The sequence below is a fragment of the Saimiri boliviensis genome, chromosome 19, assembly GCF_048565385.1.
Source record: "Saimiri boliviensis isolate mSaiBol1 chromosome 19, mSaiBol1.pri, whole genome shotgun sequence".
Lineage (NCBI taxonomy): Eukaryota > Metazoa > Chordata > Mammalia > Primates > Cebidae > Saimiri > Saimiri boliviensis.
The window spans coordinates 44,600,894-44,672,982 of record NC_133467.1 but is presented as its reverse complement, the minus strand read 5'-3'; the positions used below and the strand labels follow the sequence as shown (position 1 = coordinate 44,672,982).

Genomic DNA, 72,089 nt, shown 5'->3' with positions numbered 1-72,089 from the left:
ACAGCTTGAAACATCTATTTCTAGACTCTCCAAAGAAAGGGTGTCTGAAATGCTTCATACGCACATCAGTTTAACTCTGTAAGTTCAATGTACACATTGACAACCATTCTGGTAGATAGCTCCGTTTTTATTTTAGAACCAGATATTTCTCATTACAGCCTATAGTGCTGGAATATCACTCTGGAATATCCAAACGTAGGTTTTAGATGAAACGTGTTACTATCTCGCTGAATCTAAACTTAAATCCTGCTTCCCAATGTGAACAAACTCACTGCAGAGCAATTTGAGGGAAACGTTTCTTCTGTGTTTTAACGCAGTCTTACTGCTGATTCTCAAATGGCTGCATGTGGCTGGAAACATCTATTTCTAGACTCTCCAAAGAAAGGGTTTCTGAAAAGCTTCATACTCACATCCATTTAACTCTGTAGGTTCAAAGTACACTTTGACAACCATTCTGTTAGGTAGCTTCGTTTTTGTTTTAGTGCCAGATATTTCTCATTACAGCCTGTGGCCCCATTTCCTCTGAAATATCCAAATGCAGCTTTTAGAAGAATCCTATTACTAACTCACTTTATGTAAACACAGATGCAGCTTCCTAAGGTGAATGAACTCACAGCAGAGCAATTTGAGAGAAACGTTTCTTCTGTGTTTTCATCGCAGTCTTTTTTTTTTCTTTTTTTGCATTTCAGGCTTTGGGGTATATGTGAAGAATATGCAAGATTGTTGCACAGGTACACACATGGTGGTGTGTTTTGCGGCCTTCCTTTCCCTAACCTGCATCTGTCGTTTCTCCCCATGCTATCACTTCCCACCTCCCCACCAACCTGTACCTTCCCCATTTTCCCTCAGTGGACCCTACTGGGTAGTGCTCCCCTCCCTGTGTCCATGTGTTCTCATTGTTCAACATCCACCTATGAGTGAGAACATGTAAACGCAGTCTTACTGCTTATTCTCATCTGACTGTATACCGCTGGCAACATTTATTATTAGACTCTCAAAAGAAAGGGTTTCTGAAATCCTTCATACACACATCAGTACGTTGAATGTACACTATGAAAACCATTCTGTTAGATGGCTCCGTTTTTGTTTTAGAGCCAGATGTTTCTCCTTACAACCTATAGTCCCATTCACCCTGTGATATCCAAATGCTGCTTTTAGAAGAAATGTTTTACTAACTCGGAGAATTTAAACAAAGGTGCAGCTTCCTAAGGTGAACAAACTCACAGCAGAGCAATTTAAGAGAAAAGATTTCTCTGTATTTTATCCGCAGTCTTACTACTAATTCTCATATGACTGTATAGGGCTGCAAACGTCTATTTCTAAACTCTCCAAAGAAAGGGTTTCTGAAGTGCTTCATACAAATATCAGTTTAACACTCTACGTTGAATGTACACTTTGACAACAATTTTGTTAGATAGTTCCCTTTTTGTTTTAGAGCCAGATATCTCTCATTACACCTCATAATTTCATTCACTCTAGAATATCCAAATGAAGCTTTTAGAAGAAACATATTACTAACTCGCTTTATCTAAATATAGATGCAGCTTCCTAATGTGAACAAACTCACAGCAGAGCAATATGAGAGAATCGTTTCTTCTGTGTTTTAAATGCATTCTTCCTGCTAATTCTCATATGCCTGTATGCGGATTTAAACATCTATTTCTGGACTCTCCAAAGGAAGAGTTTTAGCAATGCTTCATACACATCAGTTTTGCTCTGTAAGTTGAATGTACACTTTGACAAGCACTCTGCTAGATAGCTTCGTTTTTGTTTTAGAGCCAGACATTTCCCATTACACCTTATAGTCCAATTCACTCTGGAATATCCGAACGCAGCTTTTAGAAGAAACTTGTTACTAACTTGCTGAATCTAAACTTAGATGCAGCTTCCTAAGGTGATTGACTTGACTGCAGAGCAATTTGAGATAAACGTTTCTTTTGTGATTTAAATGCAATCTTACTACTAATTATCATATGACTGTATACGCCTGGAAACATTTATTCCTAGACTCTCCAAAAAAAGGATTTCTAAAACGCTTCATACACACATTAGCTTAACTCAGTAAGTTGAATGTACTCTTTGACAACTATTCTGCTACACAGCTCCGTTTTTGTTTTAGAGCCAGATATTTCACATTACAGCCTAAAGACCCATTCACTATGGAATATCCAAAAGCATCTTTTAGAAAAACGTGTCACTAACTCGCTGAATCTAAACATAGATGCAGCTTCCCAAGATGAACGAACTCACAGCAGTGCAATTTAAGAGAAACTTTTCTTCTGTGTTTTAATCAGTCTTACTGATAATTCCCTTATGGCTGTATACGGCTGGAAACAACTATTTCTAGACTCTCCAAAGAAAGGGTATCAATGCTTCATACACACATCAGTTTTACCCTGTAAGTTGAATGTACACTTTAAAAATAATTCCGCTAGATAGCTCCGTTTTTGTTTAAGAGCCAGATATTTCTCATTGCAGCTTATAGTCCCATTAATTCTGGAATATCCAAATGGAGCTTTTAGAAGGAACGTGTTACTAAGTCGCTGAAACTAAACATAGATGCAGCTTCCAAAGTCAACAAACTCACAGCAAAGCAATTTGAGAGAAACGTTTCTTCTGGGTTTTAAACGCAGTCTTACTGCTAATTCTCATATGGCTGTATACGGCTGCAAAAACCTTTCTAGACTCGCCAAAGAAAGGGTTTCTGAAATGCTTCAAACACACATCAGTGTAACTCTGTAGGTTGAATGTATGTTTTGACAACCATTCTGCTAGATAGCTCTGTTTTTGTTTTAGAGCCAGATATTTCTCCTTACAGCCTATAATCCCATTCACTCTGGAATATCCAAACGCAGCCTTTTAGAAGAAACGTGTTACTAACTCCTGAATCTAAATATACATGCTGCTTCCTAATGTGAACAAATTCACAGCAGAGCAATTTGAGAGAAACGTTTCTTCTGTGTTTTAAGAGTAGATTTATTACTAATTCTCCTATGGCTGCATACGACTGGCAACATCTATTACTAGACTCTCCAAAGAAAGGGTTTCTGAAAAGCTTTATACAAATACCCGTTTAACTTGTAAGTTCAATGTACACTTTGACAAACATTCTGTTATATGATCCCTTTTGTTTTAGAGCCAGATGTTTCTCTTTACAGCCTGTAGTCCCAGTGACTCTGGAATATCCAAACACAGCTTTTAGAAGAAACCTATTACTAACTCGCTTTATCTCATATAGATGCAGCTTCCTAAAGTGAACAAACTCACAGCAGAGCATTTGGAGAGAAACCTTTCTTCAGTGTTTTAAATGCAGTCTTGCTGCTAACTCTCATATGACTCTAAGTGGCTGGAAACATCCGTTTCTAGACTGTCCAAAGAAAGGGTTTATGAAATGCTTAATATACACATCAGTTTAAATTTGTAAGTTCAATGTACGCTTTGATAATCATTCTGCTAGATAACTCTGTTTTTGTTTTAGAGCCAGATATTTCTCACTACAGCCGCTTTTAGAAGAAACGTATTACTAACTCACTGAATCTAAACATAGATGCAGCTTTCTAAGGTGAGGGACCTCAGAGCTGTGCTATTTCAGTGAAACATTTTTTCTGCCTTTTAAATGGATTATTTCTGCTAATTTTCATATTGCTGTATAGGGCTGGAAACATCTATTTGTAGACTCTCCAAAAAGAGGGATTTTAAATCTCTTCATACACATATCAGTTTACTTTTGTAGGTTGAATATACTCTTTGACAACCATTCTGCTAGGTAGCTCCATTTTTGTTTTAGAGCCAGATAATTTTCATTACAGCCTGGTCCCATTCACTCTGGAATATCCAAACGCAGCTTTTAGAAGAAACGTGTTACTAACTCGCTGAATCTAAACATAGATGCAGCTTACTAAGGTAAACGATCTCACAGCAGAGCAATTTGAGAGAATCGTTTTTTCTCTGTTTAATACACAGTCTTACTGCTAATTCTCATCTGGCTGTATATGGCTGCAATCATCTATTTCTAGATTCTCCAAAGAAAGTGTTTCTGAAACGCTTCATACACACATCAGTTTAACTCTGTAAGTTGAATGTACCTACTCATTGAGAACCATTCTGCTAGAGAGCTCTGTTTTTATTTTAGAGCCAGATATTTCTCATTACAGCCTATAGTCCCATTCACTCTGGAATATCCAAACGTAGCTTTTAGAAGAAATGTTTTATTAACTCGCTGAATTAAAACATAGGTGCAGCATCCTAAGGTGATCATTCTCACCGCACAGCAATTTGAGAGAAACGTTTCTTCTGTGTTTTCAATGCAGTCTTACTGCTAATACTCATATGGCTGTATAAGGCTGAAAACATCTATTTCTAGACTCTCCAAAGAAAGGGTTTCTGAAATGCTTCATATACACATCAGTTTATCTCTGTAGGATGAATGTACACTTTGACAACCATTTTGCTATATAGCTCCCTTTTTGCTTTAGAGCCAGATATTTCTCCTTACAGCCAATAATCCCATTCACTCTGGAATATCCGTACGAAGCTTTTAGAAGAAACGTGTTACTAACCTGCTGACTCTAAACATAGATACAGCTTCCTAAGGTGACCGAACTCACAGCAGAGGAATTTGAGAGAAACGTTTCTTCTGTGTTTTAAACCTAGTGTCACTGCTAATTCTCATATGGCTGCATACGGCTGGAAACATCTATTTCTAGACTTGCTAAAGAAAGGGTTTCTGAAACGCTTCATACAAATATTAGTTTAACTCTGTAAGTTGAATATATGCTTTGACAACCATTCTGCTAGATAGCTCCATTTTTGTTTTAGAGCCAGATATTTCTACTTACAGGCTATAGTCCGATTCACTCTGGAATATCCAAATGCAACTTTTACTAGAAAAGTATTGGTAACTCGCTTCATCTACATATAGATGCAGCTTTTTAAGGTGAACAAACTCACAGCAGAACAATTTGAGATCAACACTTCTTTGGTGTTTTCAACGCAGTCTTACTGCTAATTTTCAAATGACTATATATGGCTGGAAACATCTATTTCTAGACTCTCCAAAGTCAGAGTTTCTGAAACCCTTTCTACACACATCGATTAAACTCTGTACGTTGAATATACACCTTTGACAACCATTCTGCTACACAGCTCCATTTTTGTTTTAGAGCCAGATATTTCTCATTACAGCCTATAGTCCCAATTCACTCTGGAGAACCAAACACAGCTTTTAGAAGAAGCGTGTTACTAACTTGCTGAATCTAAATATAGGTGCAACTTCCTAAGGTGATTGACCTCATAGCAGAGTAATTTGAGAGAAACGTTTCTTCTGTGTTATCAACGCAGTCTTACTGCTAATTCTCATCTGGCTGTATAAGACTGGAAACGTCTATTTCTCGACTCTACAAGAAAGGATTTCTGAAACAGTTCATACACACATCAGTTTAACTCTGTAAGTTGAATGTATACTTTGACATCCATTCTGCTAGATAGCTCCGTTTTTGTTTTAGAGTCAAATATTTCTCATTACAACCTATAGTCCCATTCACTCTGGAATATCCAAATGCAGCTTTTAGAAGAAATGTGTTACTAACTCGCAGAATTAAACAAAGGTGCAGCTTCCTAAGGTGAACAAACTCACAACAGAACAATTTAAGAGAAAAGTTTTTTCTGTATTTTAACCTCAGTCTTACTGCTAATTCTCATATGGCTTTTTACGGCTGCAAACATCTATTTTTACCCTTTCCAAAGAAAGGGTTTCTGAAAGCTTCATACACACATCAGTTTAACACTCTACATTGCATGTACAATTTGACAACCCTTTTGACTACCATAGAGAGCTCCGTTTTTGTTTTAGAGCAAAATATTTCTCATTGAAGCCTATAGTTGCATTCACTCTGGAATATCTAAAGTCAGCTTTTAGAAGAGACATCTTAGTAACTCGCTGAATCTAAACATAAAGGCAGCTTCCTAATGTGAACGATGTGACAGCAGAGCAATTTGAGGGAAACATTTCTTTGTTTTAAACTCAGTGTTACTGCTAAATCTCATATGACTGTTGTCGACTGTAAACATCTATTTCTGAACTCTCCAAAGAAAAGGTTTCAGAAAAGCTTCATACACAAATCAGTCTAATTCTGTAACTTCCATGTATACTTTGAGAACCATTCTGTTAGATAGCTGCATTTCTGTTTTAGAGCCAGATATTTCTCATTACATTCTATAGTCCAATTTACTCTGGAGTATCCAAACGCATCTTTTAGAAAAACGTGTCACTAACTCGCTGAATCTAAACATAGATGCAGCTTCCCAAGGTGAACAAACTCACAGCAGCGCAATTTAAGAGAAACTTCTCTTCTGTGTTTTAATCGAAGTTTTACTGATAATTCCCATATGCCTGTATATGCTTGCAAACATCTATTTCTAGACTCTCCAAAGAAAGGGTATCTGTAATGCTTCATAGACACATCAGTGTTACTCTGTAAGTTGAATGCACACTTTAAAAACAATTCCGCTAGATAGCTCCGTTTTTGTTTAAGAGCCAGATATTTCTCATTACAGCCTATAGTCCCATTAATTCTGGAATACTCAAATACAGCTTTTAGAAGGAACGTGTTACTAACTCGTTGAAACTAAACATAGATGCAGCTTCCAAAGCCAACGAAGTCACCGCAGAGCAATTTGAGAGAAACGTTTCTTCTGGGTTTTAAATGCAGTCTTACTGCTAATTCTCATATGGCTTTATACGGCTGCAAACACCTATTTCTAGACTCACCAACGAAAGGGTTTCTGAAATGCTTCAAACACACATCAGTGTAACTCTCTAGGTTGAATGTATGTTTTGACAACCATTCTGCCAGATAGCTCTGTTTTTGTGTTAGAGCCACATATTTCTCCTTACATCCTATAGTCGCATTCACTCTGGAATATCCAAACCCAGCTTTTAGAAGAAACATGTTACTAAGTCCTGAATCTAAACATATATGTTTCTTCCTAATGTGAACGAACTCACAGCAGAGCAATTTGAGAGAAACGATTATTCTGTTTTAAAAGTAGATTTACTACTAATTCTCCTATGGCTGCATATGGCTGGAAACCTCTATTACTAGACTCTCCAAAGAAAGGGTTTCTGAAAAGCTTTACACAAGCATCTGTTTAACTCTGTAAGTTCAATGTACACTTTGACAACCATTCTGTTATATAACTCCCTTTTGTTTTAGAGTCACATGTTTCTCTTTACAGCCTATAGTCCCATTCACTCTGGAATATCCGAACGCAGCTTTTAGAAGAAACTTGTAACTAACTCGTTGAATCTAAACTTAGATGCAGCTTCCTAAAGTGAACGAACTCACAGCAGAGCATTTTGAGAGAAACTTTTCTTCGGTGTTTTAAATGCAGTCTTGCTGCTAACTGTCATATGACTCTAAGCGGCTGGAAACATCTATTTCTAGACTGTCCGAAGAAAGGGTTTGTGAAATGCTTAATATAAACATCAGTTTAACTTTGTAAGTTCAATGTACATTTTGATAATCATTCTGCTAGATAACTCCGTTTTTGTATTAGAGCCAGATATTTCTCACTACAGCCTGTAGTACCATTCACTCTGGAATATCCAAACGCAGCTTTTAGGAGAAACTAGTTCCTAAATCGCTGAATCTAAACACAGATGCAGCTTCCTAAGGTGACCGACCTCAGAACAGTGCTATTTCAGTGAAACATTTCTTCTGTGTTTTAAACGGATTCTTTCTGCTAACTTTCATATTGCTGTATAGGGCTGGAAACATCCATTTTTAGACTTTCCAAAGAGAGGGATTTTAACTCTCTTCATACACATATCAGTTTACCTTTGTAGGTTGAGTGTATTTTTGACAACCATTCAGCTAGGTAGCTCCATTATTGTTTTAGAGCCAGAGAATTTTCATTACCGCCTATAGTCCCATTCACTCGGGAATATCCAAATGCAGCTTTTAGAAGAAACGTGTGACTAACTCACTGAATCTCAACATAGATGCAGCTCCCAAAGGTGAACTAACTCACAGCAGAGGAATTTGAGAGAAACGTTTCCTCTGTGTTTAAAACGCAGTCTTACTGCTAATTCTCATATGGCAGTATACGGCTGCAAACATCTGTTTCTAGACTCTCCAAAGAAAGGGTTTCTGAAACGGTTCATACACACATCAGTTTAACTCTGTAAGTTGAATGTACATTTTGACAACCAATCTGCTATATGGATTCGTTTTTGTTTTGGAGCCAAATATTTCTCATTACAGCCTATAGTCCCATTCACTCTGAAATATATAAACACAGTTTTTAAAAGAAACGTGTTACTAACTCACTGAATCTAAATGTAGATGCAGCTTCCTAAGGTGAACGAACTCACAGCAGAGCAATTTGAGAGAAAGTTTTCCTCTGTGTTTAAAACGCAGTCTTACTGCTAATTCCCATATGGCAGTATGTGGGTGGAAACATCTATTTCTACAATCTTCAAAGAAGGGGTTTCTGAAATGCTTCATAGGCACATCAGACTAACTCTGTAAGTTGAATGTACACTTTGACAAGCAATCTGCTAGATAGCTCCGTTTTTGTTTTGGAGCCAGATATTTCTCATTACAGCCTACAGTCCCATTCACTCTGGAATATCCAAATGCAGCTTTTAGAAGAAACGTGTTACTAACTCACTGAAACTAAATATAGATGCAGCTTCCTAAGGTGAACGAAATCACAGCAGAGCAATTTGAGAGAAATGTTTCCTTTGTGTTTAAAACGCACTCTTACTGCTAATTCTGATATGGCAGTATACAGCTGGAAACATCTATTTCTAGACTCTCCAAAGAAAGGATTTCTGAAACGTGTCATACACACTTCAGTTTTACTCTGTAAGTTGAATGTACACTTTGACAACCTATCTGCTAGATAGCTCTGTTTTTTTTTTTTTTTTTCTTTTTTACACCCAGATACTTCTCATTACTGCCTAGAGTCCCATTCACTCTGGAACATCCAAAGGCAGCTTTTGAAAGAAACGTGTTACTAACTCACTGAATCTAAACATAGATCCAGCTTCCTAAGGTGAATGAACTCACAGTGGAGCTATTTAAGAAAAATGTTTCCTCTGTTTTTAAAAGGCAGTCTTACTGGTAATTCTCATGTGGCAGTATACGGCTAGAAACATCTATTTCTAGACTCTCCAAAGAAAGGGTTTCTGAAACGTTTCATACACACATCAGATTACCTCTGTAAGTTGAATGTAGACTTTGAAAACCAATCTGCTAGACAGCTCCGTTTTTGTTTTGGAGCGAGTTATTTCTCATTACAGCCTATAGTCCCATTCACTCTTGAATATCCAAACGCAGCTTTTAGAAGAAATGTGTTACTAACTCACTGAATCTAAACACAGATGCAGATCCCGAAGGTGAACGAACTCACAGCAGTGCAATTTGAGAGAAACTTTTCCTCTATGTGTAAAACGAAGTCTTACTGCTAATTCTCATATGGCAGTATACTACTGGAAACATCTATTTCTAGACTATCCAAAGAAAGAGTTTCTGAAATGCTTCAAACACACATCAGTTTAACTCTGTAAGTTGAATGTACACTTTGAAAACCAATCATGCTAGATAGCTCCGTTTTTGTTTTAGAGCCAGATATTTCTCATTACAACCTATAGTCCCATTCACTCTGGAATGTACAAACGCAGCTTTTAGAAGAAACGTTTTGCTAACTCACTGAATCTAAACATAAATGCAACTTCCTAAAAGGAACCAACACACAGGAGATCAGTTTGCAAGAAGCGGGTCTTCTGTGTTTCAAACGCATTCTTACTGCTAACTCTTATATGCCTCTTTAGGACTGGAAATGACTGTTTCTACATTCTCCAAAGAAAGGGTTTCTGAACTGCTGCAAACATACATCAGTTTACCTCTGTAAGTTGACTGCACGCATTGACAACCATTCTGATAGATAGCTCTGTTTTTGTTTTAGAGCCAGATATTTCTCATTACAGCCTGTACTCCCATTCATTCTGGATAGTACAAACGCGGCATTTAGAAGAAACGTGTTTCTAACTCGCTGAATCTAAACATAGATGCCACTTCCTAAGAGGAACCAGCACACGGATGATCAGTTTGCACGAAGTGGGTCTTCTGTGTTTTAAATGCATTCTTACTGCTAACTATTATATGCCACTGTAGGGCTGGAAATGACTGTTTCTACATTCTCCAAGTAAGGGTTTCAGAACTGCTGCAAACACACATCAGTTTAACTCCATAGGTTGAATGCACACATTGACAACCATTCTGCTGGGTAGCTCCGTTTTTGTCTTAGAGCCAGATATTTCTCATTACAACCTGTAATCCCATCCACTCTGGAATGTCCAAACGCAGCTTTTAGAAGAAGCGTGTTTCTACCTCGCTGAATCTAAACATAGATGCAACTTCCTAAAAGGAACCAACGCACAGCAGATCGGTTTGTAAGAAGCGGGTCTTCTGTGTTTTAAACGCATTCTTACTGCTAACTCTTATATGGCACTATAGGGCTGGAAATGACTGTTTCTACATTCTCCAAAGAAAGGGTTTCTGTACTGATGCAAACACACGTCAGTTTAACTCTGTAATTTGCATGCACACATTAACAACCATTCTGCTAGATAGCTCCGTTTTTGTTTTACAGCCAGATATTTCTCATTACAGCCTGTACACCCAACCACTCTGGAATGTCCAAACGCAGCTTTTAGAAAAAACGTTTTTCTAACCTGGTGAATGTAAACATAGATGCAACTTCCTAAAAGGTACCAACACAGAGCAGATCAGTTTGTAAGAAGTGGGTCTTCTGTGTTTTAAACGCATTCTTACTGCTAACTCTTTATGCCACTATAGGGCTGGAAATGACTGTTTCTACATTCTCCAAAGAAAGGGTTTCTGAACTGCTGTAAACACCCATCAGTTTAACTATGTAAGTTGAATGCACACATTGACAACCATTCTGCTAGATGTCTCCGTTTTTGTTTTAGAGCCAGATATTTCTCTTTACACCCTGTTCTCCATCCACTCTGGAATGTCAAAACACAGCTTTTAGAAGAAACGTGTTTCTAACTCGCTGAATCTAAACATAGATGGAACTTCCTAAAAGGAACCAACACACAGCAGATCAGTTTGTAAGAAGTGGGTCTTCTGTGTTTTAAACGTATTCTTACTGCTAACTCTTAAATGCCACTATAGGGCTGGAAATGACTGTTTCTACATACTCCAAAGAAAGGGTTTCTGAACTGCTGCAAACACATATCAGTTTAACTCTATAAGTTGAATGCACACATTGACAACCATTCTGCTAGATGACTTTGTTTTTGTTTTAGAGCCAGATGTTTGTCATTACAGCCTGTACTCCCATCCACTCTGGAATGTCCAAACACAGCTTTTAGAAGAAACGTGTTTCTAACTCGCTGAATCTAAACATAGATGCAACTTCCTAAAAGGAACCAACACACAGCAGATCAGTTTGTAAGAAGCGGGTCTTCTGGGTTTTAAACGCATTCTTACTGCTAACTCTTATATGCCACTATAGTGCTGGAAATGACTGTTTCTAGATTCTCCAAAGAAAGGGTTTCTGAACTGCTGCAAACACACATCAGTTTACCTCTGTAAGTTGAATGCACACATTGACAACCATTCTGCTAGATAGCCTTGTTTTTGTTTTGCAGCCTTTCTGCTCAGCTTTTCTTGCTCCTCCCAGGCCCGGCACTGCCTCTGTGGGCCCCCGGGAGGTCAGGAGCTTAGGGTAGGAAGGGAGCGCCTGCTGGGGGAACTAGCAGGGCTCAGAGCTGCCCAGAAGGGGCCAGGGTGGGACCCCTGCCTGGTCATTGATAAACACAGTCAGTTCCTCTATTTATCCTCCCCTCTGTGCAGTGCCCAGAGGGAAGGGGTGGCGCCAAGCAAACATCTGGAAGTGTGTCCCTGGCCCCCTTCTCTTGGGGGTATATGGGTGGGAGGGCAGGAGCCCAAGCTTCAGAGGACATCCCGGGCACCTGTGCTGCTTACTGGGTTGGCCGCCCACCCTCCAGGCTGCTCCCATCAGTCCCAGGCATCCTGAATCTCTGGATCTGCCCCACTCTCCACCCTATGGGTTTATCGAAGGGTCACAAGGCTGACCCTGTTCCTCTGGCTATGGGAACTGCCTAGTGCCCCAAAGTGGAGGAGGGAGCAGGATGGGCATGGCCACAAGTTCATGATGAAGGTCATGGGGGACCAAGGGGGTGGAGGGACCTATGGGAGGACAGAGAGGCCGGAGGACAGAGGATGCAGATCTGGAGTGACAGCAGGCAGAGTGGAGAGATGGGGACACTCGGGGTGTGTGGATGACCCTCGGAGCTGGGCCTGGAAAATAGTAAGAGAATAGGTTAGGGCCACCAGGGGTTGGGCACACCTAGAAGACTGTGAGGGCACTGGCATTGGGCTCAGAGAAGAGGCTGGGCAGAGACAAAGGAGCCCCTCCCCTCTGCCTACCCTCCATCCCAGGCCCCAGGGGAAGCAGGGAAACTGGGCCAACCCTGGGGGCCCTGGTCAGGCCTGGCTCTGACCACCCACTGGCCACTTGGGACCAATTGGGACAGGTTGGCTGCTCGGTCCCCACCTGCTTCCATTGGGGCTCCCGCTGCCAAACCAGTTCCCCTGGCTGGCTCCCATCGATGGTCCTATCTCAGGGCCTCACCTTCCCAGCTGCTACCAGGGAAGCAGCCTGAGCCAGAAGGAGCAGGTGTGGAGGGGCCACATGGATCTGCACATCCTCCATCCTCTCACTAGAGGCATAGGGCTAGGTGCCATGCCAGCTGCGGGGTAGCCAGCTGAGAACAACACAGAAACTACACCTGCGTATGCCCTCATCCATTGCTGTCCACGCTTCCCCTCATCCAGGAAGCCTCCCTGCTGCCCACCCTGACATCCCTCCAGGGTCCCATGCTCCCACCACTCAGCCCTGACCACTCTGGGCTACTGCTGCATGGGGACAGGACTGTGCCCCACGAGAACTTCCCATGAGGTCAAAGGCTGGCTGGGTGACTACAGTGGCCACAGAGGAAGCCCATTGCTGACTGCTTACTGAATGAATGAACGAATGAATGAATAGATGCATTCTTCTCATTTTACAGATAAGTAACCTGACACCCCCAGAGAAGAGGTCACCTGCCTGAGGGCACTTCTATCTCACCAGCATCAGACCAGGTATGTGCAACCCCAGAGCCCAGGCCTGGAACAGCTGGGATGGGGGCTTCCAGGAGAGCAGGACCTGGGCCCCTCCTCCACAGGCACTGCGAGGACTGCCCCAGCCATCACAGTGGACCCCACAGACAGGCCCCCCACATATGCCCAGCTTCACCCCGAGCTCTTTGCTCCCAGTCACCCACTACCCCTCACAGCAGCCCTGTGGTGGTTCATCCACAGCACAGAGAGGTGGTTACTTGCCCAAGGTCACGGTACCATGTGGTGGAGAGTGAAACTCTGGCTGCCTGGCTCCCCATCCCATCTTTCTCCCGGCTCTCTGTGTGACGCCTCGACCAGCATATCTCCCCTTCGCCCCTTTGTGTTTTGTTTTGAGATGGAGTCTCACTATGTCGCCCAGGCTGGAGTGTGCAGTGGCTCAATCTCAGCTCACTGCAACCTCCACTTCCCCGGTTCAAGCAATTCCCCTGCCTCAGCCTCCCAGGTAGCTGGGATTACAGGTGCATCCTATCATACCCCGCTAATTTTTATATTTTTAGTAGAGCTAGGGTTTCACCATGCTGACCACGCTGGTCTCGAAGTTGGGGTGGTCAGGAAAGGAGTCCTTGCTGCTCTGAGACCTGAAGGAGGGGAGGGGCAGCCCTGTGCAGACACTAGAAAGTGAGCTCCAGGCAGAGGGACCAGTCCCTGCAAAGGCCCTGAGGCCTCCAGGGGATGTGAACAGAGAGGCGACGGAGTCTTGTGGGCCCGTAAGACACAGACAGTAATGTTCTGATGAAGGGGACATGGCCCCTCTCACTGTGTCTTTAATCAAAAGTGCCCTCTGGCTGTGTCTGCCATGCAGATGGGGTAAGGGGTGAGCAGGGAGACAGGAAGGAGGCTGCTGTCTCCTGTGGATCCCGGCGGAACATGAGAGTCGAAGGGACAGGTTAGGGGCAGAGGAGGAAGATGTGGGCCGGCTCACTGCTGCCACCCAGCCACCATGATTCTCTCGCGCAGTCCGCACTGAGACCCCGGAACCATGTTTCAGAAGAGGAAGAAGCAGGTGGCAATCTGTGCACCATCCAACTTTGAGCACTGCGTGCACATGGGCTTCAATCTCCATGAGCAGAAGCTCACTGGGCTGCACGCCAGTGGCAGAGGCTGATGGAGGAGTCGGCTCGCCAGCCCAAGCACCTCATCGACCCTACCTGCATCACCTCCATCCAGCCCATGGCCCCCAAGGTATGCGGCACCCACCACCACCTCCCCCAGCTCGCCCCCCACCCCGAGTGGCCTGGCCCTCACCCCACACTCGACCCTATAACCAACACCTTCTCAATTACATGGAAACGGAGATGTAATCCCAGCTTCCACCCTGATCCTGGGTCCCAGGCTGGCCCTTCTCCAACCCTCCACCCACTGCCTCCAAGTTCTGAGAACCCCATGCCACCCAACCTGAGGCTTCCCTGACCCGTCTGACAGTCCCCACACCAGCCTCCAACCTGAGCCTAATACCCTGGGCAGTATGCTCCTGTCCCTGGACCACACTCATCCCACCCTTGAGCCTTCCCAGAGTTCCTGGCAGTGGGGAACGGACCCATTCCCACAGGGTGACAGTCCCTAGTGCTGAGGACTTGGATCGAGGAGCCTGGAGGAGGTAACTGAACCAGACCAGGGGTCCAGGCAAGCTTCTGGGAGGAGGGGACACCGTGGCTGAGGAGGAGGAGGAGGAGGATGAGGAGGAGGCAGAATGGCAGCAGATTGAGGGGAAGCTGAGCTTTCATGTAGGAAATCACCCCTGTGGAACACTGCGGACTTTTTGGTTTTGGGGTTTTTTTTCTTGCCATCTAGAGCAAAATGGCAAGGTTGGGATTTGAACCAACTTCTGTTTCCAAGCCCCATGCTCTTAATCCCTCTCCTGCCTCCATGTGAAATTATAAGAGTTGTAGACCTGGTGTCTGGCTGTGGGCGGCATGAGGCTGACCTGGCAGGAAACTGTGCTGGACCTCGGGAAACCAGCCTTACAGCCTGGACTCTCTCCCATGGTTGGTGGGGACTGGGAAGGGTTGCAGGCCAGGAGGAGCTCGCCAGGTTTGTTTCCAGGGGGTGTAGATGGATGTGCCTGGACTCGCATCTCCCAGTGCCCAGCCCAGCCTGGCAGGGAGGAGTGCCAAGACCCACAAGTTGGCCATAGACACAAGTACAGTCTCGATTTGGAGGCCCATGGAAGGGCCCGTGTGGCCCACGCAGGACGCTTTTGAATGCCTTGACTTCTTTGCCACCACTTAAAAAGTGACAGACTTCACTTTTCAAAGCTGTTGGATTCTGGTGACAGACCAGCTGGAGCTGAGTGGCAGCTGCCTCCGCAGGTGTGGCCCTGGCTCTTGTGGGCCACAGGCCGCATGCAATCCCCTCTGCTCCAGGACCTGCCTGGCTCTGTGGCCACTGGCATGTGTCTCCAAAATCCCAGCCCCTGCTTGGCTCGCCAGATGAGAGGCCTGGCTGTGACTGTCCACCAGGAAATAGGGCACCTGAATTCACACACAGTGCCTCGTGGCCAGTGCTGACCTGGAGCCCCATGGGTGCTTGTGTTTGCTGCCCTGGGACAGGACCCAGGCCTCCCAGGGCCCTCTCCATCCCCTGGCTTTTGTTTTGTTTCATTTTAAGACAGAGTTCTGCTCTATCTCCCAGGCTGGAGTGCAGTGCCACTGCGATGTCAGCTCACTGCAACCTTCACCTCCCAGGTTCAGGCAATTCTGCTGTCTCAGCCTCCTTCCTGGCTCAGCATCTGGAGTAACTCCCAAGGGATTACAGGTGCCTACCACCATGGCCAGCTAATTTTTGTATTTTTAGTGGAGACAGGGGTTTCATCATGTTGGCCAGACTGGTCTGGAACTGCTGACATCACGTGATCCTCCTGCCTTAGGCCTCCCAAAGTGCTGGGATTACAGGCACCCACCACCATGCCCAGCTATTTTTAGTGGAGACCTTTTCACAATGTTGGCCAGGATGGTCTTGAACCCTGACTTCAGGTGGTCCTCTCACCTCAGCCCCCCAGAGGTGTTGAGATTATAGGTTTGAGCCATCGTACCCAGCCTCAACCCGCTGTTCTAACAGCAAAGTCTAGCCTTGTGTCCACTTTGCTTTCCTGGGGCCGCTGGGTAGGGTCCGGGTTCCAACAGACAGCCATGACCAGGAGAGACGGGGCAGCAGAAGGCCACAGGTTTTGGGGGATCAGTGTTTCCTGCATATTAGAGGCAGGCATCCAGCTACAGATGCCTGGCAGCCTGAGGAAGGTCCCTGTCAGCAGGACCACTGTTCTCAGCTCACTGTGGCCCCTGCACAACCACCTCATCAATCCATGGTTTAGCAAAAGTTCACTTAGCCCCTGCTGTGCGCCAGATGCTTATAGGTGCTGAGATATAGTGGGACCCGAAGGAGACAGGAAAAAACAATCCCTGCCCCCAGGAGCATGCACTGGACAGAGGCAGGAGCAGACAGATGCCTGCGTGCTCCATGTCAGCCGCTGTCAGGTGATCTAGGTGGAACACAGGCAGGGCAGGGGCTGGCATTTTAGATGGGTGGCCAGTGGAAGCTTGAGCAAAAACCTGAAAGAGTGGACAGAGAGAGCCACAGGGACCCTGGGAGTTGATGTTCCAAGCAGAAGGAGCAGCCAACAGGGCAGGAGGGGGCGGAGCAGCAAGAACACCTGTGTGCGTGGGAATAGCGCAAGGGCAGGGTGGGCGTGTATGACACAACTCAGACCATGGGGAGTGGGGACGGTAGAGACTTGGAATGCACTGGATGCCCTGCCTGGTTTCCACATGGGTTTGTATTTGGCACCCAGCTCCTGGAACCCCGTTGACCTCTACTTTGGGGCCAGGCCTTTGTGACTCTCCCTGTCCTCCACTCCTTGTCCTTTGTGGGAGCAAAGAGTGTGGTTTTGGGGCTCATGAACACTGGCTCCCACAGGGGAGGAAGTGCCAGCCCAAGCCTGGCCACAGCATCCTGTAATTTGTAGCCTTCAGCCTGATTATGGGGTGAGTTAGCTTCTGCCCTCCTTCCCTTCCACCCCACAGGGCACGACTGTGCTGCCCATCTGGGGAACAGGAGAAAAACAAGGGGTGCCTCTCTGGGATCCCACCCAGCCCAGGGAGGCTGCAGCCTGGCCATAGCCATCACTCCTCTGACCCTGCAGCGGCATCCCAGAGGGGGACGGGCCACCGCCCATGCCATCCTTACTCCACAGTATCTCATTTTGTCTCTCTCTTATCTCTGTGTGTGTCATGCCATCATGTCCCTGTGTTGGATGCCCATTCTGTGTCCCCCACTTCTTGCTGCACCCCCACCCACCATTGCCCGGGACCCCAGACTATCATGTAGGGCAGTAAAGGTACCAAAAATGGGGCCCTCATGCTGCTTCTGGGCGAGTTTGAGAACATGTCAGTGACACGCTCCAACTCTCTTCAGAGAGACAGCCCTCCAGCACCCGCCTGTGCCAGCTGGGAAAATGGAATAATGGAGGAGCTGGCCACCACGGCCAGAGTGGTCCTGGGGAAGGCAGGCAGTCTAGGCTGGATCACCAGTCACAGTGAGGCAGATGGCGACAGTGGTGACAGGCGACAAGTGGGGCCAGAGAAAAGGCCCAAGTCTTCCAGGGAGGACTCAGGGGACCCCCTTTCTCTGGACCTGACATCGGCACCCCTCAGCCTGTTGGTCTGGCCAGTAGGGTGAAATTGGCAGCTGGCTGGCCCTTAAACACCTATGAGAGGGCTGACGCCAACCACCCATGCCGGGGTGAAGGGTGACCCGTCCCCCACCCCAGGGCCTCCAAGGTCCCCTAACTGTTGCTCTCCCATCGGCACCTTCCAGCCCTGCCAGACCCATTGTGCATCTAATCCTGACCACCAATGTGTCTGTCTCATCACTGGGCCTCTCCCCTACTTAGGGAGCAGAACTGGGCCCAGGCACCCTTCACTGACAGTTACCTCTGTTTTCTGTTTCATATAGAGCCTCAAGACGTGGCCCCTAATGGGCCATCAACAGGTGGCCTGGCAGACCAGCACTTCTCCTCCTCCTCCTGGCCTCCCGCTTGAGCCCAAGGTACCCCCCAGCACTGGAGTGCTAGACCCCCACACCTCAGAACCCCAGCTGGTCCCTCCAGCCGGAGACCCTGCTGCTCTCATCACCCCTGCTCTTCCTGGGCCCCCTGGCACCCGCTTGCCACAGCGGGAGCCACAGCACATATCCTATGAGCATTTCCGGGCTGCCTTGCAGCTGGTGGTGGACCCAGGCGACCCCTGATCCTACATGGACAACTTCAAAATAGGCGACGGCTCCACGGGCATTATGTTCATTGCCACCGTGTGCAGCTCGGGCAACCTGCTGGCCATCAAGGAGATGGACCTGTGCAAGCAGCAGATGCATGAGCTGCTCTTCAGAGAGGTGCGAGAGCTGCTGCCCTGCTGTACCCTCTCCCTGCCACCCTCCTGCCCTGCCCTTCCTTTTCTCCTGCCATCCTCCCTCCCTGCTTCCCCCTGCCCCCACTCTACCTCCTCTCCCTGCTGTGCTCCCACCCTGCCCTCTCTCCTCTCCTTGCACTCTGTGCTGCGCCAGGCCCCCCTGCTCCCCTCACTGCTTCCCACCCCCAGGCCATCTCCACCCCGGGTAGGTCCCTGCCTGTCCTCACAGCATCCTCACCCACATCTCTGTCCCTGAGCTTCTGACCCAGGGTTCCTCGGCCCACTGACTACCCACCCAGTGTCGTCCAGCCCCCTCACACCCATTGAGGCCCACCTGGACTCCAGGGTAGTGTCCTCCAGACCTGCCCCTCCTGGGTTCCCCGTGTCCCACCCCAGTCTGTCAGCCCTGGGCCGGCAACTTCTCCCTATGTCTGCACAGTCCATTGTCTCCCACTCCAGGCCCCGCCCCAGGCTCCACGCAACCACCAAGTCCTCAGCACAGCCCACACATCCACCAAAAGGAAGTTTCTCACGTTCAGGCCCACCCCACCCCCATTCCACCTTAGACCCTGGCAGTGCCCTGCAGCATCCTGACAAGAGGAAGCCTGCACCCATTTTGCCCAGTGTATGAGGCCCCTCTCGCCCTGCCATGCATCACAACACCCAGCTGCACCAGGAGCTCTCCAGCCTAGGTTCCTCATTTGCCCTCACATGCACGCCTCTTTTCTCATCCTTGCCCAATACTTGCTTGTCCAGGGTCTCAGCCCTGAGCTCAAATGCTCTTCCCACCTCCCTTCAGCACCAACCCAGGACTGACCTGAGATGGGCATTGTCCCAGGGGAGCACTCAGAAGGGAGGTGTGGGCTTTAGGCTGCCTCTGAGGGCCATGTGGCTGGGGCAGTACTAGGGGAGGGCAGGCCAGGTGGCCCCATGGACACAAGCTCGATGTAGAACTACTGCAAGGGGACCCAAGGGGAGGCAGTGGCTGGATGTGAGGCAGGTCTGGGCAGCCCTCCTGCCCCTTTCTGCTCCACTCTGGCCACTTTTACCGCTGACCTGGCCCCTGCACAGGTGGTGATCATGTGGGACTATGAGCATGAGAATGTGGTGATGTACTACAGCTGCCTGGTGGGGGACAAGCTCTGGATGGTCATGGAGTTTCTGGAAGGAGACTCTCTCACCAACATTGTCACCCACACCAGGTACTGCTGGGGCCTCAGACTCCTCCTGTGACATGACCAGTTCCCCTGCAGACCACTTGGGGTGGGGCCACATCTCCAAACCAGCTGTGCGGTGTCCCCCTTTACCCCCTGGGCATGGGGTCATGTCTTCCATTCCTCCAGCTTCAGAGTGGGGTCAAGCTGTCTCAAGTTCCTCCCAGCCCAAGGCAGGGCTTCATTCCCCTCTGCCCCTGGGGAGCTGTCCACCCACCTGCTCACCCCCCCCCGCAGGATGAATGAGGAGCAGATCTCGGCCATGCCTGGCTGTGCTCCAGGCCCTGTTGGTGCTCCACAACCAGGATGTCATCCAACTGGACATCAAGAGTGACTCAATCCTGCTAACCCATGACAGCAGGGTGAGGGGACAGGTGATGGGCTGTGGGGGGTCAGGGTTCTCATGGTGGGGCTTCCCTGTCTCTCACCACCCCTTTTGAGGGTAGGTGGGCTTGACCCTCTAGGGCTGTGTTGAGTATCCGGGACTTTGTCCCTGATGCAGCTCAGAGCTGGGTTCCAGCACTTTGGGGGCTCTGTGCAGTGGGAGGACACAGGCTGCTGGGGGCTCTGCAGTGGGAAGGCACAGGTTGGTGGGGGCTGTGTAGTGGTAGGACACAGGCTGGTGGGGGCTCTGCAGTGGGAGTGCACAGGCTGTTGGGGGCTCTATAGTGGGAGGACACAGGCTCGTGGGAGGTCACAAGCTGGAGGGGACTCTGCAGTGAGAGGGCACAGGCTGGAGGGGGCTCTGTGCAGTGAGAGGACAGGCTGGTGGGGGCTCTCTGCAGTGGGAGGTTACAACCTGGAGGGGTCTCTGCAGGGGAAGGACACAGGCCAGTGGGGACTCTGCAGTGGGAGGGGACAGGCTGATGGGGACTCTGCAGTGGGAAGACACAGGCCGGTGAAGGCTCTTTGCAGTGGGAGGACACAGGCCTGTGGTGGCTCAGCAGGGGGAGGACACAGGCCGGTGGGGACTCTGCAGGGGGAGGACACAGGCTGGTGGGGGCTCTGCAGGGGGAGGACACAGGATAGTGGATGGTTTGTGCAGTAGGAGGACACAGGACGCTGGGGGCTCTGCAGTGGCAGGACACAGGCCAGTGGAGGCTCTGTGCAGTGGGAGGACACAGGCCGGTAGGGGCTCTGTGCAGTGGGAGGATATAGGCTGGTGGGGACTCTGCAGTGGCAGGACACAGGCCGGTGGAGCCTCTGTGCACTGGGAGGACACGGGCTGGTGGGGGCTCTGCACTGGGAGGACACGGGCCAGCGGGGACTCTGCAGTGGCAGGACACAGGCCAGTGGAGACTGTGCTTTGGGAGTACACAGGCTGGTGGCGGCTCTGCAGTGGCAGGACACAGGCCAGTGGAGGCTCTGTGCAGTGGGAGGACACAGGCCGGTGGGGGCTCTGTGCACTGGGAGGACACGGGCTGATGGGAGCTCTGCACTTGGAGGACACAGGCCGGTGGGGACTCTGCAGTGGCAGGACACAGGCCGATGGAGACTGTGCTTTTGGAGTACACAGGCTGGTGGGGGCTCTGCAGTGGCAGGACACAGACCAGTGGAGGCTCTGTGCAGTGGGAGGACACAGGCTGGTGGAGGCTCTGCAGTGGCAGGACACAGGCTGGTAGGGGTTCTGTGCAGTGGGAGAAAACAGGCTGGTGGGGGCTCTGCAGTGGAAGGACACAGGCTGGTGGGGACTCTGCAGTGGCAGGACACAGGCCAGTGGAGGCTCTGTGCAGTGGGAGAAAACAGGCTGGTGGGGGCTCTGCAGTGGCAGGACACAGGCTGGTAGGGGCTCTGTGCAGTGGGAGGACACAGGCTGGTGAGGACTCTGCAGTGGGAGGACACAGGCTGGTGGGGACTCTGCAGTGGCAGGACACAGACCAGTGGAGGCTCTGTGCAGTGGGAGAAAACAGGCTGGTGGGGGCTCTGCAGTGGAAGGACACAGGCTGGTGGGGGCTCTGTGCAGTGGGAGGACACAAGGTGGTGGGGTCTCTGCACTGGAAGGACACGGGCCGGTGAGGGCTCTGCAGTGGCAGGACACAGGCCAGTGGGGGCTCTGCAGTGGGAGGGCACAGGCTGGTGGCGGCTCTGTGCAGTGGGAGGGCACAGGCTGGTGGGGGCTCTGCAGTGGGAGAAAACAGGCTGGTGGGGGCTCTGCAGTGGAAGGACACAGGCTGGTGGGGGCTCTGTGCAGTGGGAGGGCACAGGCTGGTCAGGGCTCTGTGAAGTGGGAGGGCACAGGCTGGTGGGGGCTATTCCGTTAGCACTGGATGCTGGGCCCAGGGGCAGGGTTCTGGGCAGACAGCGCAGCCTTCACCACAGGCTTCTCCCTCCACTGAAAAGCCACTGCCTGCCCAGCACCCAGGTTGGGGTATGAACACAGCCCTATCTCTCATTCTTTGGACTGAGATTCTGAACCCCAGACTGTGGCACTGATAATGCAGGGTGGACATGACTTTCTGTAGGAAAGGGCCCTTGACTCCAATGAAATTTCTGCAGAACTGGATGACTCCATCCCTTCCCCCAAGGAAAATAAAACTGCACTGTCAGTCTAGGCAGAGGCAGAGAGAGCTGTTTCACCGTCAGTCCGTGGAAATCTCAGGATGTCTGCAGATATGTTTTGGGGGCGACAACTGTAGACCACCTGAAATTGTCCTCCCATGGTTGTGGGGGGGGGTTCACTGGAGACAGGAAGACCCATAGAGATCCTCGAAATTCAGAAAGTGGGTCAGGTGTAGTGGTTTACGCCTGTCATCCCAGCACTTTGGGAGGCCGAGGCGGGGGAATCACGAGGACAGGAGTTCGAGACCAACCTGACAAACATAGTGAAACCCTGTCTCTAGTAAAAATACAAAAAATTAGCTGGGCATGGTGGCAGTCACCTGTAATCCCAGCTACTTGGGAGGCTGAGGCAGAATTGCTTGAACCTGGAAGGTGGAGGCTGCAGTGAGCCAAGATTGCACCATTGCACTCCAGCTTGGGCTACAGAGCAAGACTCTATCCCAAAAACAAAAACAAAAACAAAAACATAAAGGGGTCTACAGTTCCTAAGAAGGTGTGGGGGGCCTGGTTGTTGTAGAGGTAGGCTGTGGCCCCTCACAGCCCCAGAGCAGGGCTGCCTTCCTCTCCAATCCAACCCAAGATGCTCCTGGGTTGCAAGACCCCAGGGCACAGGCTTTCAGGGCCACCAGTTCCCAGCCCTGCCTGACCTTTGCTGTCTGCAGTACTCAGGCCACTGCCCCCAAGAGCCCTAGAGGCCATGAAGGTGGGAGATGGGGAGATCCTGTGGGAGGTGACTCACCCAGGAGTCCCCACTGGGAGGTGGTAGAGCTCCCCAGCGGTCTGGCTCTGGAGCCCAGCTCTGACCTCTGGGCTGCACATCATGTCTGAAAATAGAAAGTAAAACACCGATTTCTGTGACAGTGACAGGGAGCACACGTGAGCCTTGTGGCTTCCAGGTGGGGGCCTGGGAAATATAGCTCCACCTGACGAGGTGGCAAGTGGCTGGAACCCACATCTGTGACATTTCTGGCCTCTTGTTTTGTGTGGCAAGAACCAAATGAGACGGGTTCTTCTCACATCTGGAAAGGTGCATTTTAGAAGTGCTGCTGGGTGCTAGAGAGGGCTTTGTGTCCGTTCTTTTTCTGAGTGGGTTTTCCCTTCCCTAGGCTAAAGGGCCTGTCACCTGTCTCATTATTTCCCTCAATGGTTCTGTCTTCCTCTGCCCTCCCCTGTCCTGGCTGTCCCACAGGTGGATGCAGATCAGGTTATTCTGTCTCACAGCCCCGTGAAGCTCTTCTCAAAGTACCATGGGAAGCAGAGGCTGGTGTCTGGGCAGGGGCCTGTGGTGGAGAATGCCCGGGGGTAACCTTTTGGTCTTACTCTGTCTGAAGGGAAGGGGCAGGGCTGGAGTCTTCCCTCCCTTAGCTGAGTGGGGACTGTAGTGAGGGATGCTGGGTGCTGGGGTGCATGGGTGATGCTGCGAGCTCAGGGGAGGGAGGACAGCTCCTGAGTGTGATCGGTCCTCATGTCTGGTGGTTTCCAAAAGCCAGTCTTCTTACCCCTGCATCAGAATCCTTTGGGGAGCATAAAATGCAGATTCCATGGTCTCTGCACTGGAGCCTTGGTTGACTAGGTCTAGGGTAAAACTCAGGAATCTGTATTTTTAAAAAACCAAAATACCTCTCCTAGTGGTTCTGTAACTAGGTTTGGGAACCCCTTCTCTAGTCTCTTCCTTGGGGTGCTCAGTCAGTGTATTAGCCAGTGGTAGTGAAGCAGTTACAGGGAGCTTGTTTTGGGAGCCTGCAGAATACCAGGCCCCTGTTCTCAAGCAGCTGGGTGATGCTGAGCCTGTCCTCTGTACCAGAGGTATGCCACACACTGAACAGGATGAGGAACAGGATGAGGCGCAGGGCTTATGAATGAATCAGGGGCTTGTGCCTGAGGAGGCAAGAATAACACCATGAGCAATAAAGGAGCGTTTACCAAGGCGTATGATTAAAGGCTCATAAGCTCACAGGAGTGTGCCACAGGTATTGGGGGGGGCAGTGGAGTATCCCTGGGTCAGGAATTGCCTTGGCTTCTTGGAGGGGTACAGTGGAGCCCAGCAGATAGCTAAGGTTTCCCAGGCAGGGGAAATAGGAGGTTGGAATGGGATAGGGAGAGGAATGAGAACAGGAGGGGTGGTGCCAGGGTGTCTGGAACCTTGCACGTTAACTTGAGGAGTCTCAGGGCAGTGGAGGGCAGGGCAGGCTTTATTACTGATGGGGCAATCTGACAGAATCAGGATTTGGGGGAAATTCATTTTGAGATTAATCCAAAACCACATCCAGTTAACACTGCGAGTTGGAATTGAGGACAGGAAGATGGAGGCAGATCTTAGAGGAGATAGACTGAAGCTGGCTTGGCCCTCCCCAGGGTCTCTTCTTCCTTGCTGATTCATGTTCATCTTACAAGATTTTAGCTCCAGCCCTCCTCCCTCTGCTGGACTCCCCAGCCCACTGAGGAGTCTCTTCTGAACTCAGCACTGACTGGCAGCACTGTTCTCAGAACACTGGTTTTGATGGGCTCTGAATGTGCTGGGCTCCTCGGGACAGTTTTTTTTTTTTTTTTTTTTTTTTTTTTTTTTTTTTTTTTTTTTGAGAAAGGGTCTCACTCTGTTGCCCAGGCTGGGGTACAGTGGTGCAATCGTAGCTCATGGTAGCCTTGACCTCCCGGGCTCAACTGATCCTTCTGCCCCAGCCTCTTGAGGAGCCTCCTGAGTAGACTGCAGGCATATGCCACCATGTGTAGCTGACTGTTTTATTTGTAGAGACAGGGTCTCACTATGTTGCCCAGAATGACCTGGAACTCCTGGGCTCCATCAATTCTCCCACCTCAGCCTCCCAAAGTGCTGGGATTTCAGGTGTGAGCCACTGCACTCAGCTGGGGACAGAAATTTTTATGTGCTTTTGCCCTCTGGGCCATGTCTGGCATAGGACCTGGTACCTGTCATGTGCCTGGTGACTGTTGGTGGGTTGCCCAGGAGCTGCCCTCTTTACCTGTGCAGTTGCAGCCTGCTCGCCAGCACCTGCAGGATTTGTGCCATCCTTGCTGGGCTCTGCTTGCTGCCCTCCTGCCTGGCTTGATCAGGACTGGGTTGTGTTCCCTTCGCTTGTGATGTGATGCATTCAGAAAGGCATCTTCCCCCAAAACTGTCCAGCATTACTTCCCTGAGCTTGCTCCAGACTGGGATTCCAGAATGTTCTTACCATGGATGAGCTGCAGATGGCCTTCCCCCTGCTTGACATGGTGGACGTGGAGCGGCGGCCGAAGACCACGGTACTAAGGGGCACAGGTTGGGCTGTGTCATCTGCACGCCTCCAGTGCCCTGCATTGGCTCCGTCACTCACCTTGCAAACCCTCCTGCAGAGCTGTGTTTGTCTCTGCTTCTGCATGTCTACTGCCTCCTTGGAGGCACATCTGGCTAAGGGTTTTGTTCCCTGGATTTATGAGAATGGTTCAGAGGCTGGGCATGGTGGCTCACACCTGTAATCTCAATGCTTTGGGAGGCTGAAACTGGAGGACTGGTTGAAGACCAGCCTGGACAACATAGTGAGACCCTGTCTCTACAAAAGAATAAAATTAATTGGCCGGGTGCAGTGGCTCATGCCTGTAATCCAAGCACTTTGGGAGGCAAAGGTGGGTGAAATCTCCTGAGGTCAGGAGTTCCAGATTAGCCTGGCCAACATGGTGAAACCCTGTCTCTACTAAAAATACAAAAATTAGCTGTATATAGTGGTAGACGCCTGTAATCCCAGCTACTCGGGAGGCTCCGGCAGGAGAAATGCTTGAACCTGGGAGGCGGAGGTTGCAGTGAGCCAAGATTATGCCATTGCACTCCAGCCTAGGCAACAGAGTGAGACTCTGTCTCAAAGAAAGAAAATGAGCCATGCCGATTGTCCCAACTACTCAGGAGGCTGAGGCAGGCGGGTTGCTGAAGCCCAGACATTGGAGGCTGCAGTGAGCTGTGATCACATCACTGCACTCCAGCCTTGGCCACTGAGTGAGACTTTCTCAAAAAAAAAAAAAAGAAAAAAAAAAAAAGAAAGAAAAAAATAGCCCAGATAAGCGACAGGCTTTACACCCTGTCCTCTCTGCATTGTTTGTAATTAGCTGGGAACCCCTTTCATAGCCCCAGCCTCCTTTCCGACAAGCAGTTCCAGACTTGCTGGCTGACCTTGCCAGTGCTGCCCAGGAGAGCCGCTGGCAGTTGTGAGGTGAGCTATCCAGATGGGGTTTCACGATGTTGACCAGGATGGCCTCGATCTATTGACCTCGTGATCCGCCCGCCTCGGCCTCCCAAAGTGCTCGGATTACAGGCATGAGCCACCGCACCCGGCCAACATTACATTTCTTAAACACAAAGACTAAATATTAAAAGCAGCCAGGTCCCCTCCCTTTCATACACACATACATCTCTGAAAGGAATAATTCGCCTGACAGACAACATGTCAACAAAAATTTAAAAACCTAGTACAACTTACAATGATTGGCATCATCTTTGGTGCACTAAAATCAAATAGCTATCCACTAAATTCTGAATGCAGAGAACATGACCACTAAAATCAAAACAGCAATTTTTGCTTCCATGTTATGAGGTTGGTGCAAAAGTAATTCCAGTTTTTGCCATTGAAAGTAATGGAAGTAGAACGCAGTGACTCATGCCTGTAATCTCAGCACTTAGGAAGCCAAAACAACTGGATCACTTGAGAAGTTAAGAGTTTCAGAACACCCTGGCCAACATGCTGAGACTCTGTCTTAACTAAAAAATGCAAAAATGAGCCAGGCATGGTGGCGGGTGCCTGTAATCCCAGCTACTTGGCAGGCTGAGACAGGAGACTTGCTTAAAACCAGGAGGTGGAAATTGCCATGAGCTGAGATCACTCCACCCTGGCAACAGAGCAAGACTCCACCTCAAAAACAAAAACAAAAAAAAGGTAATTTCAAAAACCTCAATTATGTTTGCACCAAACAACATAATAAGTCAGTTTCCCTCCCACTATTAACAATTGGAAATTAAACAAATGTACAAAATAAGCGTTTCCTGTAATTGGACAACAGATAGTACAGGGCTGTGATCCATGTAAGAAGAGAATAAATTACATGTGTCCTGAGACTATCCAGTTTTCGACCTGGAGATATTTTCAGCCTCACTGTAAAGGAGAAGGAAACCCAACAGAACACAGCGTTCTCAGTAAATTGAGGGATCAGAGCTCATGGAGGCTTAGGTAGCTACATTTTGGGGGGCAGAGAACTGGAGAGGTAAGGGGCATACAGATAAAAAGCTAGCAATTTTTCATAAAGATTTCTTTAAGTTCCTAGCTGACAACTAAGATGTGCATAAAAAGACCACAATCTCATGCAGCTAGGAGGAGAGCAGTTAGTGGAGAGGTGTAAGTCCAACAATTTCTGGATGTAAGAAAGAACTGGAACATAGACAAGCTCTGAAGATCCTGAGTGAGAAAACTCATTGAACACCTAGGGAGTACAAGAAAGCACACAGATGGATGGCAACTTCCTGGCAGCAGGAAGAAACTAGCTCTAGAATAACAGCTGCTGCAAGACTTCACCTAAGTTCCCTATAGATTCTCGATATCAGCCCTTTGATAGCTGTATAGTTTGCAAGTATTTTCTCCCATTTTGTAGGTTGTTTGTTGACTTTGTTAGTTCCTTTCACTTTGCAGATGCGCTTTAGTTTTTAATTAGGTCCCATCTGTCAATATGTTTTTCTTATCACTGCTTTGGGCATCTTTGTCATGAAATCTTTGCAGGACCTATGTCCACAATGGTATCTTCTAGGTTTGCTTCACTAGTTTTTATAGCCCCAAGAACACTGTGGGTTTTAGGTTTAAGCCTTGAATCCATCTTAAGTTGATTTTTGCATATGGTAAAAGGAAGGGGTCCAGTTTCAATCTTTTTTTTTTTTTGAGACGGAGTTTCGCTCATTACCCAGGCTTGAGTGCAATGGCCCGATCTGGGCTCACCGCAACCTCCGCTTCCTGGGTTCAGGCAATTCTCGTGCCTCAGCCACCTGAGTAGCTCGGATTACAGGCATGCGCCTCCATGCCCAGCTACTTTTTTGTATTTTTAGTAGAGACAGGGTTTCACATGTTGACCAGGATGGTATCGATCTCTTGACCTTGTGATCCACCCGCCTCGGCCTCCCAAAGTGCTGGGATTACAGGCTTGAGCCACAATAAACCCTTCCCTGTCCCTCTTCTGGTCCCACCTCCTGGCCCACCCCAAACCCAGCTCTGCCCCATGAAAACCACACGCTTGACCCCTCCACCCCAATTCGCAGCCCAGGGCGCTTTAACCATCCTGTTAGAATGGCATTCTTTCCCCTGCCTCCTCCCTGGCTGGCGTTTCAGCCCACCCTGGACGGGTTCGTTCTTGTCAAGTTGAAAAACGGTGGCTCAAGCCTGTAATCCCAGCACTTTGGGAGGCCGAGGCGGGTGGATCACGAGGTCAAGAGATCGAGACCATCCTGGTCAACATGGTGAAACCCCGCCTCTACTAAAAATACAAAAAATTAGCTGGGCATGGTGGCACGTGCCTGTAATTCCAGCTAATCGGGAGGCTGAGGCAGAAGAATTGCCTGAGCCCAGGAGTCGGAGGTTGCAGTGAGCGGAGATCGCACCATTGCACTCCAGCCTGGGAAACAAGAGTGAAACTCAGTCTCAAAAAAAAAAAAAAAAAAAAAAAAAAAAACAAGAAATCAATATGACCGATGGTAAGGATACCTCATCACCTCATGGATCTGACTATGGCGATTTCCGAGTGGGAAATAGAAAAGGCCAGCTAGATTATTCAAGATGCCTATGAGCAAAGATAAGCAGAGAGACATTAATTAAAGAAGCGATTCTGGTTTCTCAGTGGAATTAAGATGGAATAGCAAGGAACCAGGATTTGCTGGGTGAGAACGGACGCTGTTTCTCACTGTGGTGTCTCCAGGCAACACCTTTCAAATCTAAGGCAGAAAATCTGATCCCTGGGAAGGATGATCTCAAGAATAAGGCTGTACCATCCGTTGTTGAGGCCTCAGACATGTGTAAGGACATACCAAAGAGACTTCCGCGTATCTTTTTTTGAGATGAAGTTTCGCTCCTGGTGCCCAAGATGGAGTACAGTGGTAAGATCTCCACTCACTACGAACTCCGCCTCCCGGGTTCAAGGGATTCTCCTGTCTCAGCCTTCTGAGTAGCTGGGATTCCAGGCCATCATGTCCGGCTAATTTTTTGTATTTTTAGTAGAAACGGGGTTTCACCACATTAGCCATACTGTTCTCTTGATCTCCTGACCTCAGCTCATCTGCCCACCTCAGCTTTCCAAAGTTCTGGGATTACAGGCGTGAGCCACCATGCCTGGCAGCTTCTACATATTTAAAGACACTGTGCCTCACTCAGCAGCTTCATAGGAGCCTAAAGATAAAGAAAGATCTATTTTTTTATTTTAGAATTTTATTTGTTTGTTTGTTTGTTTAGAGACAGTCTCACTCTGTTGTCCAGAATGAAGCACAAAGGTGTGATTTCGAAGAGGAAAAGAGAGAGGAAGAGAAAGATAGGCTTTGAGAGACTGTCCACAGCTTTTCCAGCCCCTGCTGTGAGAGCCTTCTCAGAGGGGTCCACAGATTCTGCGGGGCAGGGACCAGCCACTCATACCATGCGCTATCTGAATTCTCAGTCCACAGAACTACAAGAGGCAGTCATCAATTATTGTGTTAACTAACTTCGTTCGGGGATGAATTTTTGTTACGCAGCAATAAATAACCGGAAAAATTTAATTTACTGACTTAGAAAATGTCAAAAAATATGTTGTAAAGTGAAAAAATTTAACAGTGAAATAACACATATGGTGCCACTTTGGAAACTGAAAACTTTGTATATGGAATTCACGTACACATAATATGTTTGCACAGACTATAATTTCAATGCTTTCTGTTAACTAACACTGGAGAATCAGTAATAAGGGAATAAATATACATATATAATTCTTTATATATTGTATTTATATATAAATATAGATTTTATATTTATGTATCTTGTAAGTATATATTATATATAAATTTATATACTTATATATTTATATTTTACAAATATTTACATATAAATATTGTGTATAAATTTATATATTTCTGTATTTATATAGTATATACTTATATAATTTCATTTGTTTATAAATATGTATGGTTTTATTATGTATATATGTACATATTTTTATTTGTGTATATATTTATAAATGGCTTTTCATCAATGGCTTTTTATCAATGAGGTATAAAGGGCTTTATACTTTTTTGAAAAAAAACTTTTCTTTCTTTTTTTTTTTTTTCGAGGCGGAGTTTTGTTCTTGTTACCCAGGCTGGAGTGCAATGGAGCAATCTCGGCTCATGGCAACCTCCGTCTCCTGGGTTCAGGCAATTCTCCTGCCTCAGCCTCCCGAGTAGCTGGGATTACAGGCACGCGCCACCATGCCCAGCTAATTTTTGTATTTTTAGTAGAGATGGGGTTTCACCATGTTGACCAGGATGGTCTCGATCTCTTGACCTCATGATCCACCCGCCTCGGCCTCCCAAAGTGCTGAGATTACAGGCTTGAGCCACCATGCCCGGCCCCTAATTTTTGTATTTTTAGTAGAAATGGGATTTCACCATGTTGACCAGCATGGTCTTGATCTCTTGACCTCGTGATCCACCCGTCTCAGCCTCCCAAAGTGCTGGGATTACAGGCTTGAGCCACTTCGCCCGGCGTATTAAATTGTAATTTTAGCCGGGTGCGGTGGCTCAAGCCTGTAATCCCAGCAGTTTGGGAGGCTGAGGCGGGTGGATCACGAGGTCAAGAGATCGAGACCATCCTGGTCAAGATGGTGAAACCCCGTCTGTACTAAAAATACAAAAAAATTAGCTGGGCATGGTGGCACATGCCTGTAGTCCCAGCTACTCAGGAGGCTGAGGCAGGAGAATTGCCTGAACTCAGGAGGCGGAGGTTGCGTTGAGCCGAGATCGCGCCATTGCACTCCAGCCTGGGTAACAAGAGTGAAACTCCGTCTCAAGAAAAAAAAAAAAATTGTAATTTTAAAAGGTGAAACATTGGGACATGGTAGCTCATGCCTGTAATCCCAGCACTTTGGGAGGCCAAAGCAGGTAGATTACCTGAGGTCAGGAGTTTTAGACCAGACTGACCAACATGATAAAACCTTGCCTTTACTAAAAATACAAAATTAACTTGGTATGGTGGTGTGTACCTATAATTTAAGCTACTTGGGAGGCTGAGGCAGGACAATTGCTTGAACCCGGGAGGTGGAGGTTAAAGTGAGCTGAGATCTCACCCTTGCACTCCAGTCTGGGTGATATAGTGAGACTTCGTCTCTAAACAAAAACAAAAAAATGTGGATATAATTTTAATATTTTAAAATTTGAAATGGCTTTATTTTGGCCCAACATATAATCTGTTATGGATAATGTTCCATTTGTGCTTGATAAGAATGTGTATTCTCATACTGTTACATGAAATATTCTATATATGTCCAGTAGGTGCAACTGTTCTATAGCGCTATGCAAACATATCATTTTTTTTTTTTTTTTTTTTTTTTTTTTGAGACGGAGTTTCGCTTTTGTTACCCAGGCTGGAGTGCAATGGCGCGATCACGGCTCACCGCAACCTCCGCCTCCTGGGTTCAGGCAATTCTCCTGCCTCAGCCTCCGGAGTAGCTGGGATTACAGGCACGCGCCACCATGCCCAGCTAATTTTTTGCACCTTTAGTAGAGACGGGGTTTCACCATGTTGACGAGGATGGTCTCGATCTCTTGACCTCGTGATCCACCCGCCTCAGCCTCCCAAAGTGCTGAGATTACAGGCTTGAGCCACCACGCCCGGCCTGCAAACATACCATTTTTTTTTTTTAGCTTTCTGTCTGAATAATCTATTGTAACAAAATTCTCTACTATTTTCATATTTGTCTGTTTTTTTCTAAAGTTCTCTTCACGTGTGTTGATACATTTATGTGCCCCAAAGTTGGGTGCATATATTTTTAATTGTTATATCTTTTATTTATTTGTTTATTTTTTAAAGATGGGGTTTCACCATGTTGGCCAGGCTGGTCTTGAACTCCCGACCTCAGGTGATCCACCCACCTCGGCCTCCCAAAGTGCTAGGATTACAGGCATGAGCCACTGCGACAGCCTAATTGTTATATCTTTTTGAAAAATTATCCTCTTATTATTACAGAGTGATCTTCTTTGTCTCTTGGGACTAATTTTTTTTTTCTAGAAGTATATTTTGTCTGATATAAATATGGCCACTCTTACACATTTTTTTTTTTTTGTCTGGATGCAACTTTGTTTTAATTGTGCCACTGTGCTCAAGCCTAGCAACAGAGCAAGCCTCTATCAAATAAAAAGTATAAATGTTTTACAGAGTATCAACATATTTTCAGTAAATTTAACATATACATGAATAAAATTCTTGCAGTAAAATTAAAATTCATTTTGTTGATTTGTATTGAGCTCAAGTAATATTGGATAAAAAGCCAGCAAATAAAGAGCTAAAAATTATTTGAAATAGAAATATTGTGAATAAAGTTTTTCTGTCAATTTCAGTAAAAATATTTTTAGCTCATACTAATATTCTTATCTATAGTTGTACAATAACAAATGATACTTTTTATTACCAATTGTACTTCATATTTGTATTCCATTCATAGCAGCTTTCTTCACTGTTTCAATGCCTTCTGCACTTCACGTCAGTGAAAAACAGGCCAGCTGCTGCCAGGAAATGGATGTGATCTTATTGCTACTTTAAGAGTGATGACAAAGGCCAGTCGCGGTGGCTCACACGTGTGATCCCAGCACTTTGGGAGGGATCTCAAAGGTGGGTGGATCACGAAGTCAAGAGATCGAGACCATCCTGGTCAACATGGTGAAACCCCGTCTCTACTAAAAATACAAAAAAAAAATTAGCTGGGCATGGTGGCGCGTGCCTGTAATCCCAGCTACTCAGGAGGCTGAGGCAGGAGAATTGCCTGAACCCAGGAGGCCGAGGTTGTGGTGAACTGAGATCGCGCCATTGTACTCCAGTCTGGGTAACAAGAGCGAAACTCTGTCTTAAAAAAAAAAAAAAAAAAAAAAAAAAAAAAAAAAAAAAAAAAAAAAAAAAAAAAAAAAAGAGTGATGACGAAGAGCACTTGTCTGAATTGTTCCCATGTGGCAAACACTGTAATTTCCCCCAAAGTACACACATTTCTTATTTTTCCGTAAATTTACTGATGAAATAAAATACTGAGTTAAGAAAGTCTTGATCTCATTCAAATATGTTTTATGAAATTTGGTTGACATTTTCATGTCTCTGAGTTGAATGGAATGTTGAAAATTCCCATGAATCCAAATAGAGGGTTATACATGACCAATATTTTTACTAGAAGCCTTTCTGGGGCAAAATAAGATTCATAACATTTCGTTATAATATAGAAGAAATGTGTGAACTCTGTTCCCGGTAATCAACTCTGAACACTGAGCATTCTCAGTTCCTGGTATTCCCCTGAGTCATTCAGGAAAAATTGGTATATCTGTAAGGAGACAGAAAAAGGTGTCCGGGGGAGGGTCACAGCTTTTCACATAAATGTTTTTTATAGACCCCTATTAGGATCTTGATCTAATTGGTCTATCATTTGCATGACTAGATAGTTACTGAATCTAGTCATACTATTTTTTTTTTTTTTTTGGCAGCTAATGATGTCTGTTACCTATAAGTTTCGTACAATAACTTGCTAAGCTGAAACATAAAACTTTTGTTAATTTACCCTAAATCGAGGAACTAGATTTGCAATTTCCAGTCTTTCAATGTTAAAGCAATTCAGAGAAGAGTGATGTGTGTATGTTGTATGCATTTTTTTGGTATATTCAAGATTATTATCTCTGGAGTCAAAGTTGCTTGTGTTTTAATACTGGCTGTGCTATTTTGAGCAAGTTCTTTCTCTCTCTCCCTTGGTTTCTTTCTTTGTAAATTGAGGATAATAATAATGCCTTTGTTATTAAGTGACTGTATGTGTTAGCCCATTCTCACACTGCCAGAGGGACATATCCAAGACTAGGTAAATTATAATGAAAAGAGGTTAATTTGACTCACAGTTTAGCATGGCTGGGAGGCCTAAGAAGACTTACAATCATAAGAAAGAGGAAACAAACACATCCTTTTTTATATGGTGGCAGGAAGAGAAAAGGTGCTTAGCAAAAGGGGGGAAGTCCCTTATAAAACCATCAAATCCTTTGTGCATGTTGGCTCACACCTATAATCTCGTCACTTTGGGAGGTCAAGGTGGGTGGATCAGGAGATCAGGTATTCAATACCAGCCTGGACAACACGGTAAAACCTTTTGTATCTATAAAGATACAAAAAGATAGCCAGAAATGGTGGCACACCTGTAGTCTCAGCTATTAGGGAGGTTGAGGCAGGAGAACTGCTTGAACGCAGAGGGTGAAGGTTGCAGTGGCACCAAGATTGCACCATTGCACTCCTGCCTGGGTTACAGGGCAAGACTCCATGAAAACAAATGAAAGAAGACAAACCAACCAACCAACCAAAAACCCCATCAGGTCCTATGTGAACTCACTCAGTATCATGGGAACAGAATGAGGGTAACTGCCCGCGTGATTCAATTACATCCCACCAGGTATCTCCCGTGACACATAGGGATTATGGAAACTACAATTCACAATGAGATTTGGGTGTGGACACAACCAGACCATATCACTGTAAGAACAAAATTTATTAATATATATATAGTATTACGGTTAGTGCTCAGTACAAATTAGCTATTATTAACGAGACATTAATATGCTAAATTATGTTAATGCATGTTGCCACACAAATATTTTTTCATTACACATGAGTTTTCCAACCAATAAATGAATATGTATTTAAATTACGATTTTATTCTAAATGTGATGTATACATTTAGAATAATAGCATACACAGTAGAATATCATGCAGCCTTAAAAATGGGGAGACGCCGGGTACAGTGGCTCACGCCTGTAATCCCAGCACTTTGGGAGGCCGAGACCGGTGGATCACGAGGTCAAGAGATCGAGACCATCCTGGTCAACAAGGTGAAACTCCGTCTCTACTAAAAACACAAAAAATTAGCTGGGCATGGTGGTGCGTGCCTGTAATCTCAGCTACTTCAGAGGCTGAGGCAGGAGAATTGCCTGAACCCAGGAGGCAGAGGTTGCAGTGAGCCGAGATCGCGCCATTGCACTCCAGCCTGGGTAACAAGAGCGAAACTCTGTCTTAAAAAAAAAAAAAAAAAAAAGAGAGAGACAACGTCAATTGAAAAAATACTGGGCTGGGCGCGGTGGCTCCAGCCTGTAATCCCAGCACTTTGGGAGGCCTAGGTGGGTGGATCACAAGGTCAAGAGATCGAGACCATCCTGGTCAACACGGTGAAACCCCGTCTCTACTAAAAATACAAAAAAATAGCTGGGCATGGTGGCGCATGCCTGTAATCCCAGCTACTCAGGAGGCTGAGGCAGGAGAATTGCCTGAACCCAGGAGGCGGAGGTTGCGGTGAGCCGAGATCGCGCCCTTGCACTCCAGCCTGGGTAACAAGAGCGAAACTCCATCTCAAAAAAATATATATATATGGATAAATTTAGAGGATACTTTACTAAGTAAAATAAACCAGATACACAAAGAAAACTACTGCATGATTCCACTTTTATGTAGAATCTGAGAAAGTTGAAATAACAAAGTACAATGTGGAATAATTGGTTACCAAAGACTGTTGTTGATAAAAGAATGCAAAGTTTTACGGACAGGATAAATACGTTTTGAGATCTATTGCACAGTAGGGTTACTACAGTCAATGATAATGTATTGTACATTTCAAAATAACTAACGGTAAGTTTAATGTCTCACTGCAAAAAATTTATAGGTAAGTAAGGCGATAGATATGTTACTTAACTTGACTTAATTATTCCATATTTTATATATATATCAAAACATTACACTGCACCCTACAAACGTACACAATTTTGATTTTTCAACCAAATATACTGGTAGTACATGTGTTTTTCTAAGAAATTTTAACAAATTGAGCAAGAGAAATAAATATTTCTTCATATTGTATAATTTCAGGAAAAATATACATATATTTTTATTACATACAGCTTGCTTATTTAGTGATGTAGGTAAGTAAACTTTGATATCATGAGTAGTTTGAACCTACCACTCAATAGTAAAATATGTTAATTATTATTTTTCAGAGCAATATAATTTCTTTATTTCTTTCACTTTCTTCTTTTGCTTTCTTTTTCTTTCTTTCTTTCTTTTCTTTTATTTTCCTTCTTACTTTCTTCTGTTTTTCTTTTTTTTTTTTTTTCTGAGAAGAAATTTCACTCTTGTTGTCTAGGCTGGAGTGCAATGGTGTGATCTTGGCTCACTGCTACCCCTGCTTCCTGGGTTCAAATGTTTCATCTGTCTCAGCTTCCTGAGTAGCTGGAATTCTAGGCATGTACCACCTAAATTACAGGCATGCCTGACTAATTTTTTTTTTTTTTTTTTTTGTAGAGATGGGGTTTCTCCATGTTGGTCAGGGTAATCTTGAACTCCCAACCTCAGCTGATCTGCCTGCCTCAGCCTCCTAAGGTGCTGGGATTACAGGCGTGAGCTGCTACACTCGGCTTTATTCAAAAAGTTAATACTTTAAAAGACAGACTCTAAAGCAACTGTTTAAATTCTCTCAAGATAAATGACTTTTTTCACTTATTCATAAAAGTTATATAAACATATACTTTAAATTACCTTTAAGTTTATTAAGTGAATATAAAAAACTAGTTGGCAAAAAGAATTTATTAAACAAGTAGATCAGAAAACGCTTTGCCTCTTTCTCTAATCTTAAAACAGAAAAAAACTCAGCATTTAAGTGTTTATTATCTGGTGTTACAAGGGTGGTAAAGAGCAGTACAAGATGAGGGAGCTTCCTTTAGTATTTATATTCCTGCCATGTGAGACTGTGTGAGAATCTGCCAAGGACAGTATTACAAATACCCATCGAATATTAGAGTCCCAAACTGTCAATTAAAATGAACACAAATTACAACCCCCTGGTGTGGACACCTTGTTGTTCCCAGGCTTACCACTGGTCCTGATCTAAAACACTTTACAAATAACCAGAGCTAATGATTTTCTGTGCTCTCTCTATATGCTGGACATTCTTCTCACACCTGTATTTGAGTTAATTGCTTTAATTTTACCAAAACCCTAAGATTTAGGCAGTAATATTCTTACTGTACAGCTGAAGAGTCAAGAACAAAGATGTCAAGAAACTGTCTCCCGGTCACACAGCCCATAAGTGGCAGAACCAGGATGCAATCAGAGGCCACCAGATACCGAGTTTTAACATTCATCATTAAGGCCAGTCAGCCTCATGCAATTTTATTTATTCATATGTTTAGTTAGTTAGTTACTTAGTTTTTTATTGCATTTTAGGTTTTGGGGGTCATGTGAAGAACATGCAAGATTGTTGCATAGGTACACACATGGTGGTGTGATTTTCTGCCTTCCTCCCCTTCACCTGTATCTGGCATTTCTCCCCATGCTATCTCTCTCCAACTCCCCACCCCTCGCTGTCTGCCCCCAATTTTCCCCCAACAGACCCCAATATGTAGTGCTCCCTTCCCTGTGTCCATGTGTTCTCATTGTTCAACACCCAGCTATGATTGAGAACATGCGGTGTTTGATTTTCTGTTCTTGTGTCAGTTTGCTGAGAATGATGGTTTCCAGGTTCATCCATGTCCCTACAAAGGACACGAACTCATCGTTTTTGATGGCTGCATAATATTCCATGGTGTATATGTACCACATTTTTCCTGTCCAGTCTATCATTGATGGGCATTTGGATTGGTTCCAGGTCTTTGCTATTGTAAACTGTGCTGCAATGAACATTCGTGTGCATGTGTGCTTACAGTAGAATGATTTATAATCCTTTGGATATATACCTAGAAATGGGTTTGCTGGGTCAAATGGAATTTCATTTTCTAGGTCCTTGAGGAACCACCACACTGTCTTTCACCAGGGAAGCCACAATCACCTCTGTGCACGCTGCCACCACCACCGCTGCCGCCACCCGCCAAGCCCAGCACCGGCGAGCACACCTCCTGGTTTCTTTTTCTTTCTTTCTTTTTTTTTTTTTTTTTTTTTTTTTGAAGCGGAGTTTTGCTCTTGTTACCCAGGCTGGAGTGCAATGGCGCGATCTCGGCTCACCGCATCCTCCGCCTCCTGGGCTCAGGCAATTCTCCTGCCTCAGCCTCCTGAGTAGCTGGGAATACAGGCACGTGCCACCATGCCCGGCTGGTTTATTTCTTTCTTTTTTTTTTGAGACGGAGTTTCGCTCTTGTTACCCAGGCTAGAGTACAATGGCGCGACCTCGGCTCACCGCAACCTCCACCTCCTGGGTTCAGGCAATTCTCCCGCCTCAGCCTCCTGAGTAGCTGGGATTATAGGCACGCACCACCATGCCCAGCTAATTTTTTGTATTTTTAGTAGAGACGGGGTTTCACCATGTTAACCAGGTTGGTCTCGATCTCTCGACCTCGTGATCCACCCGCCTCGGCCTCCCAAAGTGCTGGGACTACAGGCTTGAGCCACCGCGCCCGGCCCCGGCTGGTTTATTTCTTTAGTGAAGTGGCCTGCAGGCTTGCCTAAGCCCACTGGATAGGGTGTCCCTGATGTGGTGAATCATCACTGTGACATCAGCTGCCTGAAGCAGAGCAAAAAGTTTAAAATGTCTTTTGTTCCCCACCTCAAAGAATACTTCCCGGCTGCCCTTTGGACTCTGCAGTTGTAACTTTTCTTCCTGCCACAGACTGGTTGCCAGAAAATGACTGTCCCATTGCTACTCTCACACAGAAAATACTCCAGTCTCTGAGGGAACAAACACCCTGTCCCACCTCTGCTCCAAACCAGAGAACTGCCAGGGCGCCTTGAAGTGTGTCCCTACTGTGCCTTGTATTTCCTCAGATGTTCTTGGGAGTAATTCTTTTTTATTTTCAGTTTGTTCGTGAGAATTAGGGATAATTCTATAAAAAATATTCTAGTATAAGCCGGGCCTGGTGGCTCAAGCCTGTCATCCCAGCACTTTGGGAGGCTGAGGCGGGTGGATCATGAGGTCAAGAGATCGAGATCATCCTGGTCAACATGGTGAAACCCCGTCTCTACTAAAAATACAAAAAAAAAAAAAAAATTAGGGGCATGGTGGCGAGCGCCTGTAATCCCAGCTACTCAGGAGGCTGAGGCAGGAGAATTGCCTGAACCCAGGAGGCGGAGGTTGCGGTGAGCCGAGATCATGCCATTGCACTCCAGCCTGGGTAACAAGAGCGAAACTCCATCTCAAAAAACAAAAAACAAAAAAATTCTAGTATAAATCAGCTTTCCAGTAAGTTTCTACTATGTCCAGTGCCTAAAGTAACCTGAAAAGATTTCGACAGTATATTGGGACCTGAAAATAAATAGATAAATAACCCTGAAAGAGAAATACACTTATAAACGTTAGGATACTATTTCTTTCTTTCTTTCTTTCTTTCTTTCTTTTTTTTTTTTTTTTTTTTTTTTTTTTTTGAGACGGAGTTTCACTCTTGTTACCCAGGCTGGAGTGCAATGGCACGATCTCGGCTCATCGCAACCTCCGCCTCCTGGGTTCAGGCAATTCTCCTGCCTCAGCCTCCTGAGTAGCTGGGATTACAGGCACGTGCCACCATGCCCAGCTAATTTTTTTGTATTTTTAGTAGAGACGGGGTTTCACCATGTTGACCAGGATGGTCTCGATCTCTTGACCTCGTGATCCACCTGCCTCGACCTCCCAAAGTGCTGAGATTACAGGCTTGAGCCACCGCACCCGGCAGGATACTATTTCAACTGATCTCTACAACAGCTGTGGAATGATGATTTGACCCACTTTACAAATGAAGAAACAGAAATTCAAGAAGGATCAATCACTTGCACAAAGGTAGTCAATGCAGTGCTGAGACTAGAGCCCAGGTAATTCTGATTCTTAGCCCAGGGACCTTCCATTCTAACAAGCTGCCTTCTGCCATACTCTTCTTTCTGACCACAAAGATTGAACGGAGTCTTCTGCTTCTGGCCAAATTGGAGTAATAGAGACCAGATTTGTCCTCCACCTTAAGCAACTGGAAAACTGGAAACACGATTTTCAACTATAGCGTCCACACTGCATATAGTGCGGTACAGTAGAGAGATCCCTGGGAGAGAGAAAATAAAAGAGGTGAGCCCCAAGATTACTCCGGTTTATCACCTGAGATTTTGAACTGCAAAGCAGTGGGGGAGGACCCAGGCAGAGCCTGTAGTAAGTTTGAAAAAGTCAGGGTGGTGACATCACAGGACAGACTAGAGAACATTGCTGCACACAGAGAATGCCTTGGATTCCTGTCTTTAATCTTCAGGAAAGTGCTGATTAGTACATGTATTTGAGGAAATGATGCAAAGCAGGGAGAAGAACTTCTCCAAAGAAATAATCTCTGTAGCTCACACAGAGCTTGCAACACTTGGTGTTTCCATCAGCTAAAGGGAAAAACCCTTTTTAATAAAGGGAGCATTGGTTATAACAGGGGTCCCCAAACCCCAACGATGCTCCATGGCCTGTTAGGAACCCGGCCGTACACAGCAGGTGAGCAGCAGCGAGAAAGCATTACCGCCTGAGCTCCACCTCCTGTCAGGTCAGCAATGGCATTAGATTCTCATTAGAGCACAAACCCTGTTGTGACCTGTACATGCAAGAGGTCTAAGTTACACTACAGATTTAGGTTGCATGCTCCTTATGAGACTCTAGCTAATGCCTGATGATCGGACGTGAAACAGTTTCATACTGAAACCATCACCCTGAACCCAAGCAGTCTACCCGCACCTCATCTGTGGAAAAACTGTCTTCTGGGTGACAAGTCCCTGGAGTCAAAACTGTCGGAGACCACTGGCTTACAATAGGCAAAAGAGTATCATCCCCAGTGTAAACCATGAACTATGCGTAATATTAGCATGTAAGTTCATCAATGGTAATAAATGTGCCTTTCTGGAGAGAGACATGGATAGTCTAGCAGGCTAGGCATGCATAGAGGCAAGTGGTATGTGAAAACCTTTTGTACTTCCTGTTCAAATTTTGCCATTAATCTGAAACAACTCTAAAAAATAAGACTTATTATTTAAAAACGCATATTGCAGGCCGGGGACAGTGGATCACGCCTGTCATCTCAGCACTTTGGGAGACTGAGGTGAGTGGATCACGAGGTCAAGAGATCGAGACCAAACTGGTGACATGGTAAGAAGCCGTCTCTACTAAAAACACAAAAAATTAGCTGGGCATGGTGCCACGTGCCTGTAATCACAGCTACTCAGAAGGCTGTGGCAGGAGAACTGCCCGAAACCAGAATGCGGAAGTTTCGGTGAGCCGAGATCGTGCCAATGAACTCCAGCCTGGGTAAAAAGAGTGAAACTCAGTCTCAAAAGAAAAAAAAAAAGGCATATTACAACCATAGTGGAAAAAAATAGCCACTGACTAATAGCTGCTCTTATCCTGCTTCAAAAAATTAAAAAGCCAGCTTGAAAAGAAGCCACTTGTTTTTAAGTCATTTTATTGAATATCAAACGAGTCTAAAACAATTTTAACACAAAATGCCAAAAGCCCAGTGCTCAGTGAGTTACAGCGGGCAATGTCTAACACCAAATCAAATAATATTAGGAATGCGGAGACACAGAAAACTGAGATGCATGATGAGAAGGGAAAAAAATTCAATCTACTTTAACTGACTTAGGAAGGACACAACAGAGGAGAATTTAAAAACAATAGGAAGGCCTGAGGTAGTGGCTCAGGCCTGTAATCCAGGCACTTTGGAGCCCAAGGCGGGTGGATCACCTCAGCTCGGGAGTTCAGTACCAGCCTGACCGACACGGTGAAACCCCGACTTTACAGAAAATAAAAACTAAAAATATGTAATCCCAGCACTTTGGGAGGTCGAGGCGGGTGGATCACAAGGTCGAGAGATCTAGACCATCCTGGTCAACATGGTGAAACCCCGTCTCTACTAAAAATACAAAAAATTAGCTGGGCATGGTGGCACGTGCCTGTAATCCCAGCTACTCAGGAGGCTGAGGCAGGAGAATTGCCTGAACCCAGGAGGCGGAGGTTGAGGTGAGCCGAGATCGCGCCATTGCACTCCAGCCTGGGTAACAAGAGTGAAACTCCGTCCCCCCCCACAAAAAAAAAGTTCGCCGGGCATCGTGACGGCAGGCGCCTGTAGTCCTAGCTTTTCTGGAGCCCGAGGTTGGAGGATTGCCTGAGGTCGGGAAGTGGAGGCTGCCATGGGCCTTGGCCGGACGAATGCACTGCAGCCTGTTGCCTGGGTTGGTCTTGAATTCCTCGGCTCTAGCAAAGTACCCGCCTCACCTCCGAACTTGCACCCACCATATTCATCTGTCCCGGAGGTGTCGTTTAACTCTGTAAGTTGAATGCACACATTGAAAATCATTCTGCTGGCCAGGCGCGGTGGCTCAAGTCTGTAATCCCAGCACTTTGGGAGGCCGAGGCGGGTGGATCACGAGGTCGAGAGATCGAGACCAACCTGGTCAACATGGTGAAACCCCGTCTCTACTAAAAATACAAAAAATTAGCTGGGCATGGTGGTGCGTGCCTATAATCCCAGCTACTCAGGAGGCTGAGGCAGGAGAATTGCCTGAACCCAGGAGGCAGAGGTTTCGGTGAGCCGAAATCGCGCCATTGCACTCCAGCCTGGGTAACAAGAGCGAAACTCCGTCTCAAAAAAAAAATAAAGGAATAAAGAAAACCATTCTGCTAGATAGCTCCTTTTTTGTTTTAGAGCCAGATATTTCTCATTACAGCCTATACTCCCATCCACTCTGGAATGTCCAAACGCAGCTTTTAGAAGAACTGTGTTACTAACTCGCTGAATCTAAACATAGATGCAACTTCCTAAAAGGAACCAACACACAGCAGATCAGTTTGTAGGAAGCAGGTCTTCTGTGTTTTAAATGCATTCGTACTGCTAACAATTATATGCCACTATAAGGCTGGAAATGACTGATTCTACATTCTCCAAAGAAAGGGTTTCTGAACCGCTGAAATACAAATCCGTTTAACTCTGTAAGTTGAATGCACACATTGACAAGCATTCTGCTGGATAGCTCCGTTTTTGTTTTAGAGTCAGATATTTCTCTTTACACCCTGTAATCCCATCCACTCTGGAATGTCCAAACCTAGCTTTTAGAAGAAACCTGTTTCTTTTTTTTTTTTTTTTTTTTTTTTTTTGAGACGGAGTTTCGCTTTTGTTACCCAGGCTGGAGTGCAATGGCGCGATCTCGGCTCACCTCAACCTCCGCCTCCTGGGTTCAGGCAATTCTCCTGCCTCAGCCTCCTGAGTAGCTGGGATTACAGGCACGTGCCACCATGCCCAGCTAATTTTTTGTATTTTTAGTAGAGACGGGGTTTCACTATGTTGGCCAGGTTGGTCTCGATCTCTTGACCTCGTGATCCACCCGCCTCGGCCTCCCAAAGTGCTGGGATTACAGGAGTGAGCCACAGCGCCCGGTGAAGAAACCTGTTTCTAATTGGCTGAATCTAAACATAGTTGCAACTTCCTAAAAGGAACCAACACACAGCAGAACAGTTTGCAAGAAGTTGGTCTTCTGTGTTTTAAACGCATTCTTACTGCTAACTCTTATATGCCAGTATAAGGCTGGAAATGACTGTTTCTACATTCTCCAAAGAAAGGGTTTCTGAACTGTTGAAATACAAATCAGTTTATCTCTGTAAGTTGAATGCACACATTGAGAACCATTCTGCTGGATAGCTCCGTTTTTGTTTTAGAGCCAGATATTTCTCTTTACATCCTGTACTCCCACCCAGTCTGGAATGTCCAAAGGCAGCTTTTAGAAGAAATGTGTTTCTAACTTGCTGAATCAAAACATAGTCGCAACTTCCTAAAAGGAACCAACACACAGCAGATCAGTTTGTAAGAAGCGGGTCCTCTGTGTTTTAAACGCATTCTTACTGTTAACTCTTATATGCCACTATGGGGCTGGAAATGACTCTTGCTACATTCTACAAAGAAAAGGTTTCTGAACCAGTGAAATACAAATCAGTTTAAGTGCAGCCGGGGAAATGGAACCACGTTCATGGCCAGCTTCTGCAGGTCGGAGTTCAGCTGGCCTGGGAAGCGCAGGCACGTGGTGACCCCACTCATGGTAGCAGACACCAGGTGATTTAGGTCACCATAGGTGGGTGTGGTCAGTTTTCAGGTCCTGAAACAGATGTTGTAGAGTGCTTCATTATCAATGCAGAACGTCTCGTCTGCATTTTGTACGAGCTGGTGGACGGAGAGGGTGGCATTGTAGGGCTCCACCACGGCGTCTGACACCCTGGGTGAGGGCAGGATGCTGAATGTGTTTATGATCCTGTCTGGGTACTCCTCCCGAATTATGTCCATGAGAAGGCGACCCGCCCCAGACCCAGTCCCCCCACCCAGGGAGTGGATCACCTGGAAACCCTGCAGGCAATCACAGCTCTCAGCTTCTTTTCTCACAACATCCATCACCGACTCCATCAGTTCCACGCCTTCTGTGTAGTACCCCTTGGCCCCGTTGTTTGAGGCCCCGTGCTGACCTGTAAGGTAGTAGTCAGTCACTTGATGGCCAGGTATGTGGTCATCAGTGGTCGCCACAAGGCAAAAAGCACCATTCACCTGGCAAGTGGAGCGAATGGAACCCTCTCCCCTAAAGTCACAAGACAGCAGCCTTGCCTGTTAGAACCTAGATCAGGAGCCAAACCTGAGACGGCCTAACAACAGACTCGCTGCAGGTGGCTCCTGCCCGGTCCCAGAAAAGGCCATAGTCACTGTCCCACCTCAGCTCCCTGCAGGGAGATTGCATCAGCAGCTACTCACTTTGAGGAGACAGCTGGATTTTCTTCCCATATCCCGTTTAGGAGAGGGGGATTGCATGACTCAGAGTATGGGAGGGTGTTCAGGGGCCCCAGTTACACAGTTCCCACAGAGATGACCTTGGGGCACTCGCTGACTTTGAGCTGCCCTGGCTAAGGAGCCACACCCAAGTCCTCATCCACAGCTCACCAAAGACGAAGTTGTCTGGCCTGAAGATCTGCCTGAAGGGCCCTGAACGCACTGTGTCCATGGTGCCTGGCTCCAGATCCACGAGCACAGCACGGGCCACATACCTGCCACCTTAACAGAAGGGAATGAGTGAGGAGAGGGTTGGTATTCCCAGGAGGGCAGTCAGGAACAGACTGGGGTCTCACCGCTGGCCTCGTTGTAGTACACATTGATGAGTTCCAGCTGCAGGTCACTGTCCCTGTGGTAAGTGCCAGCAGTGTCAATGCCATGTTCATCAGAGATCACCTCCCAGAACTGCGAGAGATGCAAAAGGCCAGACAGGCCAGGGCTGAGTCATGGAGCTCAGGAAGCGGGAGTTGTCCCAGTCCTTCTCCCACTTCCATCCCCCTTCCTCAGGCCACTGGGTCCCTTGGTGTTCACCTCGGCAGCCTGCAATGCAGAGGCACCACCCCTTCCACTGCCAACATCTTCACCGACCACCCTGCAGGCCCGAGCTGGGTCCTCAGAGCCCTAGCTGCCAACCTTTGTGCCGATCTGGTTCCTGCACTTTCCGAGTTGGGTAAACACAATCTCCTGCATGGCCAAGGCAGGACTACGCCAGCAAAAGAAAGGTGAAGAGGAGGATTAAACGTACAACGACTCAGTCCGCAGTCCGCCAATGCTTAAACAGCCCCACACCCTCCTCCCCCAGCCTTGGATTGGGCTCCCAGAATAAGAAACCGCTTGACTTTTACACGGGTGTGCCCGCCTGTGACTCCCTTGGAGGTTAATGTCTATTGGAGCGCTCAGGTGGCCTTGCTGTGGTCCTTTCCACGCTGGGGAGAGCTGGGCAGCTGAAGAACTTCCTCCCATGTCTTTAGTGAGACTAAATCCCTAGCTGAGCTGAAACTGAATTTTCCTCCCATGTGGAGGGGAAGACTTTCGTTTCCACATTCACAGAGTGCCTTTGCATGTGTCCTGGATTGATGACATACTTTTGTAATGGATGAGTCCTTTCATCTCTTAGGAGATCTGTGGTTCAAAAAGGCTTTCTGTGTGCTAACTCAACAGGATCTAATTATAAGTTTTCCTTTGGAGCAGCTCAAACCCATAGTAAGCTATGGGTGTTAGAGAAAGCCAGGCTTCTGATGTCGTTAGCCTTCTTTAGAGTTTGATTCGTTCTTCCACCTTTCCAGAGGACTGCAATCTCCACAAAGAGTGAAGGTGATATTTGATTCCTGACGCTGAGAACAGGTGTTGGGATATGCCTGCTGTGAAAGATGGGCCATTGTCACTTTGCACGCTTTTAGATGATACAAACTGAGGAATTATATCTTCTTGTAAACACTTTTCAGATAGGATGGGTAATGCCTTGATCTAACCAGTGAAGGTATCGGTAAGCATTGGCAAATATTTTAATTTCCTTTAGAAAGGTGCCTGAGTAAATTAGAGTTTTCAGTCCTCACCTGGAGAGGTTTCTTAGTGTTGGACAGGTTAAACTAGAGGAGGAGACAATTGCTGGCTGTTTGTGTTATTTCAGGCACAGAGCTCAGGGCAGAGTCACCCGTGTTAGTGTCTTGAAAAGATTTATCCCCAAAAACCAATGAGACATTAACTGAAACAAAGAATCCCTTCTAAGGTGAAAATAATCATGTAAGTGTTTAACTATTTTCCTATGATTAGTACTTGGCATTAGTAATGTATTACCATGAGTCAGCCAGCCAGAGGGGTTCTGGACTAAACTGGAATCCCTGGCTCGTTTTTGTTCTTCTTTGGAGCATTCTGTCTCAACTCCAGGTACGCTGACCAGCATGCCCGTCAGCTTCAGTGTAGTGACCTTGCCTATCACATCTGCAAGGGCAGTTTCTTTCACATGGTCAATCTCTCTTTTGATGTCCTCTGCAATCAATTATAGTCACTTTTCTCTGGCAGCCAAGCAGCACTCTAACAAGCTCAAAATCTGAGTGATGTTGTCCGGAAAAGCCCTTTGTGGTCAAGAGTCCCTACCCATTCCAAATTGCAGCATAAGCATGAAGCACTCAAAAGTCATACTTAGTGTAAATGTTAACTTTTAAATTTTTCCTTGACTACAGGGCTCTGGTAAGTTCAATTAACTCAGCTTTTTGAGCTGAGGTCGAGGTCAGCAAGGCATGTGACTTGATTAACTTGTGCTGACTAATCAGAGCATTAGCCCTCCTGTTTTCCTGATGCATAAAACAACTTGCATCTGTTAATCACTCTTCCTTGGGATGGTCAAGGAGCTCATTTCAAGTCTGGCCTGATAGAATAAATTTGTTTCATAACCTGTGACATGGTTTGGCTGTGTCTCCAGTCAAATCTTATCAATTATAGCTCTCATAATTCCCATGTGTCTTGGGAAGGACCCAGTTGGAGGTAATTGAATCGGGGAGTGAAGCGAGTCTTTCGCACACGGTTCTTGTGACAGTGAATAAGCCTCATGAGATATGATTATTTTATTTTTATTTTTATTTTATTTTTTGAGACATATTTTTGCTCTGTTGCCCAGGCTGGAGTGCAGTGGCATGATGTCAGCTCACTGCAGCATCTGTCTCTTGGGTTCAAGGTATATTCCTGTCTCCGCTTGAGCAGCTGGGATTACAGGCACCCACCACCATGCCTGGCTAATTTTTGTATTTTTAGTAGAGACGTGGTTTCACCATATTGGCCAGGCTGGTCTCAAACTCCTGACTTCAGGTGACCCACCTGCCGCCTTGGCCTCCCAAAGTGTTGGGATTACTCCCCTTTATAAAAAGGAGTTTTTCTACACAAGCTCTTTTGCCTGCTGCCATGTAAGAGATGTAACTTTGCTCCTCATTTGCCTTATGCCATGATGGTGAGGCTCCCCCAGCCATGTGGAACTGTGAGTCCAATAAACCTCTTTTATTTATGAATTACCCAGCCTCATATATGTCTTTACTAGCAGCATGAGAACAGATTAATACAACCTGTATGCTGGGAAGGCTGGGAGCACCTGTGTGCTCTAGCAGATAAGTAGCTGGGTTTAGAGTTTGTCAGACTTCAAGGGTTATGTCTGGAGTGTCTAGCAATAAGAACTGAGACTTTAATAAATGTTCTCCTATCATCCACTGGTGCCCTTTAGCTTCTAGAACCACCTTCCCTTGGTTTGGGGTCAAAAAACCTTTAGGTGCTGTCCTAATGCTTATTAACCTTGCCTACTAGAAAAGTTGTAGCAGCAACAGCGCTAAGAAACCTAGGACACCCTGAGCCCACCCAGTCTATCTGCTCAGAAAAGTCGGCTACTGGCCTTGGAATGTTCCCCAGTTTTGGGACAAGATTACCCAAGGCCTATGCCTTGCTTTTTGGTCACATAAAGAAAAATGGTTCATCTCACTTATGGACACCCAAGGCTGCAGCAGAGCCTCATTTCTCTTTGTGAGTATTGAAGGTTAGCTTGCGGTTCTAATTACATTCAAGGAGCTCTAATATTTTCTTTTGAGTGTGTTATATAAAGGCTTGGCTAGATGTCCAAATCTGGGCACCCATAAGCTGCAGTACCCAACTGTCCCCTAATAAGGCCCACAGTCATTTGTTGGACTGGGACTCTTGGATGACTAAAAAAACTTTTTTTTCCTTCAAGGAATGTTGATCAGTTCCAGAGGTTAAGACTCATTCCAAATATTTGAGTCTTTGAGTCATAATCTGAGCCTTGTATGGTGATACCCTATAGCTGCCATTTCCCAGGAAATTTATCCATTTAACAGTATTATATTATCTGAGTCTTTTTTAGTCAGGTTAGCAATGAGCAAGTCATCTACATACTGAATAACTGTGCCCCTTTGCACTTGTGAATTTCTTAAGTCCTTAGCCAGAACATTTTCAAATAATTGGGGCTAACCCAGAACTCTTCAGAGAGGACTGCCCAGGTTAGTTTGGAGGCTAAATGAATATCTGGATCAGTCCATTCAAAGGCAAACATATGGTGAATCTGGATGCATTGAGATGCAGAAAAATGTGTCTTTCATATCTAAGAATGTAAACCAGCTTGCATCCCCCGAGACTTGGGTAAGAATTGGGGACGATGGGGTTTGTGGAGACAACAATTGCATTTATTGATGCTCTGTTTCTGACAAATCTGTAGGCTTTTGATCTGGTAACATGGGATCATAAGGAAACTCTCATGGTCTTAGTAAGTCAAATGGCAAGAATTTGGCAATAAGGGGTTGAATTTCCTCTCCTGCTCCCTGCCTTAAAGTGTATTGTCTTTTCCAAGGGTGAGGAGCATGAGGCTGAAGTTGGATTTGAATCGGGGTGGTCTTTAGTGTGTTTCCCAGAGCCTGTGTGGCCCAAACCTCAGGATTTACTTGAGACAACACCTCAGGTTGTAAATGTGACACCGATTCTTAAATTTTTCCCCCCTGAGGGGTCAGGAACAAAAGTAATATTTTATTTGCTTTATGAATACACACACACACACACACACACACACACACACACACACCACTTATTTCTCAAAGACAGAGAAAGAATATTTCCTTCCATTTAGGCATTCCTAAATTGCTGCCCAGTAAACCCTGAGCTCTTGGAGGAGGCCAAGGCAGAGCAGACCCTCAGATAGCAAGGCAATGCACTTGACCCTGAGGAGATCAGGTACCAGGCCCGCCAGCCCCCGCCCACGCCGGAGCTGCCCCTGCAGCCTAGACCTGGCGCCGGCAGCAAGTGGCTGGGCACCCCAGACCAGGCTAGCCCCCCAGCAGCAGGGATCCTGCGGCCGGGCGCCCAGGCGGCAAAGTCAGGCTGTCGCCCCGCCAGCAGCCACTCAGTCTCATCGGTGTGGATTCAGAGTGCCCAGCGCAGGGGCCCAGGACCCGGAGAGGTTTCCAAGAGAAGCGCACCCTCAGGCCATTTGGGCTGTGCACTCCGCGACCCTAACGCCATCCCGCGCCAGTGCCAGAGCTGCACCTGCAACCTGCGCGTCCGACGTGGGCAGCGGTGGGGGCGGGGCGGGGCAGGAGCAACCGCTGACTCTCTCGCTGCCGGACACCTGCCGGGCAGAACCCGGGGCCAGAGCCTCAGGGCTGAAGCCAGGCCATCCGCGAAGCCGTTCCGTGGCCCGGAGTGCCCATGCCAGACCCAATCTCCCTTCCGAGGGGGAGTGGGGCGCCGCGACGTGAGACGGGGCATGCTCCTCGGGCCGGGCGGGCTGCGCGCCTGCGATCCTGCGCCTGCGGTCCTGGGGCCGCCCGGGCGAGCCCAGGAGAACCCGGGGCCCAGCGGCGCCTGCCCGGAGCTGCAGCCCCACCCGCCTGCGCGTGCACGGGAGTGACTTCGGAGCCTGGGGGCCACCGAGGGGCGGGCGCGCGCCTAAAGGCTTCGCCTGGCTCGCTCGGTCGGAGAGGTCGGAGGCTGCAAGCTCGCTGCTGACGGCTGTGGTGGACCCGGCTGGATCGCGGATTCTGGACTAGAAATCAGCTTTGCGGATAGGGGGTTGGATCGGGGATTTGGGGCTGGGGTGTGGGCGGTGAAAAGGTGACAGGGACCCGCCGCTGCCCAGGAGCGGGTGGCTGGGGATATGAGAAGTCACCGCCTTGAAGTTCCTCCGCCTCGGAGCCCCAGGGGCCAGGCGGTCCTGGGCTTCCTAGACCTGGTCTACACTGCGTCCACGCACCGAATCCGGGACGCGGAACCGCGGAGGATCCGCAGGGCGGCTGTCAGGGGCGACGCTGCAGAGGTGGAGCCGCCGGGCGCGCCGGAGCTGAGACCTGGACGCCCGGACAAGCCGCTCAGGTACCGGCGCTCAGCCCGGGCTGGGAGGGTCCCGAGGCGCGGCTTCCCCGCAGCCCTGGGGACCGGCCCCCTCGGAGCAGCGGAGCCAACGGAGCCTCGGCTGCTTTCCGTCCCTCCTAATTCCCGGCCGGGGCACTTGGTGGAGAAGACGGAAGATGGAACTCATTAAGTGCAGCAGATGCAGTGTTTGGTTGTTGCTGTTCTTACCGTTCACGTTGAAAACACGGTGTTTTATACATTATAGGAGGTTCCTGATGAGATAACTCACTCCCCTCTCAAAAATCCCGGGAGTCATTTTCAGTAAGCGAAGAGTTCTCAGGTAAAACTGCCCGTTTGACATCGAAATCCACCTGTGTCCATCGGTTCTTTACTGAAGGTTCTCAGAGGGAGACTTGGAAGTGGGAGTGGGTTCTGTGTTCTTCGATGGAAAGACACGTTTTTCTCAAAATGTGAGCTCTTTCTGTGTTTATCAATTTTACATAAACCGAATGAAAATATCGGGGTTTTAACATTGTTGCATGACACCTGCTGTCTTGTAGTATTCTGATGACATTTTAAAAAATGTCATAATTGAGTGAAAAAAACACTTGCTTCTCTAGATACGAAAATGTGCTACTAATTTATTCAATTGTTTACTAACAGCTGGAAAGACAGAAACATGGAATAGTACAGGAAATCCAGAAACGCTGAAATTATGTAAGATATATGTAAGAGTTGATCATAACAGTTATGAATGGGAAAGGATTAATTACTTATGAAAACATGCCTGCTTTTTGAAGACGACTAATAAAATTTTCTGTCACAAACATGAGTTCCTGATGGAATGCAGGTTGAAATTTTTACATATGCAAGTCACAAAAGTACCAGAAGAAAACACAAATGCTTATTTTACAGGTACATTTTATGTTGACAAAGACCTTCCTAAGAATTACCTCACAGACAGGCATTCTGAAGGTTGATTTAGCAAACTAAAAATTAAAACTGCCTGCACATCAGAAAAAATATATATATACTTGAAAAGTGTTTACTGTATTATATATATTCCGAGGAAAAGTGTGTTTTCATTTTACAGGGAATTCCTTATATATCATACCTAGAGAGTACTGATATATATAACATTTTATCTGTAATAACAGATAAAATGTTATATCAGTTATATATACAAATTAGATAAAAATTTATATATACACACACATTAGATAAAAAGAGCATCTTCATTTTACAGGGAATATTTTTCAAATCAAATAAAACTCTAAAAGTGGGCAAAGTACTTTTTTTCAGATCTATAAGTTACTTATGTACATAGGAAAAAATCCTTTGTGTCCCTGGTATAAGGATTTAAATTAAAATAGGAATGAAACTGTTTTCTGTTCAGTATGTGTGAGGGTTTTGTACTGCTGCTTACAGTTTAAGTTACCTATTACTTTTCAAATAGATAATTGGTGGCAAGTACTACATTTTAAAAATGTGTATACCCTTTACCCATCAATTCCATTGTTGACAAATGTTAAGTTGTTGTGAAATGCTAAGTGCATGAATATTGCAAAATGCCGAGTGTATGATAGAACCTATTGTTCGATGGGAAGAAAGATGGCAAGGAAAACCTTTTTGCCTTCCCCACTCTGAGTAGAAAATGACTTGGGGCATTCAAAAGTGGCAGGACAATATATAAATGTCATACACTGGTTAAAACACTTCTTTAAGTATGGAACATCTGACCCTGCCCCATGGCTTCCTCGTGGAGAATACTTTCAGTTTGTCTGTGATCAGTGGTAAGTGGGTACCAGCTGCCTGCGTGGTATATTTTTGTGTTATGAGAAACGACTGAACATCTGTTTGTTCATAATCATCACCTGTTCAGAGAGAATAATTGCATGGGTCAGAGTCTGCTTGAGGCCCACAGCCTCGAATGCTGTCAGCCCCCTGAGGCTGTCAGCTTGGAAGGCTGGTGGTCCCTTGGATAGCTCACTTAGTTGTTCTATCTGGATGTCTGCTTCTCAATTCCTTCAGCGCCACCTGGATGGGGGTCTCTATGGCTGAGCTGGTACTCAGTATTCCATTATACTAAAACACCCTTAGGAAGTAGAGATACATGCACTTTGTTTTTTGCAGCACTTATTTTAAAAAGAACACATAGAATAAATTCTATAAATAAATTTCTGTTGCATCCAAAGGATGGAATAATAGGTGGCCACTGAATGTGTCAATAGATATAGAATAATGTTAATGTGCGAAGATGTATTTTGTTATAGCCAGCAAGGAAAAAAAATCAGTTTGATTACACATACACACAACATATCATGGTCTTGTGTTAGCAAAAAAGTGCACAAAATATAAAATTTGTAATTTCTGGGGCTTTCTATTTTAAGTAAAGTTTTTTTTTCTTTTTCTTATCTATAATTGGTACAGTGAGCATGTATAACACTTTCAGTAAAAGTTAATTATTAATGGAATCATCCTTGGGGAGAGAGGAATATGAATCTTGTACAGATAAAAATAATTTCTCACTTTATATTTTTTGTCATTATTGTGTGTCATATTTGAACACTTTTCCTCTTCAGAAATAAAAAGGGAATGTTTTTATCTGTGTTTCCAGATTTTATGTATATAATATGTACATGTATTTTTCACATATATAGATTTATTCCATTGTAAACAATGATAGATTAATCATTTCATTTTACTTGTATTCTTTAAAAATAAAAATAAAAAATATAAGTAATTGCTATTGCAAAAATGCTGCTTTATAGGAAATACATTTTTGTTAAATGTATATTCTTTTAAAATATTGAATTCCCCATCTGTGTTTATCCGTTCTTTCATTCTGTTTATTCATCGAATGTCACCTGAGTACCTGTTATGTAGCAGACATATTCTACTGTCTCTCAGGACCCTTCCATCCTTCAAACTTTATGTTTACCTGCCCTGCCTGCACAAGCTGAGAGATTTAAAATGGGGATACTTATTCTCATTTAAACTTCATCTCCCACCTTTCAAACAATGAATTTCTGAAGTTAGAAAATAGAAGATAACCTTTAACTGCCCTTTCAAAAGTTTATCATTTAGAAATACTAATATTAATTAATGGAAAGTCTGATCTGCATATATTCTGTAAATATGAGTCATACCTATTCATTGGAATCAGGAGATTCCTTTGACTTCAAATTGTTTGAAAATCAAATAATTAAATTGTTTAGAAAATGTGTTATTGTTATTTCAATGATCTTTTCCCATAGTACCTTTAAGAACTAAAATGTATTTAAGTGCCACTTATATGCCTAGAACTGCCCTAGACCTGCTGAGTCGACCATATTCTACTTAACGTAAGGTCTCATGGATTGTGTGATGCCCCATTATTTTATATATCAATAAAATAATTTTTAAAATACTACCAATTATAGTTGTAATAAATCATGAATTATAGGTGGCATTCCAATATTGGAGGTGTTAAAATGTCACCTATTTAAGTCATCCTACAAAGTAGGTATAATTGTATTATTTTACTTAATTAAAATGTCATTGATAAGTAGTAGTAATAGTAAGAATTATAACATCTAGCTGAGTGCAGTGGCTCACACCTGTAATCTCAGAACTCTGGGAGGCTAAGGTGGGAGGATCACTTACTGCCAGGAGTTTGAGACCAGCCTGAGCAACAAAGTGAGATTCTTACTCTACGTATAAATTTAAATTAGTAGCTGGACATGCTGGTGCACATCTGTAGTCTCAACTACTCAGGAGGCTGGGAATGGAGGACAGCTTGAACCAAGGAGTTCCAGGTTACAGCGTGGTATGATTACACCATTGCACTCCAGCCTGAACAAAGAGGGAGACCTTCTCTCAAAACACAAAAAAATCTAATGATTTTTAAGTTGTTGCTGTAGCAACTATTCTAAAGACTACATAGTTTTTCATTTAAGCATCATGATGTCCTATGAGATAGCTATTATCATTGTCTTTATTCATGAAGAAGTTGAGGCACAGAAAGGGTAAGCAATAGCTGGTCAATGACAGAGTTTAAAGTACAACTCAAACCCTACTTGAACTGAATCCAAAGACCAAGCTCTTTCTATTCAAATAGGCTGCTGTTTTCATTACAGTAGTGAGCAATAAGAACTAGCAAATACTGTACTTTCTTCAGAAAAAATGAAGTTTTTGTTTTGAAGGAAGAGGAAAAATATGCTATTCAATGTTTACAATCATAGGAATAACTGTATGTTTTGAGATATTGCACTACAATTTTCTAAAAAGTCCTCTTACTCTCATAGAACTGCTGCTCTACATTTGACCTTTGCTAGTGGCTGTGTGGAACCGGTCACTCTCCTGGCAAACAGAAGATGCCAGGTTGACATTTGTGACAAACAAATCAGCATGCCTTTGATACAGGCGTATAGTAGCCAACTCTTTCAGAATGACATGGGTTTGATTTTTATATATAGAATGAAAATAAATTTATCTTCTTTAAATATAACTAGTTAGTGAAACCTGTGGAATGTGTATTTTGAATTGTTAGAATTTACACTCTATTTCTTGATCTAATATGGAAAGGCTGCACATTGCCAGGAAGAGACTTTTACCATCATTCTGCCGATTATGCTGTACATAATGAGACTACATTACTGGCAGAAAAACTACTTTTTTTGTGATGTAAGTATCAAAGCACTGGGCAAGGTGCAGATCAATTAACTTTCTTTTCAAAACATTTCTTTTAACCTTAACATAGGTAACAGTCAACTTTTATATTCAGAAGCTCAAACATTCCCCGAATGCAAGCAAATTAATAATTCTGAAATAATGGTCTAAAATCGTATTTTAAATATTGATACGTAGAAGCATTACAGGAAACAGCTTTTTAAAATACTCTTTGGAAAATATTTGTGAATTTCTTTTTTTTTTCTTCATCAGCTTATTTCTAGACATCTTTTTTTAAATTGCATTTTAGGTTTGGGGGTACATGTGAAGAACATGCAAGATTGTTGCATAGGTACACACATGGCAGTGTGATTTGCTGCCTTCCTTCCCCTCCCCTATATCTGGCATTTCTCCCCATGCTGAAGTTAAAAGCTTTTCAATTTTTTTAAAAATACGGGTTTTTTTTTTTTTTTTTCTAATTAACGTGAAACAACACAGGAATGAAAATGTGCCATGAAAATAGGCTTTCTCTTAAAACTCAAACAAAACTAAAGCAACTTACGATAAACGGAAACTTTGCTGCTGCTGACAATTTTCTAAAAAACTGATTTATTATCTCTCAGTGGCAAGGCTTAAGAGAAAAAAATGAGAAAGGAAAAGGAGAGCCATCAGAAATATGCAGGTCACTTGGAAATTGGGTAATAAGGGAAAATGCCAAGAATTTTTTTTAAAGTTTGTTGTTCTTCCAGTTTATGTGTTGAGAAAAAGTGCTCCAAACGCACCTTTTAGAAGAAATTTGTTTCTAACTCGCTGAATCTAAACATAGTTGCAACTTCCTAAAAGGAACCAACATACAGTGGATCAGTTTGTAAGAAGCGGGTCTTCTGTGTTTTAAACGCATTCTTACTGCTAACTCTTATATGCCAGTATAGGGCTGGAAATGACTGTTGCTACATTCTACAAAGAAAGGGTTTCTGAACTGGTGAAATATCAATCAGTTTAACTCTGTAAGTTGAATGCACACATTGACAACCATTCTACTGTATGGCTCCGTTTTTGTTTTAGAGTCAGATATTTCTCTTTACATCCTGTACTACCTTCCACTCTGGAATGTCCAAACGCAGCTTTTAGAAAAAATGTGTTTCTAACTCGCTGAATCTAAACATAGTTGCAACATCCTAAAAGGAACCAACACACAGCAGGTCAGTTTGTAAGAAGCGGGTCTTCTGTGTTTTAAACGCATTCTTACTGTTAACTCTTATATGCCAATATAGGGCTGGAAATGACTATTTCTGCATTCTCCAAAGAAAGGGTTTCTGAACTGCTGAAAAACAAATCAGTTTAACTCTGGAAGTTGAATACACACATTGACAACCATTCTGCTAGATAGCTCCGTTTTGGTTTTAGAGCAATGTATTTCTCTTTACAGCCTGTTCTCCCATCCACTCTGGAATGTCCAAACGCAGCTTTTAGAAGAAGCGTGTTTCTACCTCGGCGAATCTAAATATAGATGCAACTACCAAAAGGAACCAACACACAGCAGATCGGTTTGTAAGAACCGATGTCTTCAGTTTTAAACGCATTCTTTTTTTTTTTTTTTTTGAGACGGAGTTTCACTCTTGTTACCCAGGCTGGAGTGCAATGGCACAATCTCGACTCACCATAACCTCCACCTCCTGGGTTCAGGCAATTCTCCTGCCTCAGCCTCCTGAGTAGCTGGGATTACAGGCACGTGCCACCATGCCCAGCTAATTTTTTGTATTTTTGGTAGAGAATGGGTTTCACCATGTTGACCAGGATGGTCTCGATCTCTCAGCCTCGTGATCCACCCACCTCGACCTCCCAAAGTGCTGGGATTACAGGCTTGAGCCACCACGCCCAGCCCAATAAAACTTAATTCTTACAACTGATGTAATAAATATCACCACTATTCTCTAGCAAATCTTACTGGATAGTCTCCCAAAATCAATTCAAGCATTTGAGAAGTAATATTTAATAAAATGTGTATAAATTCACTACCAAAGTTCTCGCCTTTAATGGGCAAATAACATATTTGCAGCAGTTTCTTCTCAGCAAGGCAAGGCTGTCATAATGCTGAAAAGTCATTTCTTTTGTTAAAATAAAAAGTCATATAATTTCAATTAAACAGTTGTGCAAATATTAAGTATAACCAACAGAGAGAGGTAAATCTCACTGCTTCAGAATTATTTCCACAATTCTTGCTCTCTACTATTAAACTGGCTTGTTGACTCCAAGAACAGGCTCCACAAAGGCTCTTCCGAAGAGTACCAGTTCTGTCTCGTATATTTAGACCAAAAATGCACCTAGTTATGAAGGTGAAGAGTTACACCATATACTATCTCATTACACTATATACACTTCCATGCTATATTTATTCTAACCAATCCTATAAAATAGGTAATGTTATTTCCAAATGAACAAATAAAAAAAAATGCTCCTATCTTGAAGTAGGTGGTAATGATTAACCTAAATCTATCTGACTCTGGACCTTCCTTTTGAAAGGTTTATGCTTCTAGTTTTAATCCTTCTAAAATACAACAGCCGGGCGTGGTGGCTCAAGCCTGTAATCACAGCACTTTGGGAGGCCGAGGAGGGTGGATCATGAGGTCGAGAGTTCGAGACCATCCTGGTTGACATGGTGAAACCCCGTCTCTACAAAAAATACAAAAAATCAGCTGGGCATGGTGGCGCATGCCTGTAGTCCCAGCTACTCAGGAGGCTGAGGCAGAAGAATTGCCTGAACCCAGGAGGCGGAGGTTGCGGTGAGCCGAGATCGCGCCATTGCACTCCAGCCTGGGTAATGAGCGAAACTCCGTCTCAAAATAAAATAAAATAAAATAAAATAAAATAAAATAAAATACAACATATCATCCTCTTCTCTGAGCATCACTGTCAACAAAGATCTGAGGTTCAGGAGTGGCAGACAGATGAAGCTGCTGCATCCTTCCCACCAGGGGCACAACCACTCTACACAAATACCAGCAAGGCTTATACTTGAGACTGCTTCACTTGAGAGCCATGACAGGAATGATTTAGTGTAAAAACAGTCGCCAAACCCCAGCTACAAACAAGCCCCACAATGACAAGTTAGAATCTGCCTAACTGTTCAAAGCTTAACTCCATCAGATTTCAGCAGAAGGTCTGCATACCAGCCCAGGTTCGCAAACAAAAGTCTCCTCCTAGATTCTGTCTCCCTTGAATAAAACTCTCCCACACGTGTTCAGCAGGCATGTGAGCAATATTCATAACTCACCTGACCTTCAGTAGACTGAATGGAGTCCTAGGCCTGGGAGTCCACGTCTCCCTGGCCCCTTTCTCCTTTCACATCAATTACCCAGATGGAGCCTGTCCTGCCCCATTCCTCTACGTATCCTGCAGCTGTTTTCTGAAATAACTCACAATTGCACCATGATTTGAGCACACAGGTATAACTGAAAACTTTGTCAGGGATATTCCCTTTAATCAGTGATAGTATTTTCCTCCTATCAGGAATCAGACAGTGGCTTAAAAGCACTCCTAGGCAAGGCACAGTGGCTCAGGCTTGTAATCCCAACACTTTGGGAGGCAAAGGTAGGAGAATCACTTGAGTCCAGGAATTCAAGACCAACCTGTGCAACACAGTGAGACCATGTCTCTACAAAAAAATTAAAAATTAGCCAGGTGTGGTCCCTCACACCTGTAATCCCAGCTACATGGAAGGTTGATGTGGGAGAATCAACTGAGCCCAGGAGGTCAAGGCTGAAGTGAGCCACTGCACTCCTGCCTGGGTGACATCAAGACCCTGTCTCAGTCAACCAAGCAATCAATCAATGCATTCCTAAGTCTTCAATGTCTCAACCAGGACATCCTGGACTCTCTCTACACTTAGTCTCTGCAAAACTGAATGGAACAATGCAGCAACATGCCATGTTAGAAACCTTGAGAAATAATGAGCCATTTCTACCTATACAAAGAAATGATGTGAAAATCATAGTAGCTCAATTTCTTCCAAAATATTTCCAATGCAATGTCAGTCCTAGGCCAGTCGCAGTGACTCACACCTGTAATCCCAGCACTTTGGGAGGCCACAGCAGATGGATCACGAGGTGAGGAGTTTGAGACCCACCTAACCAACATGGTGAAACCCCATCTCTACTAAGAATACAAAAATTATCTGGGCATGGTAGTGGGTGCCTGTAATCTCAGCTACTCAGTAGGCTGAGGCAGGAGAATCTCTTGAACCCAGGAGGAGGAGGTTGTGGTGAGCAGAAATCCCACCACTGCACTCTAGACTGGGCGACAAAGCCAGACTCCATCAAAAAAAAAAAAAAAAAAGGAAAGAAAGAAAAGAAAGAAAGAAAGGAAAAGGGAAGAGAAGAGAAGAGAAAGAAAAGAAAAGAAAAGAAAAGAAAAGTCTTATTAGTCCTAGCAGATGCCGTGGTCAGAAAACTTTGGCCTCTTTTACTATGGCTCTTAGACAGTCACAGTGCTAACAGGCACCACCAAAAGCACCCAAAAGGAAACCTGTTTAACTTTGCTGAACTCCGCATTTTACAAAAATCATTTAACCATGGAGGATTGTTTATTTACCATATTTACATCACATAAAACAGTACTGTGTGGGATACCATATTCAAGGAAGCATTATGGTAGGCAGTTCCTTAAACACTGGAGTGCAAACCTAAGTCGGTAAAACAAAACATCACTGTGACCACATCAGAGATGCATTTCAGAACCCCGGGGTGTGTGGGGGGTGGCTGGAGTATGGTCACATTTATTATCGAAATACACATATGTAATTTGGTTATGTCACCTAAAAATAAAAAGAGATGATATAAGCTTGAAGCAATTAAAACAACAAAAGATATCTGCAAATGAAGAAAGTCTAAAGGTTTAAAACTAGGAAGACAAAAGAGAAGACTCAATCAAACTTTATAAAACTATAAAATGTACTGAAAAACAGAGAATAAGCTTTTTCTAAAGTACATAAAAATGATGCCTGTAATACCGGCACTTTGGGAGGCTGAGGCAGGAAGATCACTTGAGACCAGGAGGTTGAGACCATCCTGGCAACAAAGAGAGAGACTTCATCTCTACTAAAAATTTAAAAAATTGGCCAGTGTTGTAGCACCTGTCAGAGAGGTCCCAGCTACTCAGTCGGCTGAGGAAGGAGGATGGGTTGAGCTCAGGACATTGAGGTTGCAGTGAGCCATGATTGTGCCACTGCACTCCAACCTAGGCAACAGAGTGAGACTAACATGCCCAGATAATTTCTCAAAAAGAAAAAGATGGCCATGTCCATCAAATACTACAAAAAGGTTTTTTTTTTGAGACAAAGAATCGACAATTAGTACACTTTTGACAATCATGTCACTGCTGCACTCACCCAGCAAACAGTAAAATGGAATGAAGAATTTCAATCTGAAAGGGTAACCCAGTATCTGAATAACATAATGCTACACTGGAATCAAAAGTTCTCCAACCAAATGCTGGCTCCACCACTCACCAATTATAGGATCTCATGGTTTCTCAATGACCTTTCATGGCAGAGCTGTGCCCAGGGTTCAACACTGCAAACTCGGCCATGAGAGGACTGTGACCACCTCTGAAGGACCACAGGAAAAGTACAGTCTTTCACTGAAATTATTTAAAAAACAAACAAACAAACAAACAAACAAAACAAACAAACAAACAAACAGAAAAAAAAACGCCTTTCCTAGCAGAAGTAAAGAAAGCCCTAAGGCTTCCAAATAGCACATAAATCCAAATGTGGCTACCTTATAAGACAGCTATTGCAAAATACATGTGAAAATATGTTGAAAAATTGTTTACCTAAATTTTTCATTTTAAAAGATGGGGAGAAACTTTAGACCATAGGTTTTTCAGTGGCATCTCCACGGACTCATAGCCCATTCCACCTCAAAGAAGGTTGTCAGCATACTGTTCCAAAGAGCACAGTAGGAGGCCAGGCACAGTGACTCACACCTGTAATCCCAGCATTTTGGGAGGAAGAGACAGGAGGATCTCCTGAGGTCGGGAGTTCAAAACCATCCTGGCCAACATGGTAAAACTCCATCTCTGTAACAATACCAAAATTAGGCCGGGCACAGTGGCTCACACCTGTAATCCCAGCACTTTGAGAGGCCAAGGTGGGCAGATCATGAGGTCAGGAGTTCAAGACCAGTCTGGCCAACATAGAGAAACCCCATCTATAGTATACATACAAAAATCAGTTAGGTGTGGTGGTGTGTGCCTGTAATCCCAGCTACTTTGGAGTATGAGGCAAGAGAAATGCTTGAACCCAGAAGGCTGGGGTTTCAGTGAGTTGAGATCACACTACTGCCCTTCAGCCTGGGTAACAAACCTCTGTCTCAAAAAATAAAATTAAAAATTCGCCAGGCATGGTGGCATGCACCTATAATCTTGGCTACTTGGGAGGCTGAGGCATGAAAATCACTTGAACCCAGAAGGCAGAAGGTACAGTAAGCCAAGACTGCACCACTACGGGTACACTCCAGCCTGGGTGACAAAGTGAGGGTCTGCACCACTACACTCTCCAGCATGGGCAACAGAGCAAGACTGTATCTCAGGAAAAAAAACAAGACGACAACAACAAAAAACACAAATTGCATAAGAGCACAGCAGAAGTGGACAGCTGAGTAATGAAGCAGGAATTACAACCTCAGTGCCCAAAGAGCCAAGCAGGTAATGGCAATTAGTGTAGGCAGCAAGTTGTATGTCCAAAAAGGTGGGTATGGGGTGTGATGTGTATTTGGAGACAATCTACTATCTTGTCTAAAGGAGACAGCCGTTAGTCACTGGGAACGCTGCCAGATTTTCTGATTTTTTAAGCCCAAAATTTCAATTTTATGTGACATTAACCAACTTTTAAAAACATGTTAACATTGCAGAGAAATGCCAGATATAGATGATGGAAAGGAAGGCAGCAAACCACACTGCCATGTATGTACCTATACCATCATCTGGCATGCTCTTCACATGTACCCCAAAACCTAAAATGCAACAAATTAAAAAAAAGCTGATGTGTAGGTAATAAAATAGGAATTCTGTAATTGTATATTTTCCCTAATTCACATTGGTTTTCTTGGTTAGTGAGATCTTATGATACTAAGAAAAAATACATCTTGTATGTCTATAAATATATAGGTATTTTATTTATGGCCATATGGAGTAAACATCTATTTTCTTTATGATATTTAACACATTATTTAACAAGTGAAAAAAAAATGTGGATCAGGCCGGGTGCAGCAGCTCACATCTGTAATCTCAGCACTTTGGGAGGCCAAGGCAGGTGGATCACTGGGATCAGTTCTAGACTACCCTGGTAAACATCGTGAAACTTCATGTCTACTAAAAACTAAATAATAATAATAATAATAATAATAATAATAATAATAATAATAATTAGTCAGGCATGGTGGCATGCGCCTGCAATCCCAGCTACTCAGGAAGCTGAGACAGGAGAATCATTTAAACCTGGGAGGCAGAGGTTGCAGTGAGCCGAGATCATGCACCACTGCACTCTAGACTGGGTGACAGAGTAAGATTTCATCTAAAAAAAAAAAAAAAAAAAGGTAAATAAAAGAAAATAAATCTGTGGCCAAATCTGCAAAAACATATAGCAGGCATTTAAGAGTCCATACTTATTACAGTAATTTTTAAAAGATGAAGGAAGAGTTTTGGAGACAGACTATAAATATCAGGTTAGTGGTTGTGAGCTTGGGACAGAGAGAACTACTTTAATCAATCATGCATTTGTCCAACACTAAATAGCTGTATTAGTTACTCCATAAACATCTTTTGTGACTGGAGTGAGATTGTAAAGGTGGCAGGAACCCAACAGGAATTCATTCTATGTGCATGTTTTATCTCTCTGTTCCATCACCAATACCCAAATGGCCAAAGAAAAACAAAGTAAAATGGTATAATGCAAAGCCTGGGCAATTCTGAAAACTGAATAACCAACTCCAGAGTAAGTGGGATCTAGCACAGCCCTGAACAAAACTGCGTAACTTCTTAGAGGAGTCTCTGTGAGGCAGCAGAACGGCAGGGAGGCTCGGCTAGAACTCAGCCACTTGCCAGGCACGGGTGACAATTCTGTGAGCGGCACCGAAGACGGCCTGATAATGCATTCTGCTTTGTCCACCAAGTGGAATAGCTACAGTCACTTGCCCGTAAACCTGAGAAACGGCTCCAATATCAACACTGAGACTGTGAAAGCAGCCTTGGATGACTACAAACACTTCCAAGTGAACACACAAAACAGTGATTTTCTTCACTCTGACATATTTTAGGGGCTGCTTTTTCATTTGCTTTACATAAAAGCATAGGTGGCTACAGAAAAATTGATGAAACTGACGCACACAATTATGACTCATCTTTTTCTATTGTTTTGAGACAGTGTCTTTCTCTGTTACCCAGGCTGGAGTGCAGTGGCAGGATCTCAGCTCATTGCAACCTCTGTCTCCTGGGTTCAAGCCATTCTCTTGCCTCAGCCTCCCCAGTAGCTGGGATTACAGACAGGCACTACCACACTCAGCTAATTTTTGTATTTTTAGTAGAGACAGGGTTTCACAATGTTGGCCAGGCTGGTCTCGAACTCTGACCTTGTGATCCATCATGCCTGGCCTATTAATCTTTTATTGATTGATTGATTGATTGAGACGATGTCTCACTCTGTCCCCCAAGTTGGAGTGCAATGGCACGACCTTGTCTCACTGCAACCTCCACCTTCCGGGTTCAGGTGATTCTTCTGCCTCAGCCACCTGAGTAGCTGGGACTGGAGCCACGTGCCATCACACTCGGCTACTTTTTTTGTGTTTTTAGTACAGTTGGGGTTTTACCATCTTGGCCAGGCTGGTCTCAAACTTCTGACCTCGTGATCTGCCTGCCCTGGCCTCCCAAAGTATTGGGATTACAGGTGTGAGCCACCACGCCCAGCCTATTAATCATATTTTAATGGTACTTCCCATATAATAGAAAAGGAAAAGTCTATATGGACCTGGTTCCCCAAGATTAGGTCAAAACCACTCTCCTGTCTCTCTCTCACTAAGTCTTTCCACATCTTCACCGTTATCAGTCTATAGTCCGTCCTCAACAACGACCTTCCCATTTCCTGCTGTCACCCTCAGCACCTTCAGTATTATCCTCATGGGCTGATCTCCAAACAAAACTGAGAACCCCCATCTTTCTCCTGAGTTTCAGTGCCACACACTCAACTCCAAACAGGGCCGATAATGATCAAGAAAAATTTCTGAGGACGGGCGCGGTGGCTCAAGCCTATACTCCAAGCACTTTGGGAGGCCGAGGCAGGTGGATCACAAGGTCAAGAGTTCGAGACCATCCTGGTCAACATGGTGAAACCCCTACTCTACTAAAAACACAAAAAATAGCTGGGCATGGTGGCGTGCGCCTGTAGTTCCAGATACTCAGGAGGCTGAGGCAGGAGAATCACCTGAACCCAGGAGGCGGAGGTTGCAGTGAGCCAAGATCACACCATCACACTTCAGCCTGGGTAACAAGAGTGAAACTCTGTCTCAAAAAATTTCTGAAACACAAGAATTCACAGGGGGAAATACCACTTCATTAGAAAATCCAATTATTAAAAAAAGAAGATCCACCACCTAGATTCTGTAAGGATCTGAGAAAATACTGAAAGGACCTGTTAAAGATTCTCAAGTTTCCAGGTCTATCCTGTAACTCCAATGAAGTCATCAAAAAGAATACACAGATGGACAGGACTATAGTCTTTCTTCCACCACGAAAATGCCATCACCAAGTTACACTTAGATGTGCTCTTGGTCTTTCAAAGGGCTGACATAGCTAGCACCCATTTAAATTGTCTCTCTCAAAGCTTGTTAACTGTAGGGTTGGGGACACGTCTAATAATCTGGCATGCACCACCAACTGACATGGAGTAATTGAAAACAAACAAGTGGTGGGAAAACCCGCACGGTGGAAAAACAAACGCAAAACACGATCTCATTCTGCAGATGAACGCAAGGTGCCCAGTCAGTGACTCACAGGACTCCTGGTTTGATCATTAGAAGAGAGGGTCAAGCACAGCGGCTCATGCCTATAATCCCAGCACTTTGGGAGGCCAAGGCAGGCAGATCACAAGGTCAGGAGTTTGAGAGCAGCCTGGCCAACATGAGGAAACCCTGTCAGTACTAAAAATACAAAAATTAGTCAGGCATGGTGGCAGGCGCCTGTAGTCCCAGCTAAGCGGGAGGCTGAGGCAGGAGAATTGCTTGAACCGGGAGGTAGAAGTTGCAGTGAGCCAACATTGTGCTACTGCACTCCAGCCTGGGCAACAGAGTGAGACTCCATCTCAAAAAAAAAAAAAAAAAAAAATGAAAATTAGAACAGAGGCTGGGTGTGGTGGCTCATGCCTGTAATCCTAACACTTCAGGAGGCCAAGGTATGCAGATCACTTAAGCTCAGGAGTTCAAGACCAGTCATTGCAACATGGCAAAACCCCATTTCTACAAAATACACAATAATTAGCTGGGTATGGTGACAGTCGCCTGTAGTCCTAAAGACTCAGGAGACTGAGGTGGGAAAAGCACCTTAGCCTGGGAGGTCGAGGCTGCAGTGGGCCACAGCTGTGCCACTGTACTCCAGCCTGGGTCACAGAGTGAGATCCTGTCTCGAGAAAGAAGAAGAAGAAAAACAAACAAACAAGAAAATTAGAACAGAGCAGTGAGTTTCCTTAACAACAAATGTACTGTCTGTCCGGGATATCATAGATCTTTGTAAACAATCCCTTCATAAATACGGTATTGGTCTCATTTTTGTATTTCAGCATTCGAGACATGGTGTTTCTCATTAACAGATTATTGTGCAGTATTAAAAACAACTTAAAATTTTAGGTAAAAAATAATCATTTTTAACTATTTTTAAAAAGAAAAATTTGGGCCAGGCACGGTGGCTCACGCCTATAATCCCAGCACTTTGGGAGGCTGAAGTGGGTGGATCAGCAAGTCAGGAATTCCACAACAACTCAACCTTCATAGGGAAACCCCATCTCTAGTAAAAGTGCAAAAAATTAACTGGGTATGGGGATGCACGCCTGTAATCCCACATACTCAGGAGGCTGAGGCAGGAGAATTGCTTGAACCCTGGAGGCAGAGGGTGCAGTCAGCAGAGATCACACTGCTGCACTCCAGACTGGGCAAGAGCGCAAGACTCTGTCTAGAAAAATACAAAAAAAGAAAAATCTGGCCAGGAGTGGTGGTTCATGCCTATAATCCCAGCATTTTGGGAGGCCACGGTGGAAGGATTTCTTGAGTCTGGAAGTTTAAAACCAGCCTGGGTGACACAGTGGGAGCCTGTATCTGCCAGAAAAAAAAAATTGGCAAAAAACAAAAAATAATAACCAGGTATGGTGGCATGTACCTGTAGTCCCAGCTACTAGGAAAGCTGAGGTGGGAGAATGGTTTGAGCCCATGAAGCCAAGGCTGCAGGGAATAATGATGGCACTACTGCACTCTAGCCTAGGTAACAGAGTGAGACCCTGTATCAAGGGGAAAAAAATAATTTATGCCTTTCCTCATTTGACTTCTATCATCCTGTTTTAGGACTCTTATCCAGGTCCAGACTAGAATACTGTATCTTTAAAGAAAAGACCAGCCGGGCGTGGTGGCTTGACCATACTCCACTTCTGTGCTGACAAGTTAAAGCTAGGCTGATGTAAACTACGGCCCCAAATTCAAAAGGCTGGAAGAAGTCTTTGAAGTTTCAAAGATAGCACACATATAGAAAAAAAAATAAAAGGGGCTAGTTCTTTATAGATTTCAAAATTCAATCCACATCACAGCATAACGTATAGTCTTTTCTCTATAAAAGAAAATAGTGCCTCCCAATAACTAAATTGAAAGCTCTGGTCTACACTTTAAAATAGACTGAGGATTTCCCTGGATCTTTACACGATAAGAATAAGATTAGACCCATATGGAGTACATTTTGCTTATAGTTAATTACAGTGTTTGACATAATAGTATTTTTGCTGCTTCTTTTCTAAAATGTCCCACATCCACTAAACCTTTATTTTAAAATGAAACTATTTTCCCTTTGGCATTTTTATACAGCAAATACCTACAATTTTACAGCAGTGCTTTCTGTTTTGGAATTCTCAACACTAACCAACATACGGCAAGTTTTGAAAGAAACAAAATAATTCTACCGTGAAAGTGCCACATAAAAAGATAAAGGCAAACATAAATACAAAAAGGACAGAGAAGAAAGGGGGAAATGTCAAGGCAAATAAAAAACCTCAGAGAGCCTGAGACTCCATCTTGAGTCTAGACTACTGAGAGTGTGAAGTTAATGGAGTTCCTGGTTCTAGGCAGAATAACTCCAGTCCTCTTGGGAGAAAAGAATCATACATTTAGATCTGGAATTATTCCACAAATTAAGATCAGGCCTAAGCATACAAAGATTACCGTGCGTACAGGGAGGAAAGCCAGTGAAAGAATCGTTCAGACCACCCCCTCAAGCAGGACCACCAATATTCTGTTGTATTATTCTGTCACCAAGGAATAAGAAATGTTTCAAGAAATAAAAAAATGGAAGCTAAAACAAGCAAAGAAGAATAAACTATTTGGAATGTGCACTCCACCTGAAAAGAGAGGTGAACTCCTAGAAAACAAATATATCATCATTAAATTAAAAACTGAGTGAAGGAGTTAAATAAGAAAAGCAGTTAACCAGTATTAACAAGCAAGAAAACTGGTTAACCAGAAGATATTTAGCACATTAACACAGCCCAGTACAGAAATACAGTGAGACAGAGAAAATCTGAAAGGCTGGCCTGGCGTGGTGGTTCACGCCTGTAATCCAAGCACTTTGGAGGCCAAGGCGGGCGGATCACCTGAGGTTGGGAGTTCAAGACCAGCCTGACCAACATGGTGAAACCCTGTCTTATAAAAAATAATAATAATAAATAATAAAAAAAAGAAAATCTGAAAGGTAAATTAAGCAATACTGAGGCTAGAATACCCAAGATTCTAAGACAGTTCATTATCAGTTCCAGGAACAATGAGAAACACAAAAAAACTAAACAAATTCATAAAAATCTATCTAGCAGAATGGTTGTCAATGTGTGCATTCAACTTATAGAGTTAAACTGATGTGTGTTTGCAGCAGTTCAGAAACCCTTTCTTTGGAGAATGTAGAAACAGTCATTTCCAGCCCTATACTGGCATATAAGAGTTAGCAGTAAGAATGCGTTTAAAACACAGAAGACCTGCTTCCTATAAACTGATCTGCTGTGCCTCGGTTCCTTTTAGGAAATTGCAACTATGTTTAGATTCAGCGAGTTAGAAACACATTTCTTCTAAAAGCTGCCTTGGACATTCCAGAGTGGATGGGAGTACAGGATGTAAAGAGAAATATCTGACTCTAAAACAAAAACGGAGCTATCCAGCAGAATGGTTGTCAATGTGTGCATTAAACTTACAGAGTCTCAAAACATAGTGAGACTCTTGTCTTTGACAATAACGAAAGAAAAAAAAAACCCTCAAAGTTTGGATATACGCCTGATGAAGCACCCCAGAATAGATAAGTACAACAGATAAATTTCTGTATCTCAAAAATGAAAGAAATATCTGGAAGAGTTGCTAGGTGCTACTTTCTTCAATGTTCTCCTTTTCAATAAAATTACCTGTCTTTCTCTACGTCTGTGGCTGGGAAGTGAAAGGGAATATTCTTGGCAATATCTCTCAGCTTACAGAATAACACGTTTTTCTTCCCATCATTGATCCTTCACTGCCATTCAGAGAGTCTTTACAAATTTGCTTATGAGTAATCTTTCACTAGGTAGAGGCTGATCCTTTAATGATTTCATGTTCCTTTGTCACCATACAGCTGATTATATGTCAACAAATGTTGACATATAATTACAACTGGATTTTCTCAATTAAAATAGTAGCCAATCTTAAACATTGTTTTTGAGTTGAAGTTGTATGATGAACTATCTCAGTATGTCTATTATGTTTATAGGGCTTTAGCATAACCAGGATGTCAGCTTTAAACACTGAAATCCATGAAGTCGATAAGAAAACAGATAGAAATCTGAAAAAAAATTTAGTTTTGGCAATCTTATAAATTAATTATCTATTTGGCTACAATCTGGGAAAATATATCTAAACAGACTGTAAAGTAATAATTGTCAGAAAAACTCTTGAAGTGGGTATTATGGCTTTTTAGCAGCTTTTATTATATATTGGGGCCTGATTTTTTGGTAAAACACATAATACTAGAGAAGGAACATATTTTACATGCAAATACTTGGATTATATGCAACCATTTAGTTACACATTCATAGCAAATGTAAAAACAAAAGGGCTATATTTTGACTGGGCGCAGTGGCTCAAGCCTGTAATCCCAGCACTTTGGGAGGCCGAGGCGGGTGGATCACGAGGTCGAGAGATCGAGATCATCGTGGTGAACATGGTGAAACCCCGTCTCTACTAAAAATACAAAAAATTAGCTGGGCATGATGGCACGTGCCTGTAATCCCAGCTACTCAGGAGGCTGAGGCAGGAGAATTGCTTGAACCCAGGAGGCGGAGGTTGTGGTGAGCCGAGATCGTGCCATTGCACTCCAGCCTGGGTAACAGGAGCGAAACTCCATCTCCAAAAAAAAAAAAAAAAAAAAAAAAAAAAAAAAAGGCTATATTTTAAATGTGCTGCACAGATTTGTTTGCCTCTATAAACTGAGTCAACATGTAAAATTTAGAAGGCTTATGCAGAAATCTGGACTTCAGACTTGTCCTAAACTATCAAATATGGTGTCCCCCGAGTTTCTATCACTGTTTGACCTGCTGTGCAGAGGTTGCTCTTTTATGGAAGGCATATATTCTCCAGTTTGCTAGTGTGCCCACATTAGTACTTTCCTTACTTCAGATACTCTTTCTTTGTCCTCGTAATTATCTGAGTTTACAACTCTTATGTTGTAGTAGATTCTGATAAAGATTTCAAGGCTTTTAAGTCACTGTGTATTTGTTTATAATAAATAGTCTATAGATTATAAAAATCCCTCAATTTTGGTGTTTAACTTTAGAATTTAGTTTAAAACTCTTTCTTTATACCACAAATAATCATCTGCCCATAAGAATGTCTAGAAGCCTTTTTAGGTTATTTCTGGTTATAGTTGGATAGTTTAAATATCCCTGACATTATATCTTTCTCCTCAGCAATCTTTCTTAAAAATGCGAGTGATGTATTGGCTTTCATTATGCTAGAAAATCCCATATGGGCCGGGCGCGGTGGTTCAAGCCTGTAATCCCAGCACTTTGGGAGGCTGAGGCAGGTGGATCACGAGGTCAAGAGATCGAGACCATCCTGGTCAACATGGTGAAACCCCGTCTCTACTAAAAAAAAAAACAAACAAAAATTAGCTGGGCATGGTGGCACATGCCTGTAATCCCAGCTACTCAGGAGGCTGAGGCAGGAGAATTGCCTGAACCCAGGAGGCGGAGGTTGCGGTGAGCCAAGATCACGCCATTGCACTCCAGCCTGGGTAACAAGAGTGAAACTCTGTCTCAAAAAAAAAAAAAAAAAAAAAAAAAAGAAAAGAAAAAGAAAAACCCATACGGATCAGTATGAGAACTTTTATTGATAAGCCATTATATTTTTTTATTTATATTCTACCTAAAAAGAATTTAAATTGCCATTTAAATGGAAACCAATAAAAATGGATTTAAAATATATAGTTGCAGTAGGGTTCCAGGATTACCATTAAAATTGAGAATGGAATTTCTTATTGAGCTTTGGTTTTCTTAATATTTATTTTTAAGCTTTTCAAATCTCTCTCTTACACAAAACATACTGAGCTTTCTAACAGTTAAAATGAAAATCTGTTCTCTTGTATTTAAAAAAAACCCATGGACTATTTAATAATATGGAAATTAAGTATATTTGAAGCCAATCACTTTTAATTCAGAGGTCATCCTTCTTAGTAACCCCTTTGGAGCAGGAGTGCCTAACATTGACATCTGGGATCCTAACATCGTTGATAGAAGTGAATCAAGCAAGTTTGTACCACCCAGAGGAAACCTCCGAATGTATTGGGAAGCTCTGAAAACTGTATCTTAAATGTTAATTTAATTAAATGAAACTCTTAATTTCTTAAATGTTAATATTTGCCACAAAAGTAT

General features: G+C 44.6%; 1 protein-coding gene and 1 pseudogene across 1 annotated transcript; one reads left to right on the top strand and one right to left on the bottom strand.

Moving 5' to 3' along the window:
• Window positions 1-14,220: 14,220 nt before the first annotated feature.
• LOC141582184 (serine/threonine-protein kinase PAK 4-like) lies at window positions 14,221-30,123 on the top strand (annotated as a pseudogene).
• A 14,552-nt stretch (window positions 30,124-44,675) lies between these two features.
• On the bottom strand, window positions 44,676-46,114 carry LOC141582183 (tubulin beta-4B chain-like). Its single transcript, XM_074389760.1, has 5 exons — window positions 46,058-46,114; window positions 45,721-45,829; window positions 45,536-45,646; window positions 44,945-45,069; window positions 44,676-44,708 (listed from the first exon to the last, which is right to left on the bottom strand). Exons 1-5 carry the CDS (start codon window positions 46,112-46,114, stop codon window positions 44,676-44,678), a joined length of 435 nt encoding a protein of 144 aa, XP_074245861.1.
• Between the last annotated feature and the right edge of the window lie 25,975 nt (window positions 46,115-72,089).

Bases quoted from the DNA above. Each gene is read 5' to 3' on its own strand.
- LOC141582183 (XM_074389760.1), bottom strand. From the start codon at position 46,114: ATGCAGGAGATTGTGTTTACCCAACTCGGAAAGTGCAGGAACCAGATC. The intron at 45,647-45,720 runs GTGAGACCCCAG...CCTTCTGTTAAG, and splicing joins GTACTACAACGAGGCCAGCG to GTGGCAGGTATGTGGCCCGT. The intron at 45,070-45,535 runs GTGAGCTGTGGA...ACTACCTTACAG, and splicing joins GCCAGACAACTTCGTCTTTG to GTCAGCACGGGGCCTCAAAC.